Here is a 72089-nt window from a genome sequence, read left to right as displayed (position 1 = left end):
CCACAAACTTTGAAACTGCAGGAGTCTGGTTATACTGATTGGATATTTTTACTTTTGGAGTGCTTTATAAATACTTTACACATTGCCTTTAAGTAATCCCTGGCTGCTTTTGTTTGAAGCTACCAGAGGGTTACACACATGCTAATTTAGTGACCTCATCTCATCAATTTAAATCCCACTCTGAATGAACAATTGGGCAAGGTAAGTGTGATAAAGAGTGGAAGGGGACTTTATAATGATTCATCTTTCCCTCCAATAGAGTCTTTAAAAAGATCTGGAGTCCACATTCCTTGATCCCAAACATGTCAACAGGTTTCAGCCTCTGTTCCTAAGTGGTCTTCTGAGGACTTGGTCTGGTGTGATTATCGTAGAAGGGAGTACTTATTGTTCTTCAGTCAGGGGGAAACAATTTCAGTGAGTGAGCCCAAATTGGATTGAAACCCTACTCACTTTTCTTGTGGAGGACCAGAAGAACAGCTAAAGAAAAGAAGGGCAATATCCAATTGATTATATATGCTGTTTGAATCCAAGAACAAGATAACTAGTTATTACAAGGACGCGTACCTTAGTGATAATTTAGGTGACTGACAATCCGTGCAGTATACACTGGATGTGCAGAGCAGAGGGAGAAAACAACTGAGTACTATTCACAAACGCAACAAAGGTGCAAGCATGCACCAGTGCACACTGGTGAATTGCTCACATGTCATAAGAGAATTCTGGGTGATTATGAAAATCACTTTCACAAGTCAAAAGGAACAATGAGACAGAGAATGGTTATCCTCAACTTATCTTAGATGTACTGAAGGTCTCAAATAGGGATTCAGGCTTTTTTGTGTACATACTACCATCATCATGAGTCCATGAAATGTGTCTCATGCCGCTGTTAGTTGGTAAACAGTGCAGCAATGGCTGGTGAGATTTTAAAGTTGTGGGAAACACACTGATCAAGTTTTGCCAGTAAGGAGCAAGCAAACCCAAATCTTCAAAGGCACAATGATTGGTAGGATTCTCCCCCAATAAATCTTTAAAAAAAGAGGACATTTTGAATCTAGACTACCCTTACTATAGAAACTATTTCAGTATGAAAGCAGATTCTATTGGAGTACCAACAAGGCCCTGACATACTCTAAGAAATAGTTTTCAACAATTCTAGTTTGAGGCAAGAACCTGTGGTGCAGCATAGTTTTTAGATTGAAGCCTACCACCCAGCAGAGCTGGCTGGTTTGCTAAAGACATTTTGGGTGGATTCAGAAAGCTTCCTACGGACTGCATTCCGCCCATTGCTTGCTATTGAGCTTGTGGTTTGCACCTCACATTTTCTGGCTTTCTATCTGCTGGCATTATTTGATTTAGGCTATCCAGGGTGAGCCCATCCCTTCTAAGAAACAAAGTATTTTCACACCAACCCTCCTTGCATTCTTTCAAGAGTGCTCCTTTCAGTAAACAGGCCTGTACACTTGTTATTAGCTTGTCACATTGTCTGTGCATTCAAAGATAAATGAGAGGAGTGAAGAGCTGAAAGAAAGGAAGTTAGGAGCCAAAGAAAGTAAGGAAGAAAAGAAAGAAAGAATGGAATGGTGGACTGGAAAATGGAATGAAGGATGAAGGGGAAATGGAACGAGGAGGAGAAAGCAGAAAGAAACAAAGGATGCACAAAATAGGATGGAACTGAGAAGAGAAAGGAAAGTAGGAATAAACCATGGGAAAAACATGAAGAAAAAGGAAAGGAAGAAGACAAAGAAAGGAGTTAAGTGAAGTAAGAAATCAGAAAGTGAGAAATCTTAAAAGAAAATAATAGAAAGAAAATAAACTGAGAAGTAAGAGCAACAATTTCCAAAAGAGTTTATGGAGAATGAAAGAGAAAAAACAAAGAACCAAGTAAAGGGGAGAGAAATAAAAAAAAATACAACAAGAAGGAGATTCGGATAGAGTAAGGAGGAGAAGAAAAAGAAAAGAGAAAAAGGGAAGAAAGAGAAAATTAAATTAAGAGAGAAAAAAACAAAATAAGGAAGGAGTAATAAGTAAGACAATGTAGTGGCCCTCTCAACAATGCATGCAATCATTAAAGCAGTACTTTTATGGTGGTTATTAGAAATGTTTTCAAGGAAGTTGCTTGGAGGCATTTATTTTTTGTCAGGCTTCTTAGCTGGCATCAGTGGCACACATTTAGTAGAGATGAGGGCGGGCTACAAGCTGCAAGCTACTTCATCCACTATCTACATGTTCTTAAGTGCATCACAGGCAGCGAGTCGAAGACCCCTGAACTCCGGGCAACGACCTGCTGCAAGAGAGCCTACGAGCTACTGCGATGCACCCTGCCAGTTGTGCTTAGGTTGTCTCTCTCCTTACCAAAGCCAGAGCCCTTGAGCCAGCTATTTTTTGCTAAAGAGAACAGTAGTTCAGAACATTTCACTAACGTTCAAGGAGCACTACACTGGTAGCTCAAAGATTGTCAGGGTGCAATTTAAGGTTTTTTTAATTGTCCTTTGGGTTTGCCATGAGTCTGGAAAACATTTTACCGTTATCAAAACCAGCATGTAGGACCCTGGTTGGGTGTTAATGAGTTTTACGGTTGTTGAAATGAGCCCCTTTTGAGCTCTGTGAAGGAAACCTGAGGAGGGCTGCAGCAATTTCCGAGAACGCTAGAACCTTCACAAATTTAAATTGAAAATGAGTGAAATTACCTTACCTGAAAGCAAAGGGGGACCCAAGGAGAGACGTGCGCGGGCCAGTCTCTCCCTGGGTAGGTTTGCATGAGGGCTGGCCACAGTGCAGGGAGTGATTAGTTAGGGGTAGCGGGAGGGAGGAAGGCATAAATAGAGACAGAAAGGGCAGGAAGGGAACTGTGCCGGTGGGAGGTGGGTGGCAAAGTTGTTTTTTTACGCCCGGTTTCGCTGCATTGATTCTGCGTCACGTACCTGGAATTAGACTGTGGCCATGAAGGCGTCGTTGGAGGTGAAGAGGGCTATTCAAGTCCTGTGTGCGGTGAGTCGGGAGGACCTTCTTCTTCCTGGTGTCCCCAGAGTGGCGTGGGTATGGCTAGCGCACCCCGCCAGGAAGGCGGACGGAGGTGTGGCCAAAGCGGTGTCTGCCTGCTTGTCTCCGCAGGCAGATGAAGAGCATGGTACTGCCACCATGCCGCCGGTGAATGTGGAGGACGCAGCAGAGTTTTCTTCAGCGGCAACAGACTCCCCCGCGATGCCGAGAGCTCCTGTGCAGGTACCTCCAGCTCCCTCGGGAGCGGAATGCAGGAGTGGAGCAGCTGGTGGGAGGCGGAGGCGATCTTGTGGGTGGGCTGCACGGCTGCGGGCGGGGCCTTGGGTCGAGCGCTTCCATGAAAGGTTTCTGGAGCGAGGGGGAGGCGGGGCAGTGCTTGGACATTGGGAGCAGCCCAAGCTGTGCGCAGACAGTTTTCCTCAGTGCCCCTGACCCCCTGTTGGTTCGCAGGGCTGGGCAGGACAGTGCACTGTTGCTTCAAATTAACGGCCAGACGTATGTGTTATGCCCTTCCCCTGTACAGAGTGTGGTCGCTGGGCAGGATGTGTCCCAGGAGGGCTTGGTGGTGGGGTCTGTGGGTGGTTTGCTGCCAGGGGGTGCTACCCTGCAATTGGTGGGGAAGGTAGCGGGCCTGAGCCCAGGATTAGTACTGTGCCTTTGCCGGCTGGTGCAGTGGCCCCAAGGGATTCAGTACAGGTGCCCCCCACCCCCCCACATGTCATATACTGTTGATGGCGGGGCTCGCTCGGGGCCACATCTGTTTCCCCCTCAGGTTCGGGTTACTGGTCCTCCCGGGGTGGGTTTGGAGGTCGCTGGGCAGCAGGCAGTCCATGCTCCTGGGAGGGGCCGGTGGATTTGGTTTGGCACGTGTGCAGATCCAGCGGTTTGTTCCAATGGCACAGTGGGGGATTTGAGGTTTTCTGGTAAGGCGCAGTCTGATTTGAGCGGCTCCAAGGACAAGGATACATCTACAACGAGCCGGTTATCGGCTGGCAAGAGGAAGTTGCGTGCTGAACACGCGGCGGTTCAGTCTGGGGGGTGCACAGGAAAGGGATCTGGAGTGGATTTATTTTCTTCTATACAAGGCGGAGTGAAGCCTAATGATATTTAATGGCAATTTCTATGATGGTGGAGTTGGTGATGGGGAGATGCCTGGTGGCAGTGGGGATTGCGTTGGAAATGGAGATGAAATAACTTTGGATATTGATGATGATGACCTGGAGGAGGGTGAATTACAAGATGGGGATTTTGGTAATGTTGCAGTGCAAGCTCAGAGGGCTGTTTTGGGGCAATACAGTGTTTTTAGTATTCTGCAGGAGTCAAGTGCGAACCAAGCAGAAATACGGGTCTCCTAGTCCCTCAAGTCTCGGCAGGAGGACCCTGTGGTTTTTCAACAAAGAACGTCACAGTTGCCAAAAGGTAAGGCAGGATGGTGGTCTGTTTGGCAACAGGGGGAGGGTATTCCTACTAAGCATACCAGGTCTATTGGCATTGGGGATGAGATGATTGTGGAGCAAGTTGCTGAAAGAACGCTGCCTGTGCGGCATGCTAATGACGGAGCAAAAGCTGGTGGGGACACTGTCGCAGTCAGCCATGGGTCAACAGGGGAGGATTCTACATCAAAGGAGCAGGTGGCAGAGGATAAGAACAAACATAAGAAATTGCCTTACGTGAGAATTGGTATGCCCTTAGGTTCCCAGAAAAGACTAAGTCTAGAATTTGGCGGCATGATTTCGTTGGTGTTTATAAATTGCTACATCGTGATATTCAGGCCAAGTAGGAGTCTAAGGAGGAGGAGTGGAGTTAGCTCGGCGTCCTAGGGTCCCGAAATCAATTGAGAACTGGACCTCTGCCTTTCCTTTATAGCCAGTGTTTATTGCGAACAGCACCAAGATAGAGCGGTAGCTATGTTTAAGTATATGGACATTATCAGAAAGGCGCACAGTTATTTTGGGGGCTAAGCCTGGCTCTCTTATGACGAGGAATTCTGTGCTAGAATGAGTCTTTTTCCTGAGCGCTCTTGGGGGTTGTGGACTCGGAGCTATGGTTGCAATGGATTGCTTCTTCCCAGCCGTCCGCTACTACACACACTGCTAGTGGGTCACCTGTGACATATCGGCCCTTTCAATTTCGTCCCACCCAGTTTGGGGTGGGGGTCGTGGGCAGGCAGCAGCATCTGGGTCCTGTTGGCATTATAACAAAGGATTTTGCACCCGACAGTATTGTAGATATAAGCATGAGTGCTCGCAATGCGGAGGTAGGCACTCTCTCACTCAATGTTTCCCTGGACAGCGGTTTGGAGATCAAGGGAGGGGACAAGGGGGCCGAGGCCAGTCTTCTAAGTTTGTCCCAAAGGGCTCCTACACCTGTTAGGGTGGAGGTTTTGAAACAATGATAGGCGGACTATCCAGACAGTTATGCAGCAAAACGTTTGTTTTGGGGCTTCCAGGTGTGTTTCAAGATCGGATATCTTGGCCCACATCAGAGCAGGTGGACGGACAACTTGAAGTCTGCCAAAGAATTCCCTCAGGTTGTGCAGAAGAAGTTAAGGGCTGAAGTGGAGGCGGGCAGGGTTGCTGGTCCTTTTACGCATTGTCCGATGCCTGATTTGATTGTTTCTCCTCTGGGGGTGGTGCCTAAAACGAAAGCTGGGGAGTTCCGCTTGATCCATCACTTGTTGTGGCCCGAGGGATCTTCTAATAATAATTTTATCGCACCAGAAGATTCTAGTGTATTTTACGCATCAGTGGATGATGCTTTGAGGGTGGTGAGATCTGCGAGCCAGGGGGCACAATTGGCAAAAAGTGACATCCAGTCGGCATTCTGTCTTTTGCCCATTCATCCTTCTGATTTTGGTTTGCTGGGGATGCAATTTCAGGGGGAGTTCTATGTGGACAAGGTTTTGCCCATGGGGTGTTTGGTGTCCTGTGCTTTATTTGAAACCTTTAGCACTTTTTTACAGTGGCATTTTACTTACATCAGGGGCCATGGCCTGGTTTGTCACTATTTGGATGATTTCTTGTTCATTGTTGTGCACAATACTGTGCAGTGTCAGTTGGCATTGCAAACTTTTCAGGCATGGACTCAGAAACTTGGTGTGCCTTTGGCTCCTGACAAAACAGAGGGTCCATGTACCACCTTGACGTTTTTGGGGATCGAAATTGACACTCTGGCCATGGTAGCAAGACTGCCAGCGGACAAGGCTCAGGAAATCTCTGCCTTTTTGTTATCAGTTGTGGAAGAGCATAAATTGGAGCTCAGAAAACTACAGAAATTGTTAGGCTACCTGAATTTTGCTTGTAGGGTGGTTCGAACTGTCAGGACATTTTGTAGGAGGCTTGGTATGTCTTTGTCTGGGGCCTATCTCCCACATCATTGAGTGCGCATTTCTGCAGCTGTCAGGGTGGATCTGTCCATATGGCTGACTTTTCTCAAGGATTTCAATGGCGTATCTTTTTTTTTGCAGATGAAGATAGGATTTGGCAGGTACAGATTTACACGGATGCTTTTGGTGCCAAAGGTTTTGGCATATTCTGGAAGGAGAGAGGGTGTGCTGCAAGTTGGCCTTTGCACTGGCAGCGTCAAGGCAGCAGTATTTTTTTTTGGGTTGTTTCCACTGCTGGTGGCTCTGTATGACTGGGGTGAGGAATTTCGGATCAGGACTGTGCTATTCCATGTGGATAACTTGACGGGGGTTGATTTGATTAACAGGCAAAGGGCGAAGGATTTGTGTGTGTTGAAGTTGCTGCGTTCAGGTATCTACAGCTGAATATTGTTTTCAAAGCAAGACATATTCCTGGAGTTAATAATTATGTACCAGACGCTTTGTCTCGTTTTCAGTGGAAGGAATTCCGCAAACTGGCTCCTGGGGCAGAGCTCAACCACAGTACGTATGGGCATAGGGGGATTGAGGATTGTCTAGTTGGTTGAGAATTCAGTGGACGATTCTACGAGACGGAGTTATCTGCAAGCATGGCAGGAATTCTTGAGTTATGGTAATGAGTTTCCTTTTCATGGGGGGTTGTCCGGGCAACAGTTTTTGTTGAGTTTTATTTTGCACTTGATTGATAAAGGTCTTTCCCTTACCACTATCTCTGGTAAGCTGGCTGGCATTTCTTTTTATGGGCAGCTGCGGTGGGGAGGGATCCTGTGGGGGGGGTTTGGTGAAAAAGGTTCTGAAGGGGATAGGTAGGCAACAGGCTGGTTCTAAGCGGTTGCGGCAGCCAGTGACTTTTGATTTGCATCAGAGGATGTTGCTTCAGTTGCCCTCTTGCTGCTATGAGGCTTTTGAGTGTGCGAAATTTTGGGGTGTGTTTTTTATGGTTACTTTTTTTGAGCATTCAGGGCTTCAGAGCTCTTGGGTGTGAGGAGCAGCGCTGGTATGACTAGTCATGAGGTTTTTGTGGAGGGCGATAGGTCTTGACTTTGGCTGAAGGCTTCTAAGACGGATCAGCTGGGCAGGGGAAAATGTGTTTTTTTTTAGGCAGGAGTGGTTTGGATTTTTGTTGCCCGGTTCGGGAATGGGAGGTTTTCAGGGAATCTTCTTGTTTCGCGCCTGGTGTCTTATTTTGTCATGCTGACGGGAGTCCAATGTCTATTGCCTAGTTGTTGACTGTTTTGAGGAAGGTGTTGTTGACTTTGGGGGAGATTCCTTTGCACTTTGGAACGCACTCCTTCTGTATTGGGGCAGCGACGGAGGCTGCCAGGTTGGGGTGGGACTGGTCACAAATACGCTGAATTGGGAGATGGAGGTCGAAATGCTGCGAAAAGTATGTTAGGAAGTAGTCATTTTTCTTCTTTTCTTATTAATACCTGTTTTTTTCTGCCTAAGTCCATTGCACAGGATTGTCAAAGGTAAAAGGACAACTTGGATTGTGGGACTCTCATTCTTTAAATGTCTGCGGTTTATGCAGAGCAACAGATTTGTGGGAGATCTCTTGGACTCAACAGTGTTAACCATGAGGTTTTATGGCATGGTAAAGGGGGAATGCGTTGGGGGGGTTTGTTTCCTTTGTTGTCTGCACTATTCGTGGGAGGGGGGCCCTCCAGATTTGGTGGTCCTCCACCTCGGAGAGAATGATCTGGTATCTTTATCTGGCCTGACTTTGATAAAACTGATAAAGTTGGATGTGGCGGTCATCAAGGACACCTGAGAGAGCACCATGGTGATTTGGACAGAATTTATACCGCGGCTGCAATGGAAAAGGAGCACGAAATCATGCAGCTATGGAAAGAGCAAGGAGGAAACTTAAAGGAGCTATGAGACTTTTTTGTACTGGAATTGGTGTTCATATTTTAGCTTACACTCATATACAGCTGACTGAACGGCATATTTTCCATGAGGATGGGGTCCACCTTACTAAGATGGGGCAGTCTTTCTATTTACTGGAATTGCAGAATTTGATTGCTAAGATATTGGATGAACATCTGTGGTGCTCTACGGGACGGGCTTGACCTCTTTCTATTGGTGGGGCAGGAAAACTCTATTCGGTTTTGCTGGTTGGCGGGTTTTTCTAGGGGGTGGGTAGCCTGCAGCGGGTTGGTCCATCCTCAAAGGGCAGTTGAAGGAAAGGAGGGGGGTATCAACAAGAGTCAGTTGCTTCTGGGTTTGTTTGTGTTAACTTGGTGGGGGTTTCATCTCTCATAAGGATGTTAAGATAAGTTGAAGGAATTTTTAGTTTATTAAATAATGTTATGTTGTTATGTTATGTTAACTCCATTTGTAAGCGTACAGCTGCCCCAGCTAAGGGGCGTCCCGGCCCTGTGCCTGGAAAGAAACACAACAAAAACAGAACAACAAAAAGGATCAAAATGGAAGAAAATTAACAGCTATTAGGGAAAATATAAGTTTTAACAGCTTTCCTAAATGTCAAAAGATCATCAAGGGCACGGACATGGGCAGGAAGAGAGTTCCAAAGTTTGGGGGCAAGCACTCTAAAAGAGCGACCGCCAGATCTACTTCTCAAAAAGCGAGGAACTACAGCTACATTTTGTCCCCAGGATCTCAACTGACGGGAAGGAATGTAAGGGAGAATAAGATGCTCTAATATCTGAGGAGAAGCAAGTTTCAATATCTTAAAAGAAAGACATAAGGTCTTAAATTCTATCCTCTGGAGCACAGGCAGCCAGTGGAGCTTGAGAATAGTACTTTTATCAGAGCAAAATCTGGTAAGACCGACTAGAGCCCTAGCTGCAGCGTTCTGGATGCGCTGCAGTCTCGTAATTTCGGCCTGATTGGCTCCAAGCAGCAGCGTGCTCGCATAGTCGAGCCTAGACAGTATAGCTGCCTGAATTATCAATTGTCGAATCAGAGCATCAAAAAATTTCGACACCGGCCTAAGTCCAAGTAAGATACCAAAACAGGTCGCGGCTACTTTTTTTGTGTGACAGGAAAAACTAAGCGTAGAATCCAACCAAACGCCCAGGTTTTTCACCTCGGTAACCGGAATAGGGGTAGGGCCCAGGTCAGCTGGCCACCAGTTATCACCCCAAAGATTACTCTGTTTTCCCACAATCAATACCTCAGTTTTTTTGCATTGAGCTGCAGGCAATTAGCCGTCATCCATCCTGCCACCGCACTAAGACCCTCATGAAAGTTGGAGGCCTCAGGGTCAGAGTCTCCACTAAGTGCAACCGCAAGCTGCGTGTCGTCAGCGTAGGACACCATCGTAAGGTCCCAACGCTTGGCGACAGCAGCCAGCGGCTGCACATAAAGATTGAAAAGCGTGGGGCTCAATGCAGATCCCTGTGGGACTCCCTGTTCGATGATGTGGGGTTTAGACTCGAAGGGAGGTGTAGGGACCCGAAAGGTACGATCAGTAAGAAACGATCGAAACCATTCCAGCGCCAAACCCTCAATGCCCGCCTCTCCCAGCCGCTGCAGAAGTATTGCGTGGGAAACAGTGTCAAATGCGGCACTGAGATCAAGTAGTACCAGAGCCGCCGTTTGACCCGCATCGAGTACTGCGCGCAGATGTTCAACCATGGAGAGAAGAGCAGTTTCCGTGCTGTGCCCAGCACGGAAGCCATTCTGCAAAGGGTCTAGAATGTTAGCAGACTGAAGATAATTGGACAGAATGCCGTTTACATGGGCTTCTGCCACCTTCGCAGCCCACGGGAGATGGGAGATAGGACGATAGTTCTCGAGTTTGAGAGGGTCCAGTGATGGTTTTTTCAGGATGGGAGTGACGTGAGCTTGTTTCCATCTAGAGGGGACTTTACCCGAGGAGAGGGATAAATTCATAAGATGACAAATAGGGGGTAAGCAGAAAGCAGCTGAATCTTTGAATTGGGCAGGTCTAAGTGGATCCGCAGGAGAACCAGATTTCACTTTAACCACCAATTTCTCAAACTCCTACTCCGAAAGAGCTGGGAGTGTCGATAGAGTCAAGTTATTACAAGACATGGAAACCAGATCCTCACTTGCCAGCGTAGTACTAGGGAAGGAGCGGTAAATATTAGTCACTTTTTCCACAAAGAAAGCCGCGAGATCCTCACAGTGTGAAGGTGAACAGACCTCGGGCACTGAAACTCTATTAGCATTAAGATCTTTCAAAACTTTGAAGATCAACTTTGTGGGATTAATGCTAGTATTAAATTCCTGAATTAAATGAATTGCAAGATGTTTGATAAGAATTTATTTTGCACCTGTCTTAATAAAGTGGCCTTTCTTGCTAACAAAGAAGTTGTGGACAGTGAGTTATTGCGCAATTCTTTGTCCCGGCACTCACATGGCAAGACACAGCTGAAGAGAGCCAGATGGTAAACATGTTTAACATTTTCCAACATTGTAAGTCTGAAAAGTGGCAAGATGAAAGTACATGCTCGAGACTTCTTAGGGGCAGGCAATTTTGCTAATGGAAAGACGCAAACGCTGCTGAAAAACATGGACTTTGATGTCGTAGCAAAACTATCTGAAGTTGAACCCCCTTCTGAAACCCACCCCTTCCCCACCTTATCACACGGAGAGGTGGGATCCTGTAATGTGCTTATGTTTAACAATATGCAACTCTTCTATGTTTATTGTTGAAGCATCATATGTATTCCACGGCGCGCACCTCTTGAAGAGTGTATCTCTTCAAAGGTGCATTGCTTGTGGTAAATGTTTCTCTGTGTGCTCCAACTGTTGAATAGTTCATTCAGCAGTGGGACATCGGATGAAACAGTCGTGCTCCAGTAATTGTGCTGCCAACTTATGAAGACTTAACATCTTCTTGGAAATCAACCCTTCGTTTCACAACTACTTTATATCTTGCAATTAAACGAAGGAATCTGCTTCACAGATCCGTGAGTCTTGCTGATCCCACCCTCCGCTGTGACAAAATAGGAACTGGGGTGTTCATTCTCACTTATTGACACACAGCATTTGAAAGCACTGGGCTGAAGTCTAATGGGCCCCGGACTGTGTTCAATTTGTGAAGTTGCATTGCTTTACAGGAGGTGTGGTCCTAAAAAAAAGCAGAACACTGAAGGCCAATACTGATGAAAGATAAGCCAAGCAAATAATTCGATGGCAGGTACATGCGCACTAGTGCATGTGTCTGCAAAACTTGTGGGTGGCTGCCCCTTCACAGAAATATGATTGATAAAATTAAAACGGGTCAGTAAATAAGCAGGGCAGGCCCCAAATCTCATTGCAAGGAATAACTGCTAACAGTGTCTGCGCTCTGTTGGGTGAACCACCACCGCCAATCTGGATTGAGTCTGCTCGTGCCTAGGATTATACGAAAGCTCATAGGTTGAGTGGGCTTGTGTCCTGTGATCCCGCTTTTCCAATTGGAGTTTGGTAAATACTTTGGGTAGTGTAGCTCCGAGAATTTGAAGAGATTTTCTCCGGCCTTTTCATTGTGCCAATGGGCATTTTTGAAACTGGAAAACGCTACCTCATTTCCTTCCTTCCTGATGCATGTATATCCAGTCTTTAAAAGAATGACGCCTATTGGTTTTGCTGATACTTGTTTTCTACAGCATCTAAAACAGTCATTCACGCACCATTTACTTCCCGCATGTTGGTACTACATTTTAACAACTTTGTACAAGGTTCTTGCAAATGTTAGTTTAACGCTGAAGCTGGATGTACTATTTACTCATACATTTACTAAGAAACCAATGTGCATTGTAATGGCTGTTTTCCTTTAAACCAAGGGAGTAGCCAGAACAATAAAATACCCCACGATTTGGCCCATATATGTAGGAATAAATGCATGAGCAATGCCAACCCTTCCTATGAAGTTCAAAGGAATTGTACCCCTGGGTAAAATTAGCAGAAAATCTATGCAAAATTATGAATATTTTTGCATGGATTTAAAGACATATTTACCTGTATTGACCTATTTCATTCACCCTTTCCATCTTCTTTCTTTCCACAACCTTTTTTTGTTTTATGTGTATTTAATTCTTTCTTCAATTTTTATTTCCTTTTCTTTATTCTTCTCTCAGTCCATTAGTCCTTTTCTTTAGCTTTCAATCCTTCTTTCTATCCTTTTATTTTTATGTTGCTCTGCCATTCTTTCACACATTCTTTGCATCTTTTATTTTGTCTATACTTTCCGTTTGTTAATTCTTCTTTCCTTCAAATGCCCATTCTTTAATCTCGAATTTCCTCGTTATATTTTTGTGCATTCCTTCCTACCTTCTTTCCTTTAATTTTTCTTTTTATTTTGTTGAACTTTCACTTTCTTCTTTCTACCCTTAATAATAATAATAATACAGAAGCTTGTTAAGCGCGAACAGCTACCTCTGGGGAGGTGTCCCGGCGCTAGCGAGTCCTACAGCAAGAGTGAGTAGTCAGGAGAAAGAACAGGATTATTGAGTAAAAAGCCATGTTTTTAGGAGTTTCCTAAAGCTGGCTTCTGAGGTGGCGGATTGGATGGCAGGTGGCAAAGTATTCCAAAGTTTCGCCGTGCCGGCCGAAAAGGATCTGCCTCCAAGTCTAGCTTTCCTCACGCGCGGTACCGTAAGCTTGAGCAAGGAGTTTGAACGCAGCTCTCGTTTTTGGTGGTAGCGAGGGAGTCGGAGTTTTAGATAATTGGGACACGTGCCTTTTAGTGCTCTGAAAGCCAGGGTCAGCACTTTGAACTTAATTCTGCTTGCCACTGGCAGCCAATGCAGCTCGTGCAGATGCGGAGAGATGTGCTGCCTGAAAGGGACACGTTTTATCAATCTCGCAGCCGCATTCTGCACGATCTGTAAGCGTTGCACCGCATATTTGGGTAGACCAAGATAGAGGCCATTAGAATAGTCGAGTCGAGATGTGATTGTTGCGTGAACGACCGTTTTTCGACATTCGACTGGTAGCAGGGGCAGAAGTTTCCGCAAATTTCTGAGTTTATGCAGGCAGCCAGCGGTGAGCTGTTGTATATGCGGCAGGAAAGACAGGTACTCATCCCATTTTACTCCGAGATTTTTTGCATGGGTTCCGGGAGATGGGGCAGGGCCCATTTCCGTTGGCCACCACAGATCCGGGGGGGATGTTTGAGATTACCGAAGAATAGCACCTCCGTTTTGCTCGCATTCATTTTGAGCTTGTTGGTGTTCATCCATTTGGCTACGTCTTGAAGACAACCCCTGATTTTGCTGAAGGCTGCCTCAGACGTGTCTGAATATGGGAAGACTAATTGAGTGTCATCCGCATAGGATATTGCCTTGACCCCCCATTTGGCAATCAAGGTGAAAAGCGGGGCCAAATAGACATTGAACAACAGGGGGCTGAGTGCCGACCCCTGTGGGACGCCACACCAAAGGTTTTTTGGTCCAGAAGAGAAGGGACCCAGGGCCACTTTCTGGGAGCGATTGGTGAGGTAGGAGCGTAGCCAGTTAAGTGCTTTGTCTCCAAGGCCAATGTCCTTAAGTCGGGTCAACAGTCTGCTGTGATCTACAGTATCGAAAGCAGCTGATAGATCCAGGAGCACCAGCATAGCTGATGCCCCTGAATCTAAGGACCACCTGATAGACTCGGCAACCTCGATGAGGGCCGTCTCAGTGCTGAAGCCGGCTCTAAAGCCAGATTGAGTTTCATGTAGGGCACCGCATTCTTCAATAAAATTATTTAACTGCCGTTGGATCAGTTTTTCAAGCATTTTACCGGGGGCTGCAAGGAGAGAAATGGGTCGGAGATTGCTCAGGTCATCCGGTACACCTTGAGGTTTTTTTTTCAACGGAAGAAGCGTGGCCTGTTTCCAACAGTCCGGAAACGTGCCCGTTGCAATGGACGTGTTCCAAATGTGTAAGAGGGGAACTGCGATTGCTTCAGACATTAATTTCCATAGTTTAGGTGGGCAAGGATCATCAGGAGCTCCAGATTTACATTTGTGTATTTCTTTTACTGCCTCGGAGAGGGTGATAGGCTGAAATTGGTTTAAGGGGGTAGTGGGAAGCTCAGAAGCTCCCACCTCATCCATTAATGTCGGCTGGGGATCTGTAAAAGTATCATACACTTTTAAAATTTTGGTGTCAAAAAAGTCTGATATGGATTCACATAGTCTGACCGATGGGCTAATATCCGTCTCGATAGCTTTGGGCTTAAAGAAAGATTGAACAATCTTAAAAACTTCTTTGCTCGATTGTTCCGCCTGCAGAATAGAGGCCTCGAAAAAAGTTTTTTTGGCTTTTTTGATGGATCGATGTAGAGCATGAAGAGCTTTTTTATAGCGGGTTTTGGCTAAATCACAGTAATTTGTCCGCCAGAGGCGCTCCAGTTTTTTGCAATTACTTTTTTCGGCCATGAGTTCAGGAGAGAATCATGGAGCAGAGGGAGATTCTCTGCGTGACATAGCAATACTGGCCGGCGCTGTAGAGTCCACTACTTTGCTTATCCACAAGTTCAGAGATACAGCATCGGAGTTTACATCAGAGGTAAGGGGTATGGTTTTTTTTCGAAGTGCTGGACACAGTATGTCCGCTGTTAGATTGTCCCATTTTCTCTGCACATAAGATCGTTTACCTATGATCTTAGATTGGGAGGGGATTGAGATGGCCATGGTGATTAAGTAGTGGTCCGTCCAAAGCAGTGGTAGCGGGGAGATGGCTGTTGTGTTCAATATGTTGGAAAAGAACAGATCCAACATATGCCCCGCCCGATGCGTGGGGCCAGCAGCAGCTTGAGTTAGATTGGCCGATTGCAGGGTAGAGATAAGATGAGTGGCCTGTGGGCAGTTAGGGCTGTCAGCGTGCAGATTAAAATCGCCGGCTACAATATAGTAGGAGTGGTCTAACGAATTTAGGACTATATAGTCCATAAGCTCACACAAGGCTGATGTCGGACAGTCCGGGGGTCTGTAAATACCTAGGCCTGTAAGAGACAGTTGGGGGGTAATTTGGAGGCAGAAGTGAAACCCCTCAATGCTTGTAAATGTGGTGGGAGTGGAGGACAACAAAGTATATTTCTCGTTGTAGATGAAAGCCACTCCACCACCTCTTCGGCCTTCCTTTCTATTAGAAAAACTCATTTTAAAGCCTGGCGGGATCGCTAGCGAAGTGGATGCTATGTTGTCTTCATTGAGCCATGTCTCTGTAAGGCACAAGGCATCCCATTGTGAGTCCGTTATAAGCAAGCATAAATCATCTGCATGCTTGGGAAGGGATCTGCAATTAAGTAGACCGATCCTGAGCTGGATAGAGGAGGTGTTACGGGATGATTTATTAGCTATTTTGAGAGGTGAGGTTGTTTGAGAAGGGACGATGCCTAGAGACTTTTGGCAGCGAGGGCAATGGGGAGGGAGATCCAGAGTCGTCAGATTGAGCTCAGGCGACTGACAGATAGTGGCAACATTCAGTAACTGTAGCTCCGTGCCAGACCAGACTATCCTTTGTTTGTGTGCAAGGGCACAGGCAGCATGGCTGGCGCTGGTCGCGATCCGGCCGCGGACGGGCGCAGACGGGCTTGCCTTAGGCGCGCCTTCGGCGCGCAAACGGCGCTCCCGCTGCGCTCGTCCGCTGCGCTTCCTCCAGTTACACATTATATAGTGTAGGGAGGCGGGGGGGCGTGGCCAGAAAGGGGGCGTGGCCTCGTTACACGCGGTCAATGGCGGCGGCCAGAGGGCGTTTTGACTAAGTGAGGGGGGCGCTGCTCCTAATCAGCAGGCTCCCAGGACAGTGTACAGAAGGTCTACAGGTCGGATAGTCTTTATAAAAACACAACACAGTAATTTATCAACACTCAAAAGGTAAAAATTGTTTTAAAAGTAATCAGGAAGTGCAGCTCCCGGCTATTCGCCTCAGGAGTAGGAGTCTTCAATCTTTCTTTTTGCCCTTTTCTTCTCTAACACCTGTATTCCTTGTTTCCTTCGTTTCTCTCTACTCTTCACACCTTCATGTTTCCTTTTTCCTTCCTTTATTATTTGCATTTACTTGCTTTGCTGTCTTACTCAATTGGCCTGCACCTTTTAAGGTTGAGTCTACAGCGTGCAAGCGCTGTCTGCGAGACCTGTTGTAATCAATAAAGTGAGTGAATTCCTGCCTGCTTCTTAACATTGGCTTATTCAGGCGTCGCTCTTCTTTGCTTCTTCCTAAGTTTTTCACGCTGCCGATAGCTCACTTCCATTAATTGGTCAGGAGTACTGGCCAAGTGCAGTCTAATTACACTTACATTCTTCATCTGGAGTTTCCGGGAACTCTTTTGTTTCAATGTTCCTTTGCACGCAATCACTGCTTGTGTCTGTGGGCCATAGCCTGCTTGTGTCTTTGTCTATGGTGCAGACCCCGGTCAATTATCTCTCCTAGTTAGCGCAATGCTAGCAATAGTCTTTGTATTAAAAACATAGGGGCATATTATCAAGACAGGCAATAAAATTATCGCCGTTTTAGCAGCAGAAAACTGCTGCTAAAACGGCGATATTGGGCTTGATAATATGATCTATGGAATTCCAATTGAATCCCATGTTATATGTGAAGGACATTTAACATGGGCTTCAATTGGCATTCCATAGAGCATATTATCAAACCCATTATCGCCATTTTAGCAGCAGTTTTTGCTGCTAAAACGGCGATAATTTTATCGCCTGTCTTGATAATATGCTTTTTAGTTTGCGCTTTTCAGAAACGCTACACATGTTTCTAGACTCTTCCTCTGACCCTTCATCCCGCTGTCTAAGCTTTGGCTCCCCCTCTCTTTCATTCAGCAAGAGGACTCCAGCCTGTGTGGACGTCATAAAAGACCAGCGGAGCCAGGTAGAGGGAGGAGGGCTCTGCTAGGGTGAAAACACGGAAAAACGTTAAGGGGCTCATTCCTATCTACAACTCGCTTACTGCACTGCAGTATCCAGCTTGGGACGACATGGTATGCTGCCATTGAAAAGCATTCCAAAATGCAGGCTGCCTAACAGGAAAGACTCACCTAAATTTACTGTGCCAGGCACAAAGGATCTACCACTGATTTAAGGACCAGCACAAAGAAGAAGGAATACACATGGTATCGCACAACTCTTTTCTTGCCGAGCGCAAAGAAGAAGGGATTCACATGTTATCGCAAAACTCTTTGCTTGCCCACACCATTAAAAAAGCGAATCCCTCAGAAGTGTTGCATTACATCATGATAGAGAGCTTAGGGGCATATTACCAAGCAATAGAGATAATTATCGCTATTGCTTGGTTAGCGGGAAAAATTTACCGCTGAGCTGCGGCGATTTTTACCGCAAATAAACCTTGGTATTACCAGGGTTTATCGCAAATGCGATAAAAATCGCTGCAATGCATGAATATCGCTGAAAAGTCAGCGATATTCAGGCATTACCGAGCTAATGCTCTTAGCCATGTTATCCACCTCCCATTGGATAACATGGCTAAGAACTGCTCAGGGCAGGTGTTAGCTTTTGGAGATATTCGCGCTTAGCGCGAATATCTCCAAAAGTTGGTAATAGGAGATAGCGATGTTAGCGACTGTTTTCAGTCGCTAACATCCTGGCACGCCCATTTTGCATGTCATTAGTGATAAATATCACTGACATGCAAAGTGGGGCCCAAGATGGTCGCTATCTCCTAATAGCTGTCGCTAACTGGTGTCAGCGACAGCTAGGTAATAGGGAGATAATTTTATCTCCGCTTTCTTGGCTTTTAGAGCCAAAAAAGCGGAGATAAACCCCCTTGATAATATGCCCCTTGGTTACTTGCTTAATTACTGTGCACGGGCGCCACGCTTTCTTTTAGCATGACAACCCCTTCTAATATATTCACAATATGGGCGCTGCGCTTTATGTTCAAGCACGGCACCGATTTTTATGTTTAAAAAATAAAAAATACCTTTAAAACTTATTAAATACTTGGAACAACTTTAACTGTTAGTGCTGTGCCCTTGCAACATACTTTAACCGTGGCGGTTGCTTGAAGTGCGCCTTGCATAGTTTTACGAATTGTGGGGCATATTATCAAGGGGGTTTATCTCCGCTGTTTTGGCTTTAAAAGCCAAGAAAGCGGAGATAAAATTATCTGTCCAGTTAGCGACAGCTAGTTGGAGATAGCGACCATCTTGGGCCCCACTTTGCATGTCAGTGATATTTATCACTAATGACATGCAAAGTGGGCGTGCCAAGATGTTAAAGACTGAAAACAGTCGCTAACATCGCTATCTCCTATTACTAACTTTTGGAGATGTTCACGCTAAGTGCGAATATCTCCAAAAGCTAACACCTGCCCTGAGCAGTTCTTAGCCATGTTATCCAATGGGAGGTGGATAACATGGCTAAGAGCATTAGCTCGGTAATGCATGAATATCGCTGACTTTTCAGCGATATTCATGCATTGCGGCGATTTTTATCGCATTTGAGGTAAACCTTGGTAATACCAAGGTTTATTTGCGGTAAACATCACAGCAGCTCAGCGGTAAATTTTTGTCTCTAACCAAGCAATAGCGATAATTATCGCTATTGCTTGGTAATATGCCCCTGTGTGCTTTGGGATATACCATCATCTAAGTAGAGGTGGGGTTTGTTCATGTAAGTAAGTGTAAATCCTTCAACATGCACAAGAATTGCTACAAAGCTTGGGGCATATTATCAAGACAGCCAATAACATTATCGCCGCTTTAGCGGCCGAAAACTGCTGCTAAAACGGCGATAATGGGCTTGATAATATGCTCTATGAAATTCCAATTGAAGCCCATGTTAGATGTGAAGGACATCTAAGCTGAGTTTCAATTGGAATACCATAGAGCATATTATCAAGCCCATTATCACCGTTTTAGTGGAAGTTTTCTGCTGCTAAAGCGGCGATAATTTTATCGCCTGTCTTGATAATAGGCCCCCTTTGTTTTTTAAATTCAGTAGCGCTAGTACTTTTGTAAACTTACGGAAGTGTGCATATTTGTTTTCCCATAATGGCAGGCTACGCCCTGTAGTTCCACCTGCGATTTGGTTTCACCCTGTCAAATGTTCTGCTACACTTGGGTATCGCTGCGCGTTATCAGTGGTTATCTGTAGTCAGATTCTTTAAAGGAGGCAAACTGATCTTTTCTGCACTACGGAAAGTAAAACAAGTTATTTTTAATATTAGCAATGTTTATACCAGCACGGAGAAGGGTAATGAGGGACTTCAAATAATATGAGCTCTGGACATTTTCTTTTTTTTTGTAGCAAGGGAACAGGCTTAATGTATATTCTCGGACAGGGATCAGAGTGGAGTAGACATCCATGCTGAGCAAGTTTCGGACTCTACAATATGGACCTTAGCAGGGGCTTTGTCAGTGGAAAGTAGATCCCCCCTTACCTCCAACCAGTCCTTCGGTTTCTTCTCATCTCCTACTCTACCCTGCTAATTCATTTCATTCTACCAGCTAGCTTGTTACTGGCATTCCTTTCTGTGATGCAGCTCCTGCTGCAACGGATCTCTTTGTCGTCTCTTTACGAGCATGGCTGTTAAGCTGTACATAGCAGAGCCTGCTTCTTTCCATTCCCCACACATGCATCCCTCTCATTCCATAGGCTCCGGTTTTCAAACACACTCATCTACTTCCTTAAAATGACTTTAAGGGCCACAGCATCAGAATGTAATGGGGCAGAGCAAAGAGATTACATGGCTGCTGCTTCGATAACAAAAGGTTAAGAAACAACCTTAACACGTTCCATGCTGATGACGGAACCGCTCCGTCACCAGCTGCGGTTGGGATGTGCTGATGACGGAGCGGTTCCGTCATGGCCCGGCCGCCGCGCCTGCGCGGCGCGTTCTTTTAAGCGGGGCGGGCCATGACGGAACCGCTCCGTCACGAGCACAGCTCAACCGCGGCTGGTGACGGAGCGGTTCTGTCACCAGCATGCGGCTGCCGCGCGGCCGCCCCGCCATGTTAGCACTGCGGCGGAATAGCCGCCGCAGCAAAAGGGTTAAGGCACCACCTATTGGCGTTAGTAATGTGATACAACAGACCAACAAATTGCCATTTCTATGTTTTAGGGAAGTGCTCTAGGAAGCAAATTTCTATGCTGCCTGCAGTGGTAAAAATCCTTATCCTGTTCTTGGTCATCTATGTGTCACATTAAAGCAATAGTAGGCATGTGTTTTATGGTGCTGCCTTAAGTGGATGCTAGGATTCATCTCAGGCTACACACAGGGCCCTGTTGCTAAGGCAGAGGGAGCACTAAAACAGTAAGCCTGGGGCTTTGAAAATATCAACAATTCCAGGTAATGCCCATAACACAAGCATACCAATGACTCAACTAAAGATTGTTTTGTTGTTTAAATTTATAAATCACTTAAAAGACACACACGCATGCCCCTCGTGCGATTACCACCAAACACTTTGTGCTACTGAGGGATTTCAATATCTACAGTGAAGATAGTGTGAATATAGATGCTGCTAATTTTCTTGCTGATATGGCTTCTTTGGGCCTTGCACAGATCAATAGTGGCTCTACCCCTTTGGCTGGTCATACTTTGGACATCATACTCACTAACTCCTTGCCCAGTGTTCCAGATTAATGGCTCCTTCAGGTATCAAGTCCCCTCGCACTCCCAACACAATCATAGAAGACAATGGCATAAAGTTACACTTGAGTCCTTTTGTAAACATTTTTTTTCTCCCATATTTGACGAACATATGGATATTGCCAACAAGCTTAGGGTCTTCAATGAGGCTGTCACTTCAGTGATAGACACTCTAGCGCCCTTTAAACCACAACAAGCTAACTTTCACAACAAATTTGCAGTTTGGTACACTCCTAACTTACGTAATGAAAAATCTAAATGCAAAATTCTGGAAAAAATTTGGTGCAAAACTCATATGGAGACTGTGAAACATAACTAAAAATGCAAGAATTTTAAAAAGGCATGGAAAGACCACGTCATCTCAAAAATCATTCAAGCGGGCATCTTGACCAAGGAACTTTATAAAATTTTTAAGAATTTCACTAATCCTACTGCCTGTTCCTTACAAATTCCCCCTCCCAAATACTATGTGATAGCATAGCTAGCTATTTTGATGAAAAAATAAATCTAATCTTTGATCAACTTCATCATGACTCTAACTCCTTGGATCCTTCTAATTTGGTGCCCTCAACCTTGAGAAGGTCTGAAGTCAGCCTTGAGCATTTTAATGCGATTCATATGCCATGCTAAGAACAGCAAAATCTGGTTCTCCTCTAGATGTTATGCCAGCTTATGTGTTTGCCTTACTTGCTCCTCTTCTGGCCCCCTCCATCTGTAACATCCTTAACACCTCTTTGAGTGAAGGGGTACTCATACTTGAAAGGAAGGCCGCTCAAGTGTTACAAATCATGGAAAAATCTCAGATACTTGAGGAGGTGATTGCCAACTATCGCCTTATTTTGCTTCTGCCGCTTATGAGCAAACTGGTGAAAGGGTACGTTAACACCAAGCTGATGGATTATCTAGAATCTAAAGGTACCCTTGACCCCTCCCAGTCTGGGTTTAGACCCAACCACTCTAGGGAAACCACCCTCATTGGTGTCACAGATTTTATTAAAATTGCTCTGGATAACAACAAGGTAGTACTGCTGGTTATATTGGATCTGACAGCAGCCTTTGATACTGTCTCTCACCAGAAACTGATTCACCGATTGGGAGAGACTAGCCTGCAGGGACAGGCACTTACGTGGCTTGCTAGCTTTTTGGACCAGCGCACTCAGACGATTAACCTAGGCCCCTTTTGTTCCCATACCTTGAAGCTTACTAAGGGGGTGCCTCAGGGCTCTTGTTTGAGTCCTACCTTGTTCAATGTATATGTGGCCCCCCTTGCCAATATTATTAGGGAATACGGATTTACTCTGTATTCTTATACAGAAGACATGTAACTGCTTTTATCCTTTGATAAGGATAGAGAGCTAGTTGAACATCGCTTTGCTGAGGGCATGCAAGCCATATCTGGTGGATGACAGAAAAGTTTCTCCAGAGGCTAAGACTGAGATCCTGTTGTTTGGCTCTGCTCAAACAACTTGGTCTCCAAACTGGTAGCCTGCTATGTTAGGCCTTGCTCCTACTCTGTCACTCATGGCAAAATATTTAGGAGTCCGTTTGGATAATTCCCTATCTATGAGAGACCAAGTCATGGCCACCTCAGGGGCTTGCTACCACACTCTGAGTCCTTTGCGCAGAATGTTCCAGTGGCTGCCCTTATCAGTCCAAAGAACTCTGATTCAAGCCCTGGTCATTGGCCGACTTGATTATTGTAATGCTCTTTTAGCATCAGCAAACAAATCCCTCTTGAGTAGATTACAGTTAGTCCAGAATGTTGCCGCATGTCTGGCTCTCAAAATGTACTTATAGTCGTTACTTAGGAGAAGCAAGGCTGGCAGTATCTGCACATCTTTCACTGCCAGCCTTGCTTCTCATAAGCAAGGACTATGGGCACATGCATCAACCTATTTAGGAAGTGCAAACGGTGCGAATCGGTAAATTCGGCCGTTTGCAATTCCTAAATAAGTTTTTGGGATGCATCATACATTTTTGTGAAATTCGCTATTTTTAGTGATTTCCAAAAATGTGATTCTTTTAAGGAATCGCAAATTTGCGATTCCTTAAAAGCAATGCATGATTGTTTTTCAAATTGCGAATTAGCAATTAGGGGGTGCAAATTACCACGAAGTTGAAACTCCTGGTAATTTGCGAAAAGTCATGAAAATGCTAAAAAATGCATTTTTTAAACTTTCATGTTACAGACACACATGTCCTTAGGACATGTGTGTGTGAAACATGCACTTTAAAATACATTTCAGGGGTGCAGGGGGGGGGTCCTTTGGACCCCCCTCTGCACCCTTGGAATGCATTTACAAATTGCGAATCGCATTTTCAAATTCGCAATTTGTAAATGCCTTCCCATTGACTCCTATGGGCCTTTTGGCCCATAGGAATCAATGGGATTTGCGAAATCGCAATCAGGAATTCGCATAATATTTGCGATTCGGTAAAAATGGTGATTTTTACCGAATCGCAAATATTATGCGAATAAAATCATGCATCCCATTTTGCGATTCCTTATTTGCGATTCCCCAAAAATCGCAAATAAAGAATCGCAAAACCTTACAATGATGCATGTGGCCCAAAATGTCTATAGTGCGTGTTTGCACACCACTTGCAGGTTTTCAAAATACATAAATAAAATAAAACCGCCCCCCACCCGTGCGGCGCACCGGGGGATTGCCCAGTGCCCGCTACGGCCAGCCCTGCCCTGCCCACAGCTGACTTGTTGTGTCTTTTTCTTGCGGAGTTTCTTAGCTTCTTTTAACTTGTCGCGTCCGATGATCTGCAATCCACAGATAAATGTTAAGAAGGGCCATAAAACAATTTGATCTGCCTCAATGGTACGCCCGCTTAAGGTGGCATAGCAGGGGATTCACTACGCTCTTGCTTTAAACCTTGTCACAGTTTGGGTTGTGGGGATAATAAAATATTGTTGAAAACTCCGATGTTCAGAATCGATGACAGAATTTTTACACGTGAGTTGTGATTTTCGTTTACTATGTAAGACACGTGCCCACTGTCACTGATAGGTAATCTCTATTGCTTTTGGAGCCTCTGCAGCCTTAAATGAAGTATAAATCCATGCTGGAAAGTAAGAAAGGACTCTCCCAGGATTAGGCAGTTCAATTTAAAGATAGTCGAGCCCTGGAGGGAACTGCACCATTGGCAGTTTTGTTTGTGTCACATCACACATCACATAACCAATGGAAACAAAAATGTGGCGGCTGGTGCTGTGGTTATAGGAGAGTGCCTAATATTTGATAGTTCCTTGGAATACGGCAGTACAAGTATATGGCGTGCACATTAACAAAAATATGTTTGTAAGAAAATAGACTAATCGCTTTCTCTAATGAGTACACCAGCTGTAATCCTCTGATAAGCTCCACGAGTGAAAATAAAATATATTGTGATTCCGTGTTCTAGGCATACTGAATGGCACAGTCTATATAGATGGCTCACTTAGCATATCAGCCAATATGTCACTTACAAACCATTCCCCAAATGCTTTTTTCCCTGCTTTTGTTTTGCAGATTTAATTGAGCCAGTTTGAGAAGCATTTATGCGCCCGTGTAAACCTAAAAAACCTAATTAACTCAATGAAAGTTATGCCACCTCTCTTGAAGCGAAACTAATGAAATTAAAATCAGCTAGATACATTAATTGAATACTGCATAGCTTTAGAACGGTTTTAAACGAATTGCTTAGAAACTAATAAAGATTGAGCCAGTCTACATCTACTACATAAAGAATGTTTTATAAACACATTAAATATTTTAAAACTAATTTTGTATGGAAATCTAACAGGATCCGTAATGTATCACATAGAGGAAAATATTAAAATAAAAACCCTGTAAGTTCTTTGTCAATGCTACCTTGATGCCTCACCCTATGTCACTAGGGGCTTACTGAAATATGCTTCACGACTCGCAATTCAGTATTGGACATTTCACGCCGAGACACCTGCATCCCAACCCTCTCCCTTGCCTCTTTCAGACGAGACGAGTGTTGCCTTGCACTGGCAGATTGGTGGCAGAGACATGCAAGAAGAACCACGTAGCTCCTCACTCCCTCTTGGCTTCTCCGTTCTGCTGAGTCTCTCTTTATTTTGGTCAGTGTCGTCTATATTGTGATTTATTTTCAAATTCATGTTTACCATCCTCAGATCTAGGCAGTTAACAAATTCAAACAGTCAGCAGCCCACTGTTACCTTGGATGAAATGTAAAAACACAGTGAACATGCACAGGTCAAATGTATTTAAAAGAATTTAAAAGAATACTGGATAAAAAGGATAAAACTGCATTCTGGGATTTTCCATTTTGGGAGCAGGGCTGAAATGCAGAGATGGAGTGCCATAGAGTTTCCTTACAGAATAGAAGACCTAGTGAATGAGAAAAATAAAGGAAATAATTTGAGAGTAGTGCCTGTGCATTGATGGTGAAGATTATAAACTGGTGTAGATTAAATAAGGCCAATATCCCAGACAACCAGACAACTAGCTGTTTGCACCATGTATGAATGGGTAAACAGTCAGAATATCAAGTTTTTTATTTCGACTTCCACTAATATTGAGTGCAAAATATCGGGATACAAAAATGACGACTGTCAGAATATCGTGGTAAAGAATATCGGGGCATATTACCAACAACTAGCGATAATTGTCGCTATGTTGGTTTAGCGGCGATATTTTTATCGCCGAGCTGCGGCGATTTTTATCGCTTAGGAACCTTGCTATTATCATGGTATATCTCCTAAGCGATAAAAATCGGCCGAAATGCATGAATATCGCTGAAAAGTCAGCGATATTCATGCATTACCGAGCTAATGCTCTTAGCCATGTTATCCACCTACCATTGGATAACATGGCTAAGAACTGCTCAGGGGCAGGTGTTAGCTTTTGGAGATATTCGCGCTTAGAGCGAATATCTCCAAAAGTTGGTAATAGGAGATCGCGATGTTGGCGACTGTTTCCAGTCGCTAACATCTTGGCACGCCCACTTTGCATGTCATTAGTGATAAATATCACTGACATGCAAAGCGGGGCCCAAGCTGGTCGCTATCTCCTACTAGCTATCGCTAACTGGTGTTAGCGACAGCTAGGTAATAGCGAGATAATTTTATCTCCGCTTTCTTGGCTTTTAAAGCCAAAAAAGCGGAGATAAACCCCCTTGATAATATGCCCCATCGAGTCTAAGGTATGTGATATCGCTTTTAACAATATTGAAGTAATTCATAAATATTGAAGTCTTTAATACTGTTTGCAACAATATAGTTGTTAAAAATATGTTTTTTTAGTTAGCATTATGTATTTTAGTGTGTATTTTAAATGTATTTTTTGGTCTAAGTATTGCATTTGTTTCTTAATATATGTATTACATTTTTAAGTGTTATTAATTTAATTTGAAGTAAATTTTGCATTTTAGTTCCGTAGTGGGTTGTGGGTTTATAGGGGAATAGGGTGGGAAGTAATTTAATTATAAAAAACGAATTAATATTTTTTATAAATTAATATTTATGTATTTATTATTTTGTATTGTTAATTGTGGTAATTAATTTATTATTAATTGGTTGTTAATCATTATATTTTATTATAAATTATAGTATTGGTAATTATGTTATTTGTGTATTTTTTTTAGAAGTGTGTTGAGGTTGATAGAGGAGTAGGGTGGGTAGTAATTTAATTATTATTAATTAATTAATATTTTGTATTACTTCATATTTATGTATTTAATTATTTGTATTGTTAATTGTGGTAATTAATTTATTTTTGAGTGTTTATTAATTGGTTGTTAAATATTATTAATTAACAGTTAATTATGTTAATTGTGTCATTTATTTACCAGCGGGTAGTGGGTTGATAGGGGATTAGGTGGGAAGTAATTTAATTTGAATACATTTTCAAATATTTTTAATATACATTGTTTAAACATGTTATTTTGAAGTGTTAATTGTGTAGATTAATGTATTATTAATGGTTTTTATTTTGCTTGGTAATTGTGAATTAATTAATTGTTAAATAATTATGTTATTTGTCTCATGTTTTACAACATTGGTGGTGTCATTTCTAATTAATTAATTATTTGTTAATTATTGCTAATGAATTAATTATTGAATATTAGAAATGCTAAATGTGGAATACTTTTGATGTCTGAGTTGTGGGGTTATAATTATAAATGTTGGGAATACATTGTTTTACCATTAATTTATGATTTGTTGTTAATTGTTATTAATTTTTTAATGTCAAATTAGTTATGAGAATTGTGTACATATTTTTAGGTGTGTGTTTTGGTGTTTATTGGGGTAGAGGGTGGAAACAAATTACAATTTAGTTTAAATAAACTAATCATAAGTTCATCATTAATATTCATTTATTAATTGATAAATATTTTTGGTAATTGTTTTATTTTTATTTTGTTTGGGTATTTAGGTTAATAGCTGTAAACTTTAGTTTTATCCCCTCTGCTATACCACACTTCCCCTACTGTTGCACTCGCTGGAGTGGGAATAGTAATGTTTCCTTTCCGCCAACACTTTCGCTACTGTTACACTCCCTGGAGAGGGAATAATCATTTTATCCTCTGTTCTATCCAACACTTTTCCTACTGTTGCACTTATTGGAGTGGGAATAGTAAATTATTCCCCTCTGCTATCCAACACTTTCCCTACTGTTGCACTTGCTTGAGTGGGAATACTAATCTTTTCCCCTTTGCTATCCAACAAGTTCCCTCCTGTTGCATTTATTGGAGTGGGAATAGTAAATTATTCACCTCCACTATCCAACACTTTTCCTGCTGTAGCATTAATTGGAGTGGGAATAATAACTTATTCCTCTATGCTATCCCACACTTCCCCTACTGTTTCAATCGCTAGAGAGGAAATAGTAATTTCTACCCCTCCGCTATCCAACACTTTCCCTACTGTTGCAGTCCCTGGAGTGGGAATAGTAATTTTATCCCCTCTGCTATCCAACACTTTCCCTACTGTTGCAGTCCCTGGGGTGGGAATAGTAATTTTCACCCCTACGCTATCCAACACTTTCCTTACAGTTGCACTTGCTGGAGTGGGAATAGTAATTTTTATGGCTCTGCTATCCAACACTTTCCCTACTGTTGCACTTGCTGGAGTGGGAATAGTCATTTTTTCCTCTCCGCTATCCAACACTTTCCCTTCCCCTACTGTTGCACTTTTTGGAGTGGGAATAGTACATAATTCTCTGGGCTATCCAACACTTTCCCTACTGTTGCATTCATTGGAGTGGGAGTAGTAAATTATTCCCCTCCGCTATCCAACACTTCCTCTACTGTTGCACTTAATGTATTGTAAAATGTAGTTTAAGAAATTAACATATATTTTAATAATTTAATTCACAATATACATATTAGTATTTATGTTACAGGTGTGTATATATATATATATTTTTTTATATATATATATATATATATATATGTATTTATAATTCTTACTATATTATTAACATTTTATAATTTATTAAAATAATGATTTCTTAATTAGAAATATATTACATTTTCTATATGTATGTTTAATTTATTTTTACATTAAATTTATTATTTATAATTGTTAACATTTTCTAATATTTCTAAAAAATAAAATGTAAGTTGTATGTATTATTTAATTTATTTGACATTTGTTTTATACTTAAAAAAAAAGGTATTTTTTTACTTCAATATTTTTAACATCTTTTTTTTTCTTGATATTTTAGGACTTACCATTATGAGGATACAATGTCGATATTATTGACATCGATATTTATGTCCCGATATTTTGGGAACACTATATTTTGTTCCTCAATATTTTGTCAGTGAGAGCCGTCGACCTCGAATCTGGGGAATCGGGTTTGAGTCTTGGCAATGACGCTGAATATCCTGTGATTCTGGACAAATTACTTAATCACCCCGTGCCTAACAAAAATTTACGTCCTCATGTAATTTAACTGGTGCTATGTAAAGTGCTCTGATACCCGATACCTTAGGGTCAAGTTTGCGCTATATAAAACTTTGAAAAATAAAAATAAAATAAAACGCCCATATAATGAAAAAGTCAAGATTAGCTCTTCCCATCATGTTGATAATAAGAATTTCTTAGGAGATGCCACTCAAGCAACTGGGCTGCATTATTCTAAATAAATCACCTCATTCCAGTTAACAGGGTTATGCCCATTTGAGTCTTCTATTCCAATAGAAGTAGATAAAGGTGGGTTCTTCTCCTGAATGCTGTTAAGTGGATGTGAGAAATTGGGTTGTTGAATGAGTGGGGTGTGAACCCTGCTCAAGCAACAGCCACAATCTTCATCAGGGTGAACACTAATGTCACTAAATTAACCTGTGCATAACCCTCTGTTAGCTTGGCACAAAGCAGTCAGGCTTAACTTAGAGATAATGTAGAAAATATTTATGTGGCAAACAAACAGTATAAAAATGAAAACACAACACAATAAAAATCTCACACTGTTAGAAATAGGATCTCTAGTTGGCAGAGATATGCACCCTGTACAAGTAGGGACAATAATCCTAGTCAGGGTAACTCAGTTACACACCATAAATTAACCTGTGCTCACCCTTTGTTAGCTTGGCACAGAGAAAGCAGGACTAACTAAGGAGGCAATGTGTAAAGTAGTTTTGCAACAATTAAAACAGTAAAACAGTTGCATCATTGGGCAGGTGAGCCTCTGGTTTGCTTGGCCCTCCAGCACGATGATACACCCATTGAGTCCCTCTATCTTAACAATGTTCATGGCAAAGGCATATCAGGACTATGCCAATTCCTCCTGCAGTTGACTCCCCCCAAAAACACGCTTATTTATTGCAATGGGACAGGCAACTGGCTATTGATAAATCCGACGGCACATGGGGGGCTATATGGCAGGAGGCAGCAAAATCATCGATATGCATCCAGTACAAAGGGAATGCCTATAAAACATTAACCCACTTGTCTCTCATGCCTGAAAGACTAGCAAAGATCTTTAGGGACTCAGATTTGTGCTGGGAAAGGTGTGGGGAGCAAGGCACATTTTTACACACCTGGTGGTCATGCCCATTGGTCTAGACTTTCTGAGTAGAGATTCAGCATACAGTGCAGACAATCACAAATGTCCAAGGCGGTTTGTTCTCCCACCTGCTCCTAGCAGCTCAGTTGTGTGTGGGTGAAAAGGTGGAAACAACCACTGAGTGATTCTCTGAACATGTGGTGGTAGAAGGTTTTGTCCATCTATGCTATGGAAAAATTGACTGCCATCACCCGCAACCATGAGGCTAAATTGAACATCATATGGTGCCCCTTCACTACCCATATCAAGTGTTTGCAGTTAGCAGGAAGATCCTTATCACAATGTCCAAAACACTATATGCAGCAGACTTCCACATCATGTCCTCCTTTCACCCTAAGGAGGGATCTGTGGGAACATGAGATCTACTGCAATGAGTACATTAATTATTCTCACCAGCCACGGTAACACCGGTGGGACTGAGTTTAGAGGGATTCTGACAGATAATAACAAGGAAAAATTAAATATTTATTTAATTTCCCCTCTGCATTGTCCGTCAGAATCCCTCTCAACCCAGCCCACCGATGTTACCTGCATGGACCGCAACTGGTTCTCACTTCACATTCCTTGAACCAATCTCCGTGCCTCCCCACATAGTTCCGTTACGCGACGCCCGCCCGCCTCCCGCCCGCATTATTAAATTACATTTCATTACAAAGCTTAAAATAACATTCAAAAGAAAACTTAGCTTATCGTCGGCGCATCTTTGTCCATCGCGCCTTCTTCTGGGAACTGTGCATGTGCGGGAGTCCGCACATGCGCATTCCTCATCAGGAATGCACATGTGCAGGCTGCCACTCATGCACAGTTCCCTGAAAAAGGCGTGATGGACACGGATGCGCGGGCGATAAGGTAAGTTTTCTTTTAAATGTTATTTTAGGCTTTGTAATGTAATTTAATACTGCGAGGGGGAGGTGGGAGGGAGGCGGGCAGGAGGAGGGCTGGAAGCGGGCAGCCCACTGCTGTTACACCTACGAGTGTGCGGAGATCTGCCTCGTTTCACCGCCTACATTGCGAAAGGCAGAAGGGGCAAATCTCTGCACATTCCGTGGGCAGAATGGAGATGTCCGCCCACCCCTACTTCTAGGTAAGGATAAGGGGATTACACTCCTTAATAACCCCTGGTCACCCCCTTGGTAGCTTGGCACGAGCAGACAGGCTTATCTCAGAGGCAGCACAACACAGGTTTTCATAAAAATAAGTAATCTTTATATAGACTTAACACAAGGCCACAAACGACAAAAATCCACAATACTACACTTAAGATTGCTTTAAAGATGCATTTTAGTATTTCTATTAACACTAACTTCTCTGGGCTGTTGATTTATAGGCCCCCGGGTGCTGTGGGCGGCTTTAATACTTCCCTTTTGAAATCTGTTAAGGCGTTCGCTGTAGGGACAGCGAATTTCAGCATCCTGGGTGATCTTAACCTCCATTTCGAACTGGGGAATGACCCTACTATTCGTCCCTTGACGGCTGATCTGGCTGCTTTTCAGCTTCTTCATACCGTTATGAGCCCCGCTCACATCGGTGGCCATGTACTGGACCCAATTTTTATGAACATTGAGATGTGTTGCACAGCTATTCCTACACCTACAGCCTGGTCGGACCATTTCCTAGTGGGTATGACATTTGTTATCCCTGTGTCCAATCCTTGTAACACCCAAAGAGCCATACTTAAGAGGCCCTGGAGTAAGCTCCGTTTAGAAGATTTCCATGCTCTTTTGGGAACTATACCGTTAGGTCCACTTGATGAGGTTGAGGTAGGGTATGACTCCTTCTGTGCCTGGATCACACGGGTGTTGGATCAACTTATACCTACTATGTGAGTCCAAGGACGTACCCAAGATGCTAATCCCTGGTATAACGATACCTTGGTGACCCTAAAGAAGACCTGCAAGAGACTGGAGTGTGAATGGAGGAAAGAGTACTCCTCGGAGAAGATAGCCTGCTATTTAAAAGAACTTAAAGCCTATCATAGAGCTATTTGCAGGGCCCGGGCAGACTACTATGCCTCTGAAATTAAAGCTAGCTTCAGTCCTGCTAAAGTTATCTTTAAGATCCTTAAGGAGCTCAATACCAAAAAAAGCGCTAAAAGCGTACCTACTTCTGCTACCCATTGTGAGGAACTGGCCTCCTTCTTTGTGGAGAAAATCCGGTGCATCTACCAAGGGTTCATCTCTATGAAGGAGCCGAGCCCTTCCCCCTTGGTGAAACCTAGTCCTGCCTCCCTTCTGAAGGTTATTCCAGAAATTTCTTGGGAGGAGTTTGATACTCTAACTAGGAAAATTAAATCCGGATCACCGGCGGATCCCCTTAAGCCGACACAGTTTAGAGACTCCGCACTTTGCTGTCTGGCTCCATTGCATAGTCTTATCAATGCCTCGTTTTCATCGGCTATGGTTCCAGCTAAATGGAAGCAAGCATGGGTCTCTCCCATATATAAAAAAACTACTTTGGACCCCCTGAAGCCAGAAAACTTGAGAACTATTTCCTTGCTTCCATGGGCAGCGAAGATTGCTGAGTCCCATGCAAATTCAATACTTTCCACCTTATTGAATACAAATAACATTCTGGATAATACTCAGCATGGATTCCGCGCCGATCACAGTATGGAAACAGCGCTGCTGGCTATGACTGAGCATCTTCGCTTTACTTTCGATCAGGGTCAAACGGCGGCACTGATCCTGTTGGACCTTAGTGCCGCCTTTGACACCGTCTCACATCAGATCCTGCTCCATCGGCTCAAAGAAGCAGGGGTCACTGATCTGGCACTTGCATGGTTTAGATCTTTCCTGTCAGGGAGATCCTTTCGTGTTTCCACCCCTCCTTTTCTTTCTAGGGCACATTCTATTGAGCAGGGTGTTCCTCAGGGTTCGGCCTTGAGCCCCACCCTGTTCAACCTCTATGTGCAAACGCTTGCTGCGGTCGCCGGGGTGTAGGACCTTAACATTGTCTCATGCGCGGACGACACACAGCTGGTGGTTGCCCTATTGGAGGGTGCAACCGGGGATCATGCCAGATTTAGAGCTGGGCTGTCTGCAGTGGCTGACTGGTTGACAGCTAACTGTTTACTGCTCAACGCGGCTAAGACTGAGGTACTACTGGTTGGCAGGAACACCTTTCTATGGGGAGATCATTGGTGGCCATCTACTTTGGGAAAAGCTCCGGATCCGAAGATAGAAGTGAAAAATCTGGGAGTCTGGTTAGACTCAACCCTTAGCTTCTCCACCCATACAAGTTGCTGATACTTGTTTCGGCATGCTGCGTAGCTTGAAACCTGTCTTGACATTTTTTGACTCTGAAACCAGACAGATGATAGTCCAGGCCACAGTGATGTCTAGACTCAATTACGCCTACTCATTGTTGTTAGGCGCTAATCAGGCAGAAATTGTCCGAATGCAACGCATTCAAAATGCAGCTGCTGGAGCTCTAGTAGGTCTGCCTAAATTTAGCCCGATCTCTGCGACCATCCGAAGGCTCCACTGGCTACCTGTAGGCCAACTAATACAGTTTAAGACCCTCTGTATTTCGTTTAAAATCTTAAGACTGACTACTCCTAGGATACTCTGCCCGCTTCTGAACCTGTATGCTCCTTCGCAAACATTACGTTCTGCGGGCCAAAATTTGGTCGAAGTTCCTCGGTTCAAACGTAGTAGAGCGGGAGGACGTTGTTTTGGCGTTCTTGAAGCTAAAGCTTGGAACGCTCTACCTACTGATATTAGAGAAATTCAAAGTTTGTCCGTCTTTAGGAAAGCCATAAAAACTCATTTATTCCCGTAAAATTCCTTCGGAGGTGCCTATTCGCCACTTCGACCATGGTTCTTATTCTGGACTCAGCGCCGGGATGCCCCTTTGCTGGGGCAGCTGCGCGCTATATACATTTTTATAACATAATATAACATAACATAACATAACATAACATAAAAGTTACTTGGTTCAAGTTGATGATAAATGCTACAAAGTTCTCAACAAAGTACCTTGATGTGTAACGCAAAGTGAACAAAAGACTCACAAAAGGGGAGATGCGTTGGTTCCGTGATCCGGGGAAATGATGCATTGTGCCGCAATGCTTGTGCAGAGTAGGGCATGCGTTGTGATCCTTACCGGTGCAGAGGTGATGCATAGATTGTCAGCCTGCGGGCCGTTGCGGTGCACAAGATGGCGCCTTGATGTGATGCGATGATCTGGTTGCGAAGCAAGGAGATGGCGCCCTTGATGCGATGATGCTATGAAGCTGCGATCGTGATGCGTAGGCGTCCTGGCAGCCTTGCGACGACTCTGTACTTTGGAGCCACGACAGGCCCTGCGACACACTTCCCCGGTGATGGAATGGCGACTCTCTCGATGGCGTCACACTTCTTCGGTGATGCGACAGCAGGCAGCTTTGATGAACACATGCTTCCAGGGAGATGCGGTAAAGGCTCCCCTCGCCGGTGATGCAACAATTTCAGCTGTGGCCGCGACACGCTTCTTCTCAACGCATCGCGCTTCCAGCTCCCAGTGACACGCAAATGTCTGTGGATGGAATTCCCAACAAGGAAATTCACAGGGGGAGCTGGAGATGACGTCTTTTGTCCCTGAGACTTCAGCAGGAGGCAAGCAAAGTTCAAGCCCTTGGACTTATAGGGGCAGATCAAACTCCGGAGAATCTGAGGTCCTTTACCCTGAAGAACCTTATGGGTAATACATAGCGATTTGAAGGTGATTCTTTTGCGTATTAGCAGCCAGTGGAGTGCTCTCAGGACTGGTCTAGCCGAAGATCTTTTTGAGGCACCAGTGAGCAGCCTAGCTGCTGCGTTCTGAACCCGTTGAAGGGTATTGATGGTTGCTTCAGGAGCTGCTAAGAACAAGGCGTTGCTATAATCCAGTCTGGATAGTATTAGCCCCTGGATTAGTAATTTCCTAGAATGGGGAGGCAGAAGTGGAAGAACTTTTCGCACAGACCGGAGTAAGCCAAAACATATGCCTGCGGTTTTCTGTGCTTGCGTTCTAAAGGTCAGGTCGGGCTCAAACCACACCCCTTTATCTTTAGGTGCGGGCAACTGACCTAAACAGGGGGGCCAGAACAGATAGATCTCGTAGCCCTAAAACACAGGCAACTTGCGGGGGTACTGAATAGAGAACATGCTAAGTCACTGACTAAACCATTGGCCCCTGCAATCATGGTTTATAAAGCAAAGGCTCTGGGCGGAGCCCTCTATGGTGTAGAAATCTGGGGGCAAGGAAACCTAAGTAAATTAACATGTTCCGAAAATAGCTTTTTGCGTAAACTCACCATGCTGCCACAGAGCACCCCTATGGGGCCTGTTTTACAGGACTTAGGCATGACACCAATTAAAATCATTGCAAATTTTCGCCCGGTATTATACTGGAGGCTAATACGGGTTACGCCGGAACTGGAAATATTTGCAAGGGGCCTCCTTGATATTATTAAAAGGGATGTCTTTCATCAGATAAAATGGCTCTCTGAAATTGGAGTGATTCTCAGAGAGCTGGGTCTGGTGGAGGCATGGGAGGCCCCGACGAATGCTACTTTTCCATCAAAAAAAGCCCTAAAGGACATGTATCTGGAAATTATATTTTCCAAATTGTTTAGGTCCACTCCCCCACTCTCACTAACCGGAGTTTTTATGGAGTTCAAGGATGAGACGTCATTTGAGCCATTTTGGGACGACATAACTAAACCGCTGGATAGAAAGCTCTACTTTCAATTGAGACTCGGCAGCATTCCTGTCAGAGCATTTACATCCAGGTGGTCTAGCAGTGGAAATCCCTCATGCCCATTTTGCCCGAATTCTAAGGAAACAATTAGCCACTTACTCTTCGAATGTCAAGCTTACTCTTCCCCGCGTAGAGCTTGGTTGCACCCAATGGCCAAATTGTTGGGCACTCGGAGTGGACTACTGGCCCTTAGATATATCTGCACAAATCCCAGCCCCCTAATATACATAGCAGTTGCCAAATTTCTGGGATGGGCTTGGGTCATTAGAAGTAAATGTCTAAAGGGATAAGTAATCTTATGATTAACCCTAGGATTCTTGAAGTCCCTAGTATTGATGAAATTTTCTTATCCTGATGGATTTTAGATTTTGTAATATTTTTATGTGAATTTTATCCTTATTTTTATTGCACGAATTCTTTCAATGTTTTTTTATGACAATTATTATAACTAAATTTCCTAATGGATAAGTAATGCTATGATTAACTTTATGACTCTTGATGTCCACAGTCTTTATGATATTTTCCTATCTTCATGTATTTTAGCTCTTGTAGTACTTCTGGGTGAATTTTATTTTTATTCCATGAATTGTTTTAATGTATTGCTTTTATGATAATCATCCAATAAAGCTGTTTGACTGACTGACAAGCGCAAGTACATGGGCAAGGAGAGGCGCAAGGAGAGGCGCAAGGAGAGGTGCAAGTAGAGGCGCAAGCAGAGGCGCAAGTAGAGGCGCATGGAGAGGTGCATGGAGAGGTGCAACTAGAGGTTCATGGAGCAGCACAACTGCCTACAACGCTTGTTCCTCCAGAAGTAGGGGCACATCAGGAAATTGATATTCAAGCGGAGGTATCATCCGAGGAAGCCACTCCTCCTGATGATGATCCATTGTCTTCCAGATCCCCAGCAAGAAAAAGGTCAAGGAGGGCTACTACTACTACTACAAGTTCTTCTTCAAGCCCCCTTGATCTTGATTGGAACCCACCAATGCACTCTGAGAGTGAGGCACGCCATGAGCCGACAAAGGTAGCTAAGCCTAAAAGGAAGGTTCCCGCAAGGCTTCCACTTATGGGTGATGATGACGAACAAGAAATGGTGTCTTCTTCTGCTGATGAACAGTCTGACGATGACCCAGTCATCACAGTCGTCTCTCCAGCCCCAGCGGGCATGCAGCAGACAGACATTTTCACCCTATCCCGAATGGCTGCTGAGCGGGATGTGGGCGGCGTGGCACTGGTACCACCACCAACGCAGTTAACTACAACACCAACACGACCTACAGCTTTCATATTTTTTAGTCAGAAGGGCCGGCAGGGACCTCCATCCAGCTCGACCTCCATTAGCTCAAGTAGTGGTGCTGTAAGTGAACAATAGAAACAAATTCAGCCACGCCCATCCTCCACTACATCTGGCATTGAAACTCAAAGTAGCACCTCCACCACCAGCAGAAATCTCCAGTCCCCAGTGCGGGACTTCTTTACTGTTAGCCAAAATGCAGAAAACATGGTTGTTTGTTCGATTTTTAAAACATTAGTTAGTCGAGGTAAGCTTGGTACCAACTATGGTACCGGAGGCCAGAGAATTCATCTAAACAAACACCACACTATCGAGTGGGAGGCGCACCTCAGTAAGATCCAGGAAGCCAAAAAAACAAACAAATCCAAATGTATCCATTGATACTGCATCTGATGATGACGAGGGGCTGATCGTGCAGGGGGGAAGTGAAGAAGTGACAGACACTTTTTCTGGTACACCCAGTACCCCTGACTTCAGCACTGCAGTGGTAGTGCCCACACCCTCTACCCCTGCAACATGTATGAGGCACACTAAGAGTCTGGGAGAGACACTAATGTGAAAAAGTACATTACTGAGCCTAACTGGTTTGAAGAAGTCATCATCATCATCAGGTAAAACGGTCCAGCCCACCTTTAGCAGAATGTTTTGGTCGGAGGCGCCATTTGAACCCAACCACCCAACGGCACGTCTGTATAACGCAAAGCTGGCTAAAATGTTAGCGCTGGACCTTCTCCCTTTTTCTTTTGTGGAAGGGGTGGGTTTTCTAGAATTTGTGGCAATAGTCTGCCCTAAATGGAAGGTTCCTAGCTAGTGATAGTAGCGTTGCTCCAGCAGGGAGCAACGTCCTCATCAAGCACTCAAGAAAAATATTCCTTTGAACTGTGTTAGTGTCTTTTCAATAAAGTTTTATTCAAATAATTTGTGTCAAGGTTAAATCATATTTTCTTTCATTATTGTCATCCTTTTTATAAATCAAAGTAAAATGCCCAATGCATTTCGGGCTTTTAGCCCTTCTTCAGGGGCATGGTATTCTGTTGAGGAAAAACACATTTGTAATGTAATCATGTAAACACAATAAAAATAATTTATAACCACATTGTTTTCATCAGGGTCTCTTTCATGAAAAGTTCCTTATATCCCTTCAGAACGTGATGTTTATGATTGACAGTCTCTATGAACCTCTCACTTAAACAAAACATTAGAACTGGTATAGCAACAAACATGTGAGTTGCGTGACTTTATCATGCTACATGCGTTGTGGTGCAGTGATTTTATCTCCGATATGTCAATTTCAGTTACCTTCGTCGTCACATGAAAATATCTGAATGTTGTTGGGTCGGGTGCCCAGAAAGTGTGAGAAACCTGTGATACACACATAAGTACGTTTTAGCCACGTTGTTCAAAACGAAAAAAGTGTTAGGAGGTTGAATTAAATAGATTTACATACCGGCGTCGGTATCCGGCGTTTTACGCTTTGCGGGATGCTTTTTAAAAAAAGCCTTAAGTATTCATACGAGACTTTTCCTAGAACGAAAGGCGTGCAGATAATTACGAATCGGCAAAGCATGACGGCGTTAGCATGTGGCCATATTATTTTTCGCACTTAGCGGGGCTTACCGGCAAGGTAACGCAGGTACAGGAAGGTAGAAGTCGTCGGGTCCCGAAGCGATCCGGGTGGCGGTAACAGTACACGGCTTTTGAAAAACAAGTGAATTTAACCCGGAAGATCCTGTAAACAGGCCGTAGGACTGAATTCACGAAAATGAATTCCCACAACAAATATGGCGGGACTAAACAACGAAGCGCTGTTAAAATCACATGTGTTATGAAAGTTGATAGAGTGGATCGGTCGGTTTCGAAGAGATATGGGAATTTGGTGTAAATAAATGTGCAAATCTACTGCCCAAGAAAACAGTAAACAAAAACATCATTGGTCAAGCAATTAAATAGAGTATGACTGTCCTCCAATATGTGAAAATGGTGTTATCACAAATATTTAACGTCTTAGTTTACCAAACATCATCATTATTAGATAAAGCATCATCATAATTAAATAAATCATTATCACTATTAAATAAAGCAATTTAGGTCCATACGGTCGTTAAGACCTTTTGGTTGACAAGTGTTCAAATAGGATATCCAGAATACTTCTCTACGTAGAAGGTGTTGTGAGTTGTCTCTGCCTGGTAGAATAGGAACAGATTCCAAAATCAAAAAACGTAGTTGGCTTGGAGTGTGATTGTTGTCATTGAAGTGGCTTGCCAGAGGCGACTTGAGATTCTTGGTTCTAATACTGCTCTTGTGTTCAATTATTCGAGTTTTAATTTTTCTCTCAGTTTTTCCAACATATGCCAAGCCGCACGGGCATTTGATGAGGTAAACAACATTTTTGCTGTCGCATGTAGCGGTCACTCGTAGAGGAATGGTGGTACCTTTACTTGGATGTTTCATCTCCTTTCCCTTAATTATGGCGTTGCAGTTTCCACAATTTAAGCAGGGGATGGTTCCTTTGAATGAATCTTGTGGTTCCAAACTTTTTTTGTTTAGCACTTCTTTTATATTTCTTGATCTTTGATATGCAAACCTCGGTGGGTGTTGAAAAATGCAATTAAAATCATCCTCTGTCGATAGTAAAGGCCAATTTTTCAATATTATTCGTTTTATTCTGAAGCTTTCAGTTGAATACTTAGAAACGAAGACCATTCTATCTTTTGTGGGTAATTTTGATCTTGGTTGCAACAAAGTCTGTCGGTCGAGTTTGCTCATTTTTAGTGATGCTTGTTCAAGAATCTCTTGGGGGTAACCTCGCTCACTGAATTTCTCAATGCAGATTTTTGTGTTTTTTTGCAGTGAATCCTCAGTGGAGGAAATCCTTTTTATTCGCAGTAGTTGGGAGTACGGCAAGTGTTTCTTGAGAGACGGTTGGTGAAAACTGTGAAAATGCAACAGGTTGTTGCGATCTGTGGCTTTTGTGAAAGCGCTGGTGTCCAGTTCTTTTTCATTCCTAGCTAGTCCCATTTTGCCAGAGTTGCGGTTCCAGCACTACATCAAGATGTGCTGGAGGCCATTGGTGCAGCTTTGCAGAAGAGTACTGTTCACACTATCCACCTGCCAACAGACATGTGGACCAGTTGCCAAGCCCCTGATTACATGTGCATCACTGCACACTGGGTCTCTTTTGCAAGGGTTCGAGACAAGTTATCTGCAGGTGTTGACAGTGCCACAATTTTTGAAGCTAGTTGGAAGCAAGCAACAGTAGCCATGTTTGCCATGGAGAAAACTCATACTGCACCTAACCTTTTGGAGAAGTTTAATAATAAGGTCTATGAATGGCTGCATCCAAGAAATCGCATAGTTGGTTATGTTTCCACGGAAAATGGCAGTAATATAGTTAAGGCGATGCAGCATTGTGACTATTTCAGAGTGCCGTGTTTGGCGCACAATATTAACATCATGGTGCACGATTTCTTGAAAAAAGAAAACACACTCGGCAAGTTACTGACCACCTGCCGAAGAATCTGCACACATTTCAGCCATTCTTTTAAGGCCCGGAAGGAGCTGAGGAGCATTCAACATGAACGTAGACTGCCAGTCAAAGGACTCATCCAGGAGGTGGCAACATGTTGGAACTTAACCTTTTACATGCTTGAGCGTCTGTCTGAGCAGTGGTGGGTAATAAATGATTATGTCTATAAACTGAGTTCTACTATGAAAGACATGAGGCTAGAGTTGGAGGAATGGAAGCTAGTTGCAAGCCTGACAGACATGCTTTGTCCTTTTGAGGTCTTCACGCGTGAAGTCATCAGGGAGGACTGCTCTTTGGGCAAAGCTATCCCATTGTTGGTCATTCTAGAGCACCAACTGAAAGCGGTGTCTTCAACGTTCCGAGATCATGCTGAAAAGCAAGACGCATATCAGTTGGCGGAGAGGTTATTAAGCCGCCTAGTTGCCAATGAAAGGCTTAAAAATATACATACATAACAACATTGCATTTGTGCCATTATTCTGGATCCACGGTACAAAAAGTCAGTGACCAGCAAAGCATTCATTCCTTTTGATGAAGCAGATGTTTCAAAGTACAAACATTGGCTAGCTGTGTCAGCCACTCGGTTCGAAAAAGAGCGGCAGAAAATTCAAGGAGCCGGCAGAAGTACAACTGAATCAGCAGGCGATCCGGCGTCAAGTTCCACTTCTGAATCTCTGGCCGAAGGGAGTCACTTTCCCTCACAGCCGTTAACGACACCAGCAACCGTATCATTATCCTCACCTGTACCAGGCCCAGCCATAATATTGTCGGAAGCGGATTGGCTAACTCATCAGGGTTTGCTCGTTCCAGTGCTGCAAAGGCCACAGATGGTACGCAAAGTGGAGCAACCGTGGAGAACCTTGAGTCAATGGTGCAGGCATATCTGAGGTCTTTGTTAATCAGGACCCATTGCATTATTGGTATAGGAAAAGGCCTCTATGGCCACTGATCACCAACCTGGCTCTAAATTATTTCTCTTGGCCACTCACAAGTGTGTCTTCTGACCGTGTTTTCAGTGCTGCTGGTACCATTGTAACTTCAAAAAGGACCCGCCTCTAGCCCAAAAATGTGGAGAGGTTAACACTGATCAAGATGAATCAGCACTTCATACCACCAGATTATTAAATATGTGAATGCACGCAGGAAGAAGAGGACACCAACTTAAGTGACAGAAGTTCTTCTCTGTTAGCTGACCTACCCCCGTCTCAATTCATAGAGTTTGAGGACGAGCTCTACTTCCATGACACCGAGGCCTGAAAATGGCTTCCTTTTTTTTCGTCCTTATTCACTTTTATTCCTGTGTGTCTATGTTTGTTTTGCAACTTTTACCACAACAAAACTCTAATCACCTAATCACAACAAGTTCATCAGGAGCACTGTCTTCATCTTATTTACCTTATTGATTTGAAGGTGCCACAGTCTGCATTCCTGAGGTTCACAAGTTCACAACTCAATCATGCTCCTCTATCCTCCTCCTCCAGACTCCCCTAATCCATTTCCCTCAAGGCAGATGGATGGATTACGAAGAATAAAGAAACTTTGTCTTCGTAGACGAGTCCCCTCAAGTGGGACTGAGATTACTGACTGACTTCAGGGGTCTCCAAACCGGTCCTGGAGGGCCGGATCCATTCCAGATTTTTTGGATATCTCTATTGAAATACATGTAGTAATTTTACAAATCTGGCATGGATCCGGCCCTCCAGGACCGGTTGGAGACCCCTGGACTACATGCTTGCTGATTGCTGACAGAGTTACTTCTGAAATTGACAGGAGAGGCTGCCCGTGGGCACTCACTTTCCAAAGAAGATGCGGACAAAAAGTATAATAGGTAATGAATAATGATAAGATGGCATGCAGTGGACAGCAATGGCTGTCTGGCTCTGATGAAACCAATTGCTGTTTGTTTTTTGTGCATGAAATGAATCATATGTCTTGTCTTAGTTATTATTTAATCTTTCACACAGTAATTGTAACTCATGTCTACTACTCGGTTTTTTTTACCTTGTTTAATTAAAATTGTACTTCAAATTCCTGGGCCACTATGTTGCATTTTCCAATTTGCAAAATGTCCTTGGAGTGGACTCACTTGCCAAAATACATGATGATTGATTAAATAATATATATTTTTTCTTTACAGTCACTCACTGGGATGGATGGATCATCAGCGTCGGTTTACGGAAGAACGATGGCCAATTCGTGAGTGGCAAACAGGTAAACCAATCAACAACAACTACTACAGCAGAACTATATGTCTGTCTATTTGTGGTATGTAGTCGCCGAGGGCGAGGCAGTGTGCTGTTGTTGTTATGTCAGGCAGAGTCCACTCCACTCCAGACAGCAGTTCATGTAAAATTGGGGCTATGTGGCTTGCTGCATACAATTAGATATGCTTTGTTTGTCTGACAAAGAGCCTAGGTATGCTACATCAGGTTACTTCACTCAGTGGTGCCTGCCTTGACCGTCTGCATGGCCCTGCCTCAAGCTTGGGCCAAACATCCGTTATGTTTGCGAAATTTGCTGTTTTCCGTTTTTTTGCAAAATTACCGAAAAGTCGCAAATTCTTGAGCAGAATGGATTTTTGACCCATGCTTGAGGCAGGGCCATGCAGACGGTCAAGGCAGGCACCACTGAGTGAAGCATCCTGATGTAGCATACCTAGGCACTTTGACACAGACAGACAAAGCATTTCTAGGATTTAGGGTTCAGTGCGATTTACTAGAGTTTTTGGGTTTAAGTCTTTAGGGTTCCCGCTGAGTCTAGGGCTCAGGGCCCGATGCGGGCTCGTTCATAATGATGTTGGCAAGGTTTTAGGATGGTTTGGCGTTCTTTGGTCCAGAATTGGCAGAATCTTGACCTTTTTTGGTGTTTTGTCGGTGTGTGTGTTTGGGTGAAAAGTTAAAACTAGTTGTACACCTTCTTCTTCTTCTTCTTCTTCTTCTTCTTCTTCTTCTTCTTCTTCTTCTTCTTCTTCAAAGAGCACAGTGGTTCGATTTTGTTCTGCCTTGCTGAGATTCTTGGGAATCGCTGGAACAAGTGTCCAGGTAAGTTTCAAGAGGATCGAAGTAGTGGAAAGCTGGAAACAGTAATCTTTTGTTAACAGCTCAATTTGCCATGTTTTGGATATGCCAGTATTGCATGTTTTTTGGGGGGCTGTTTAGGGGTGTTCTAGATCTGTGGAGGTGGGTCGGGGGTTCTTGGAGCACTGCTAGGAAAGTCTAATTTTGATTGCAAGTAGTTTGAAGAAAATCCATGGTGGAAAAAGGGGGTTTGGGCCTAGCTGCAGACAGCCTTTTGGCACAATTTAAACTGAGGCCTAGCAGGATTGCGTGTTTTTGTGGGGCTGTTTGGGGGAGTTTAGGTTTTTGGTGGTGGTTCGGGGGGTCTGGGAGCACTGCTGGGATAGTCTAATTTTGATTGCAAGTGGTTTGAAGAAAATCCATGGTGGGAAAGGGGAGTTAGGGCCTAGCTGCAGAGAGCGTTTGGAGTGATTTTGAGGTAGGCCTCAAATTTTCTAGGTGTGACATTTTCCATTTTTGCTTTTGGCCTGTTTGGGGGTGTTCTACTTTTTTGCGGGTGGGTTGAGGGGTCTGGGGGCAATGCTAGGAAGGTCTAATATCGGATGCAAGTGGTTTGGAGAAAATCCATGGTGGGAAAGGGGAGTTAGGGCCTAGCTGCAGAGAGCGTTTGGAGTGATTTTGAGGTAGGCCTCAAATTTTCTAGGTGTGACATTTGCCATTTTTGTTTTTAGCCTGTGTGGGGGTGTTCTAATTTTTTGCGGGTGAGTTGAGTGGTCTGGGGGCAATGCTGGGAAGGTCTAACATCGGATGCAAGTGGTTTGGAGAAAATCCATGGTGGAAAAGTTTTTCCTTTTTAGCTCACTTGCGTGTTTTTGGGGGGCTGTTTGGGGGGGTTGTAGGTTTTTGGGGGTGGTCCGGGGGGTCTGGGAGCACTGCTTTGATAGTCTAATTTTGATTGCAAGTGGTTTTAAGAAAATCCATGGTGGAAAAGGGCATTTAGGGCCTAGCTGCAGAGCGTGTTTGGAGTGATTTTGAGGTAGGCCTCAAATTTTCTAAGTGTGACATTTTCAATGTTCTACTTTTTTGCGGGTGGGTTGAGGGGTCTGAGGGCAATGCTGGGAAGGTCTAATATCGGATGCAAGTAGTTTGGAGAAAATCTGTGGTGGAAAAGGGGGATTTAGGCCTAGCCCTACTTGCAGAGAGCGTTTTGGCATGGTTGAAAGTTAGGCCTAGTAGTAGCATCGCATGTTTTTGGGCGGCTGCTTGGGGGGGTTCTAGATGTTTGGTGGTGGGTTGAGGGTTCTGGGAACACTGCTGGGAAGGTCTAATTTTGTTCTAAAATCGCAGTTTACACTTTACACCTAGCTTGAGGGGAAAGATCCGCAAATTTCGCCCACACCTATTTATCCTTGAAAAAGAGACTCTGAGTACGCACTTTCAAAATGATGCTTGTATGTTTTGTAATACTGTCGACTCTGAAACTGAAAGTGTTATTTTTGCACTACATAGCGTACCTTATATTTTTTTCTCTGTGATGTTTTAATATCACTTCCTGTTTTTCCATCAACAATTACAGGCCGGCTTTTACCCTGTGCAATGGCAAAAAGCATGAACTCAGGCTTATAATTAGCGACCCACAATTCAGCATCCACCAGGCAGGCAGTGGACAAGGTGTGTTCTGGTCCCCAACATTGATCGACAGAGCGTCAGATGGAATGGAGGAGTACCGCGAAAAAGAGGAATGGCTGGATGCATGCAACTTCCCAAATTCAACAGCACAACTACAACAACATACAGTTACAGTATCCATCTTCATTTCTACTTATCTTTTAAGTAATGTTATTGCTTCGAACTTCTATGAGTGTAACTCTGTGCATTTGTTTGCGCTCTGCTTCAATTCATCCGTCCAGCCATTGTATACTTTTGTCTTTGCTATTTTTTAAACTAATTTAATGTACTAAGTGGTTCTTCTCTCTGAGGGCAGATAGGCAAGTGAAATTGCGTAATTACTGTAGCCCTGTACTGTCACATTGTTTCTTCACAGTTAGTACATTGTAGAAAGTACTACATACTTTTCAGTAACCTATCATTTAGCAAACAACTTCCTGCATGCAGTAGTGCATGCACTTCCTTTACGTCCTTTAAAAGATTTATGGATAGCTTTGTATCCAAAGATTTGTTTATCTTCATTTGTTGTTTGTCCTTGATGTGTTTCTTTCTTCCTCTCTCCACAAAACTTTCCCCACAAACCCCATTCCCATCCAAGTTTCAAATCCTAACCCTCTTCCCCCGGGCTGTGTGGTTTTCATTGAGGTGTGAGTAAATTACAACAATAATTCCACACTCTTGCTGGGGAGGATAAGGTGCAAGCAACCTCCTCAAATCAATTTTAAGGCAGGTAGATGAATCCTAGGATATTGTAATTCTGGTGAAAAAAACAACAATGAGTATTTTAAAATAAATTCTGAATTTCATTCCCACCATCGATTGAATCCATCGTCAACATCATCCTCCTACATGTCAAGAAGACTTGTTGTTACACTGCTGTGTCACTGTTCTTGTTGTAGCCATAATCATCCATGCAATTCTTTTTTCCCCATACTTATCTTCAGCATTGCTTAGGCTACTGTTCCTTCTAATACTCCTCTCAGGCCACTCAATGTCTAATTTTTTTACTTTGTTTTTCATATGCTGCTACTGCTAGTGTGGTACCACACCTACTAACACAACAACAACGGAATTTCAGTCCGGGATGGCGTAATCACCATTTGCCATGCAGCCAGCGCTGTGCCTAGCTCTATTCTCAAACACAAATCACAGGTAAGATAAGCATTTTGGGGAGGTAGAATAATGGGCTAGGACTTGGAGGAGAGACTGACAGTAGTACTAGTAAAGTACTAGTAGGCCTCTTGAATTCACTAACTCTGTAAGTGGCACTTTAGAACATTTTTGGATGTTTTAGATAATTCATGCTGGTAAGTTTGAGGAAACCAAACGTGCCGTAAGCCCCGCCCACCACCCCACAAAATAAGATCAACGCGTACACTATGTTGAAGTATGTAAAATGAATAATGATATATTTACCCTAACAAAAATAAACTAGTCCCACCCCTCCCTACCCCAAACAATTGTCCATTTAAAATAGTCCAGTAGTCCCAAATAATCCCCAACTCCCGATTTCCATCCCCCCAACAGTATTTAAAAAAGGGGCAAGGCACACAGTCACTTCCATTGGTGTCTTAACAGGCGGTCCCGCAGCTCCTTGCGGAGGTCCTGGAGCTATTTTTCAAGGTCATCCACCTTGCGCTCCAGGTAGTCCACTATTAGGCTTAGGCGACGCATGCGTGCCTTCCAGGCTCTGGGGGGGCCAGCTGCTGGTGTTCTTGCAGCTGAGCGGTGGCGAGGGGATGTCCGAGCGCAGCGCTGTGCTGGAGGCTGGTGGACATGGGGGCAGTGCTGGTGGAGGTTGTTGACGCCCCCTCCTCCTGTTCCTGAGCCCACAGCCCGGAATATTCCACCCGAATGGCCTCCAGCTTCCGGGCCCTGGCCAGGACAGCCATCTCCCTTTTGGTGAGCTTTTTGGGAGCATCTATATGAAGAAAGAAAGAAAAATAATGTAACCAATACTTTTTAACAATAAGACAAAATAATTCAACAGAAAGTTGTCTCACAGTAACACTAGCAATTTGCAAGCACAGTATAACATTTTGGCATGTATCTTTCCGCCTTCTTTGTAGGCCTGTAACAGTGGGAGTTTCAGGAATTCTACTACCAGGCAGCACTATGGACTCAATACATAGTCAGAGAGTCAGAGAGTACACCAGTATTCTTCTTTTTTTCTCTACTTTTGCGAAATAAATTACTTGTATGTGAACTTGTGGTGGCCGGCATAATGCCAGCTCAGTCAGCTTGCACCCAAGAAAAAGAGACACAAGCCATGATGACGCAGACTTGCATGCATTACTTTAAGCAGTACATGCAGGTGGGGATAGGGAAGCTCTTACTTTTGTATAGGGGTGGCACTGGCCATACTCAGTTACATCAAGGGCTACTGCTCAATGTAATTTATATTTTGCACTCCCCCCGGGCCTTCAGTACTACAAAAGGAAAATTAAGATTATTCATTTCTGATCATGTATCCAGCCGATCACATGATCTCTTTGCTTATATGATGGGTGACTTTAGGCGCTTTGTTGTGATAGATTGAGTGAACAACAGAGATAGTCCACCAATGATTAACACAGCAGAAAGAAAATTATGAACATACGGAGTGAGAGTGGTAACCATAATTGCAGGAGGAAGGGACTTGACTTGAAATAATTGTCAACTATACAATACATACACAATATAAGCTGTGCTTGCAAAGTAAACTACTGTACTGTTACTTTGGGCAAGGGAGAGTTTCTGAACAATCACAACCCGTAGTATTTGGATTTCCTCTGCTTTGCTACTCTGGCACGGACATGCTGTTTGAACACTCTTCATGCACTGAGCGTATGCTCTACATACACCTCTGCTATGTATGAGGAAGAAGATATCATCCAGGCTTCCAAAGTAAACGTCTATCATTCTTCTTAATGTCTCAACTGTAACAACTTTACTTTACTCAACAACCAAATAACGCCCTTTTCATTTTATTTGGTAAACCACCGTCTTGACTTGCATTTGAGTTTCACCAAAATGATATATTGCAATGCACAGCACACATGAATTTTCTGATTGATCCACACAGACAGTCATTTTTTCCTTATCCTCCAACCATCCTTGCTTCAAGCAGCCATGCATCTGATTCCTTCCTATCAGCCACCTCTGCCTGCATTCAAAAACACGTATCATTCTTTAGTCATAAATGTTACGACTCGCTCTTCCTTCCATTGACCCGAAGTTCTTTCCCTTTTCGTTCATCACATCCCTCAAGTTCATCTGATATGACTTGGCTTCACAATAAAAGTTTCCCAGCTGATTTGAAGTCAAATAGAGAGGCCATTGCTTACTCGAGAACTACCACCGCTAATGCTATTGCTAAGTCAAGGGTTTTCTCTGCGATTGGCTGAAAAAATGTAGTTCTAAATCATTAACTGTTCTTAACAGTACAGTGTACTTGTAGTAGTGTACTCTTTACTGTACAGTACATCATAAACTCCTTTGCAAGCCTACTCTAAAATGTCAATAAGTAAGGATTATAATAATAACTTACCACCGTCCGCCGCTGCTGAGCCATCCCCCTCAGCTCCTCCTGGTGGCGCTGCCGCATCCTCCGCTTGAGTGGACCCCTCCGCGCTGCTGGCCCCGGCACTGGTGGTAGCAAGTGCTGCATCCGATGTTGTGACGCCTAGAAAAAACATGTCATATTTTTAGATGCCATACACCACCCCCTACGTCGTCTCGTAATGGAAGAGAACATGTTAAACTATTTTTAACTATTGGGACTGAAAAGAAGTCACGGTTTTGGGGAGGGTGTTAACTTATATGCTTAGCCATAACATGCAACTCTTTTTGGCACAACTGATGAATGCTTGCTCTTTAACGTGCAACATTTTTATAATTACAGACAGAACTAACTACTCCTCCTCACCACCAGGCGGACTTGAAGTTCCAACAAGGTGAGGGCTCCCGTGTCCCGCACAGTGACTTCTGACTGAGGTATGTGGAAAGTCGAACTGCACCTATCATCAACAATGTCCTTTTTCACTTGTCCATACTTCTGTATGTGCACAATAGTCCCTGAAACACTAGCGGTATGGTATGTGCTACTATCAAATCAAAAAGCCAACTTCTAGCTTATTCTTGGTGGACATAGACATTTTGTTTTTGGAAACTGTCAAAGCACTAACATTAAGAAGACTGGAATAGACAGCAAGGGCAACCCAGAGGACTGCACTGAGTGCCTCTAGACCTATTGCTGGATCAGAGTTTTGTTTAACGCCATTTGCCGACTGGGCAAGCTTAGCTACCTACACAGACCGACTCATAAATAATAGTAAATAGTAGTAGCACAGAGAGTGATGGTAGAGAGGCGGGATAAGAAAGTAGAAACAGTCTACAAGAAGATCAAAGACTATTTTATAAAAAATAGAATTAGGAAACAGTTTGGAATGAATAGGAGCTGTAAAAGTTAGGGAAGTATAATTATATTAACAACAGAACAACTTACTGGGGGCAGCAGAAGAGCCTGCAGAGGACCGTTCCTGCCCACTCTGTTCCGCCGGAGTCTGAGATGTTGCTGTTTTGCCCCTGGGAGGTGCTGATTATCATGAAATAAACACAAACATGGATGATTGTTTTTTAGAAATATTTGATTTCTTTGACCACAATCTAAAAAGATCTTGGGGAAACAAATTAGCAACAATTGCACTACATGTATTTACCTATCTGATCTGGTCAACTAGGAGAATACTAGTACAGTATTGCTGGATTCGCAGACCGTCTACTTGGAAAGTTATGTAAATCACTAACTAACCAACAACAAAAAGGTTCTACTACGACTGCCAGCACTCAACAGCATGCGACGTGACAGACACAGTCCGTCATCATGATTGCAGAGAACTAAAAAATGTCCTACTACTAATAACAAGTCATAATATACTCAACCTATCAATACATCACTATCTCTTCTTCTTAATGGCAGCAGGAGTACAAAGGAAGGACTAGACTTGAGTCTCTAGTCTCTCTAGCATTACGCAGTTCTGTAAAGTACTTTTACCTGCAATGTAATCGAATAGGCAGCATTCTTGCTCTTCGGGAAAAACATATATTAGCAATATAACACAGAGCAGAAGAATACAAAGTAGTTATTGAATAGCTACTCACCAAGATCAGGGATCTCCACGCCTAGCAGGTGGAGCAGGTCCTGCTCCTGGTCGAGGACATTGGCCCATGGGTGCGTCGCTTGGTCGTAGGTGCGGCGGACCGCCGACTCCCTCCGCATGGCCCGGCACACCTTATCCCACCGCTGGCAACGCTCCCAGAGGCCATACCCTTGACCGGGCCTGCCCCGGGAGGTGGCAAAGAATAAAAAATATAAGGGCGGCCACCTCCACCGCTGTAAAAATCTCCCTGGCCACCACTTGCACCCCCCTCAAACGCCCGTATGGGAGCCGGGTGCGGGGTGCGGGACCCTTCCCCTCACTCTTCCCGGCTCCCTTTGGCATGGTCCTGGACAGCTAAAGAAAAAAAAATAGGAAACAATAGGGAAAAAGTATGGAAAAGAATTTTAAAAAGTAGCTTTAAAAGTAACGAAAAGTAAAAAAAACACAAAATATAGATGTAGAAAAATAGAGGGTTAGATAATGAGTAAAAAAGATCAAAAAAAGTTCAAAGAAACAAAGGATTGCAGAGATTAGGGGAGGATAGGAAAAGCATGCCCAGAACCATACCAATGAATGAAAAACAAGATGGCCGCGCCCATTGAGGACCGCATGGGTAAGTTTGCGCGATATTTCGAGCACGCAAAAACACACGTGAACTCGTAATAGCGCGCTGCACACAACGCGAGCTTGCTAATAGCGCCCGGAAACAGAAATACGCAATGCGCACAAGATGGCCGCGCCCATGTACAACCGCATGGGTAACTTATACGGAAAAAACCCTGCGAACACGCAAAAAAAATCCGCAAATTTGCACGAATTAGTGGATTATGCGAATCGCGAATTCGATTTCGCGTGAATTCGTGGACCGCAAATTCGCAAATTTTGCCCATACTTAATTTATACCCCAAAATCCATTGTTCTCTGAAGGCAGAGAGGCCTCAGCCTAGTCCAAACCAGTTCCTGAGCACTTTGTTTACATGACTCTCTCCTTCCTTTCACTGTGCAGGGCAGAGACATAGGCCTCCCCACAGGAGGTTGAGCCAGCACAGGGGAGAGAAGGCACAGCTCTGGAGCACTTTGTTGACAAGAATAATTCTCTCCTTTCAAAGGGAAGAGACATCAGACACACCACAGAAGGTGGAGCCAGCATTGTAGAGGGAAGGGCCAGCCCTATTCAGGTCCCAGGTGCAACTCCACCCTCCCATCTAGATGCTGATCACTCTATTCACTACTGGGCTGCCCCAGCCTGTATCCTGGAATCCCACAGCCCTGTCACTCACAAACCCAGATAAGGGATACACAACCTAGCAGAGGCTGGCCTGGACAGTTAGGCAAGACAATACCTACTTTCTAAAAGTGGTATTTTCAAACACAGAATATTAAAACCAACTTTACTAAAAGAGTGAAAAACAAAAAATTGCTGTAATTCACTATTAGGATATGCTACACACATCAGAGCATGTCTTACCTTATACTTACAATGCACCCTGCCCTTGGGCCTACCATAGGGGTGTCTAATATGAAGCAAAGGGAATGTTTAGGGACTGGCAAGTTGGTGCACTTGTCAAGTCGACATGGCAGTACTACACTGCACACAGACCTTGCAATGGCAAGCCTGACACACACTTTACAAGCTGCTCTTGTGGGTGGCACAACCAGTGCTGCAAGCCCACCAGCAGCATTTGATTTACAAGCCCTCGGCACACAAGGTGAACTATACTAGGGGCTGACTGGTAAATCAAATAACCAAATCATGGAATCACCAATTAGTACAACAATTTAACATAGGGAGCACTTGCACTGTGGCACTGAATAGCAATGGCACAGTACCCAAAGCATATAAACAGCAAAAACATATCAAAACAGAGGAGGCAATCTATCAAAAATGGAAGGGAGACTCACACCAATCTCACGCCAGGTCTAACAGAAAGTAAGGGAGGGAGTAGGATCGATCAGCGAGCCGCCATCTTGACTGTTAGTGGTCTAGTGTCTGGACACTAGGCTATTTGAGCCACATGCTGATGGGGACGTGCAGCGCTGGTTGCCTTGGCAGAGCAGTGTTCAATGCTCACCAGGAGAAGACCAGAGATTGATATTTGAGTGATTTTAACAAATTTCAGTGTTATTTTTATCACCGTTTCTCAGCTGCTAAACATGCTGCTATTACTGGAGGAACTTGAGATAAAGCTGGCCTTTGTTACTGAGTCATGGACAGATTGTGCATCTGGGCCAGATTTAGTAAAGGCAACTCCTCCAGGTTTCAACTGCTACACCCTGGATACACCTCACAAGAAAGGGGGAGGGCTGGCAGTTCTCTATCATGATTCAGTTGAAGCTATTTTTCACACTGCCTCCAATACCTCCCGTGAGGCCTCTGCTTTTAGTATTCACACGGCACACTTTAGGACCTTCAAAGGTATATTGCTCTACCGTCCACCTGGCCCTAAAATCGGGTTTTTGGACACACTAGGCTCCCTGCTGGAGGAAGGTCCATGCCTAGATTCCTACGCAGTGTTGGGAGACTTCAATTTCTATTTAGAGACCCCCCAGGACCTAGATACTGCTAGACTGGAGCAAATTATGGGGGAGGGGGATCTCAAGCAATTGGTTAATGTCCCTACCCATGAGAAAGGGCACACCCTGGATGGGATTTTCTCTAACAACCGCGACTTAGTCTGCACTTCAGTTCTCCCTCTCTCGTGGTCCGATCATTGTGCCATCCAAATGGAATTGAGCAATTACAACCCATTTGGCCAGTATAAAGTTAACCCAGTAGATTGCATCGAGGGCCTGGGAAAAAGTGGAAATTAAGAAATTTGGAGAAGCCCCGAGGCGCTCAATATGCCCTCTCCCCTTCTCCCCTTAGAAGTGGAAAAGGCCACACTAGCCTATATACAATGGCTAGGCACAACCTGCAACCACTTAGCCCCTGAAAAAAAGTGGACCCCAAAAGGGCTCAATCATCAGCACCCTGGTACTCCCAGGAACTTTGCGATAAAAAAATTGGCTTGTAAGCAACTGGAATGGGCCTGGCACAAAAGGTACACAGATGCAGATAAAGAAAGGTACAAGCTCAGTATTGCCACCTATAAACAGCTACTTCTAGAAGCCCAAAAAAAAGAGTTTCACTTCACAAATAGCATCGGCCAAAACAAATTCAAAGGAACTTTTCAAAACCATTAAAATTGTTGCCACCCCGAAATTTCCAAAGAGTCAGAGCAACTCTGAACTTTGTGATAAATTAGCCGATTTCTTTAAGCAAAAAGTAGAAATCAATTTTGCTTCATTTATACAAGCTGATAAAAAGGCACATGTCCGTCCGTGTATGGATGGACTGGACAGGCCCTGCCCTCCACAGGTCTTAGAACAATTTAAACCCCTAGGGATACAATAAACTATTAATATTTTGAACTCTATCCGCTCTGGAGCACCTACTGATCCCTGCCCAGTGTGGATTGTAAAGTAAAATCCAGAAGTCATTGGAACAGTTCTCACACCGCTGCTGAATGCCATATTCAGACCAGGCATATCCCCAAAATTATGGAAAAATGCCTCTGTCCTTCCTTTGCTGAAAAAAACAGACCCTGGATCCTACAGATCCTAACAACTGCAGGCCGATCGCTCGGCTCCCCTTCCTTGCCAAAATATTGGAAAAAGCCATGAACAGTCAACTCAATGCGTTTCTCTAGCTCAGCAACTCTCTTGACCCATCCCAATATGGGTTCAGAGCAGAGCACAGCACTGAGTCAGCTCTACTTAAATCCATGGAAGAAATTAGAGAGGCATTCAACATGGGTGGCAATTCCATCCTGATCCTGCTGGATTTGTCTGCGGCCTTCGACACGGTCCATCACGAAGTGTTGGTGGACCGTTTGTCTGATATAGGAATAGAAGGTCGAGCATGGGAACTCTTGCAATCTTTTTTATCTGACAGATCATAAACCATTAATATGGATGGCAACAAGTCTAAACCTTTTTCTCTTCCATGTGGGGTGCGACAAGGCTCGTCACGGAGCCCAATGCTTTTTAATATCTACGTGGCACCCCTGGCTGGAGTTATAAGATCATTTGGCTTTCAACTCACCTCCTACGCTGACAACACTCAAATAGTGCTTTCACTGATGGAAGGGAGGGAAAGGGAAACTAGGCCACGTTTCCATGACTGTATGGGGGCCATCTCAGGCTGGATGTCCTCTAACTGTGTAAAATTGAATTCCAGCAAGACAGAGGTCAAAAAGTTAGGAAATAATCCACGTGTGTCAACACCGGACTGATGGCCAGAAGACCTTGGTGCTTGCCCCCCACCCACTTGGAAAGCAAAAAACCTTAGGGTGCTGTTGGACAAAAAGCTCACCATGGGTGACCAAATAAGCATGGTTATCTTGGCCTGCTTTCTAGTCCTAAGAGTTATAAGGACACTTAAGTTCTTCCTGTCTAAAAACAGCCTTAAGACAGTTATAACAAACCTAATAATGTTGTGCCTGGACTATTGTAATGGCCTATACCTTAATGCCCAAAGGCAGCACATCAATCGGCTCCAACTGGCCCAAAACGCAGCAGCAAGATTGCTGTCAGGTACTCCAAAATTTGTCTCAGTAAGAGAGGAGCTGAAGCAATTCCACTGGCTCCCGGGTGAAACAAAGAGTTTGTTTTAAAGCACTCTGCACCGTCTTTAAGGCCATTAATGGAGCAGGACCCAACTTCCTGTGGCGCAAATTCCAATGGTACGTCCAGGGAAGAATGCTACTATCCACTGGAGCTAAATGTGTTCAAGGCTTCCCTTTCAAAAGAGTCAACTGGGGAGTAGGAGCTTCATTAATTGTACCTCCAGGGCTTGAAACAAGCTTCCCTTCCATCTCAGAAACCCCCGTATCTCCTTACCTTCAGAAAGGGTTTGAAGACTTGGCTCTTCTCCCAGTAGCACACACTTCTTTATCCCTAGCAACCAGTGCTTAGCGGCAGGACACCCCAGGGTAACCGTGCGCTCTACAAGTGAGATATACATAACAATACAAAGAAGGCAGCAGACAGCTGGGCAGGCACAACAAATCTGGAGTCCCACAAAGTCCAGCATAGTGTCAGTCCTTTCAGCAACACGACAGTCCTTCTTCCTAGCAGAATGCTTTCTGGTCGAGAGGTGTACTGAGTTGGTCAGGTCAAGCGAGCGTCTAGTACTGTTACCCAGCTGAGCCTTGAAGTGAGGGGAGACTTCAAAGAAAGACATTTGTGGTACACAGGGTCCCATCTAAGCATGGGCGGAAAATCCGTTCCGCTCGCAAATTTTGCGGATTTTTGGTAAATTCGCAATCCGCGAACGCTCGCAAATTTACCGAAAATCCGCAAATTCGCACGCAGCGGCGTGCGGTGTAAGTTCGCAATTGTGAACATGTAGGTGCAACAATCTCGCACTCGCGAAATTACAAAAATTGCAATTCTGCACATGAAATCCACTAGCAAGCAGCATAGACCTTCTGAAAATGATGATTTTTATCAGAATAACTCCTCAGGTTGACATTTGCCTGCACTTTTTGGGATTTGAGGCCTTTTGACTTTCTTTGGATCACTTTTGGATTAGAAATCAACTTTCACAAGTAAGCTTGTTTGGGGCATTACAGTTGCTGTAATGCTGTTCTGCAGAAAAACGAGTTTTGCAAAAGTGAAAGCATTCAGCAGGTTCAAAAGTTCAAACTCATCATTAGTAAGCATTCCCTGTAGTGCTTCCTGACTGGGGCCCCTCCAGAGTTCAGTTGCTAGTTGCAACAATTGTATGACCCTGCTCTGACCCTCACAGCAGGCTCATAGAATAGCTACAAGTAGGCCACAAAGGTCCTGGAAAAAAAAAAATTGCACTGCAACAGAAAGCAAATTACAGATAAGGAAGCAGGTGCCAGACTGGAATTTTAAAACAGTGACACATTAATAAATCAACCCCAAATTAATTAATGTCAGTTGAAGCAGGGCAGGTGTGCTTGCTTTTAACCCCCATAATCTACAGTGATGATGAACCAGAGGGTGGCATTGATGTACCAGAGGGTGGCATGGGTGAAACAGAGGGTGGCAGGGGTGAAACAGAGGGTGCTGGGAACCTGTGATGATGAACAAGACGTAGAAACAACATAATCGCGACCGTTGCGAGCCGACATGTAAGTTCGCAATTGCGAACTGGTACAAAACCCTCGCGAACTGGCAGAAATCCTTGCGAACACAAAATAATAAATCCGCAAATTCGCGAGAATTCACGGATTTTGCGGATTGCGAGTTCGCAAATTTGCAAAATTCGCGAACGCCAGATTCGCAAAATTCGCTGCCTTGGCTCTAGACTCACTACAGGTGGGTATGCAGCTTTTTGTGTGAATACAGGCACAGCCCATTTAGGTGTAAGTATCATACCTAAGCTGTCTTTGCGTGTTGCTTGTTTGGAGGGAATGCGAAAAAGCCCCGTTGTAACCTACCCAAGACTTGTATTCAGACAGACAGAAGGCACAGAACAGTTAAGTAAAACAATGCCAGTTTTCTAAAAGTGGCATTTTCAGGCTTGCAACTTAAAATTCAACTTGACCATAAGTTGTCATTTTAAATTGCGAGTCCGGAGACACCAAATTTGAAATACCTACTGTTTTCAAATTTAAAATCACACTTATAAAATGTAATAAGGTAATCCAAATGTTAACCCAAGAAAGAAATAGGCCTTGCAGTAGTGAAAATGAATGCAATTGTTTTTCAAATACGAGGACATGTAAAACTTAAATTAAATGTTCAGCCCATGAGCACATGCAGTGTACTTCACTATGGACTTATATGGAAAATTATAAATGCCAATTGTGGATGACCCAATGTTACCACATTGTAAGAGAAAGAGCACCTTCACTTTAACATTAGTCAGCATTGGTAAAGTGCCCAAAATCCTAAACCCAGCAACAATTAAGTAGGCAAAATAGGAGGTCAGGAGGCAAAAAGTCAGGTGAAACCACGCTAAGGATGACAGATCTAACACACACCAAATTAGAAAAAATAGGATACATTTTAATAAATTATTTGACACCAAAGCCACAGAAATGTAAGGAGTAGAATTGAAGTTATGAATTTTTAAAGTTTAATGTAAAACCTGATGCCTAAAGGTCAAAGTGCCAACCATGGACATCTAGTCGTGCGAGACCAGGTAGAAGTCACAAAAGATGAACGACCGAGATGGGGCGCTAGTCGGATACAAAAATTGGCTTAGGCTCGATCGGGCACTTACCTTCAGACTTGTGAAGAAAACGTCTCTGAGAAGACAGAAGTTCCATGGGGCAAATCTGCAATCAGTGTCCGAAGAGGCAACAACATCATCGGGGAGCTGCTGGATGGAGTTGCAGTGAAAATGTTCATGTTCAGACTTAGGGGTCTAGCGGTGCTGGGACCGGCTGCCAGTGGTGCGGCAGTTCTGCACCGGCAATTAGGATGCCACTGCCACCGTGGCAGTGGCATCACCAATGCACAACATTGTGGCGGGTGGTGCACACATCACCCCCGCCACAATGCTGTGGATGCACCGTGAGCATTTGCATTCACAATGTGGCAGGCACAGTGCGGTGACTGCCACGTTGTGCATGCAAATGCAGAGGGGTACCATAGGTACCCCTCATGTGAACCCCCCACACCCACAACACCCTGGGGCCTGCAACAGGCTCCCAATGCCAAAGACCGCATGCCTTTCCATGGCGGCAATGGGGGGGTCAGAGAGCCCACTAGGCACCAGCGATTAAGCTGACTTTTTTATACATAGGGTTGGGAGCTGCCCATAATGGGTATCCCAATGTTCCCACCCACCCACCCAAAAAAATACCCACACTCTTTCTGCCTTCCTTGGGGGCATATCGGGGCAATAGACCCCAATTTACCCCCCCTCCAGGGCGGCAGAAAGCCCAATAGGCACAGACTTTTTTCAGAATGTGCCCACCTGTGGATTTTTGGTCCTAGCACAGCTGGCACCCAAGGAAACCCAGCAGACCTATACATTTTTGAAAACTAAACACCCAGGGGAATCCTGGATGTGGTGACTTGCGTGGCTCTCACTCTGTTCTGTTACCCAGAATCCCTTGAAAACCTAAAACTTTGCTAAACAAACCCACTTTCCTCACATTTCTGTGATGGAAAGTTCTGGAATCTGTGCAGATCACAAACTTCCACCCACCCTGCATTCCCCAAAGTGATACCTCACTTGTGTGGGTCGGCCTAGTGCCCAGGACAGGAAATGGCCCAAACCCCAATGTGGACACACAACATTTTAGCAGGGAAAACTGACCCATTCTTGGCAAAGTGCCTAGCTGTAGATTTTGAACCCTTGCGCTGCTAGCACCCAGGGAAACCTAGCAAACCTATACATTTTAGAAAACTAAACACCCAGGGGAATCCAGGATGGGTTGCCTCATGTGGCTCCCACAAGGTTCTTTTACCCAGAATCCCTTGAAAACCTCAAACTTTGTTAAAAAAACAAATTTTCCATCCACTCCGCATTTCCCAAAGTCCTCCAATAAAATGGTAGCTCACTTGTATGGTTAGGACTAGTGCCCGCAACAGGAAACGTAACGTGGACACACCACATTATCACAGTGAAAAAATACCCTTTTTTTTGCAAAGTGTCTAGTTGTAGATTTTGAGCCTTAGCTCGGCCAACACCTTAGCTAAACCTAGGAAACCTATTACTGTGGTGGAAAGTTCTGGAATCTGTGTGGATCCACACATTTTCTCCCACCCAGCGTTTCCCCCAGGTCTACCGATAAAAATGGTACCTCACTCGCTTGGGTGGGTCAAGTCCCTTCGACAGGCTAGGGCCCTAACATATTGAGGCAACATCAAAATTACCTATCACAAAAAATGGGTTTTGCAAGGAAACCTACCAAACCCACACATTTCTGAAAACTAGACGCACTTGGGAGTCCACCCAGGTATGGCTTGCGTGAACCCCCCAACATTTTCCTACCCAGAATACTATTCCCACTCCAGTCAGTGCAACAATAGGAAAAGTATTGGATAGTGGAGGGGTAACATTTACTATCCCTGTTCCAGTCAGTGCAACAGTAGGGAAAGTGTTGCATTGCTGAGGTATAAAATTAACCATTTCCCCTCCAGTTAGTGCAACAGTAGGGAAAGTGTTGGATATGGGAGGGGTACATTTTACTATTCCCACTCTAGTCAGTGCAAGAGTAGGAAAAGTGTTGGATTGTGGAGGGGTACAATGTTATATTCCCACTCAAGTCAAAGGAACGGTAGGGAAAGTGTTGGATGGCGAAGGAGTAAAAATTACTATTCCCACTCCACTTAGTGTTGGATGATGGAGGGATAACATTTACTAATCACACTCCTTTGAGAGCAACAGTAGGGAAAGTTTTGAATTGGGGAGTGGTAAACTTTACATTACACTGGGGTAAAATTGACTATTTCCACTCCAGTCAGTACAACTGTTGGGAAAGTGTTGGATGTCTGAGGGGTAATATTTTCTATTCCCACACCAGTCAGTGTAACAGTAGGAAAAGTGTTGGATTGGAAAGGAGTAAAAGTCTTCAATAGCGGAGGGGTAAAATGTACTATTCCCACTTTAATCATTGCCCCAGTAGGGAAAGTGTTAGATTGTGAAGGGGTAAAATCTACTATTCCCACTACAATCACTGCAACAATAGAATTAAACTAATTTACTTCAACATAATGAAATAATTAAAAATATAAATATGAAAGAAAAGAAAATATTATATTTTTTATGAAAATTAAATACAATAATTATCACTAAGTTAAACACATATCATACACATTTGTATAACTGAAATACAAAACTATATTCTCAAGATATTAAAAACTAATAAATACATTATTATTAATAACATTTAAAAAACACAACACAATAAACAAATACAATAATAAATGACATAATTAATGATTACCTAAAAATCTTTAATAAAATAGTATTATTTACACGTGTTACATAATTGAATATATGTGAAAATATTCATAATAATGATTAATTTGTTAAATATTTATAGTTAACTACCACCCCCAATGTATCCATGAAAATAAAACAATCAACAACATTTATATAAATTAACAAATTATCATTTCCATTATTTTCATAATTAAATCTCAATTAACCAATTATTATTAATTAACTAATAAATAATTTAAATAGCTTCCCACCATCTACTTCTGCAAATTCAACATGGTACACCTAACATATCATTTAAATAATATTTTATTTACATAGTTAACCTAATTATTCATCATTTTTATTAATACTATACATTAATTTCATTTATTAATTAGTATAATTCATTTCCTAAACACCCTTTACACATACAGAAACAACAACACTCAAAAACAATAAAAGCATTCAATATATTTCAATAATTAATTTATTTTTCATAATTAATTATCATTCAAGTAATTAATATGATAAAAAATCAATTATTAACAAAAATACAATAATAAATACAACTAATTGTATTAGTCCCTGATTTAAACACCGCTCGCCTGTTGGGGAAGCTCACCTGTGCTCAGAGGGGTCCGGAGCACAAGCCCTCTTCCTTTTTGTGCCCGCTGTACTGCTGCTGCTTCCCAGTTCTCCCCCCACCGCCGCAGGCCATTTCTGACTCTCAGCAGCCGCTGTGCGGGGGAGGGCCGCCGACAACGAACGCAGCAGGGACGAAAGGTCCCAGTGCTCAAAGCGGCCGGAATATCTCCACACCACCAGAAACGCGCCAGGAGGTGCTATATCTTCTGCCACTCTCCCCGCATCGCGGGAGCGCGTGGGAGCGCCGGGCTAAGCCCGGGCAAAGGGCGGGCCGTCTGTGGCCGTCCGGGGACATTGGAATTAATGTGAGTCAGCTTTTATTATTTCGGGACATTTGCATCTTGTGGATAAGGACTGTACTGTGGTTAGGCATTTAGGCACTGTCTGTTACGTGTCCCTTGCGGATACATTGCTGCTGTTAGTAATATGGGGAAGAAAATACCTGCTGTGTCAAGATCAAAGATCAGGCAGAAACCAACTACATCTAGTGCTACCCCCCTTCCTAGTCTAACTGCCATTGACAAGATGCTGCAAAAGACAATAGGGGTCGTGGCTACGGACATAGAGAATACCGAGAGACGTCTCTCGCTCCCCCCAGTATACCCACATTTCTGCAACCAACAAATTCACCACTAGTTTTGGCCAACTCCCTTGACTCACTGCTCGCGGCTTCATATGCAGGGCTTCCCGGAGCAGGGAACCATGGAAACAGCCCAACAGAGGTTTCGGTGTTACTAGATCATTCCCGCATGGGTAGTAGGCTTTCATCTACCCCCAACATGAAGTCACAGACTATAAGTAAAGACCTTGCTTCCCTGGTTATTGACGACTCTATAGTACCAGATGGTCTAGAAGGTCTAGATGCTGATCCAAATACTGAATCACCTAACTTGGACAGGGTAATTACTGATAGTCCACCAGCTCAAACAAGGGGACAGAAAGCAAAGAGAAAATTAAAACATACTACCAGCGAGCAACAAACAAGCAAACAAAAGGGTACAGGCAGTCATACACACCGGAAGGGGTGGTGGGAATTAAGTAGGGTTGAGAAGTGATAAAGGCACCAGTCAGTTAAATGATACTGATGCCCTACACCCTGAGGCTAACATAGAGGTGGGTAGTGCCGGCTTTTGGGTGAGAATGGAGACTTTTATCTCCACACCATTGGGTCCCATTTGTAAACATTGAAACAAGGATGTGCTCCTTAGAAGAGCAAGTAGTGAAACTTGTAGGATGCCGTAAGACATCTGGTGTTACATTATGTTCATCACTACAAGCATCAACCTCCAAAGGGGCATTACCCAAGCCCACCCAAAAGAAAGATGACACAAAGGCAAAAGAAAGGGTAGAAACAACACATCAGGGGGTTTCCAATGTTGCAACTAAAAATAAAATTATAGTTTCCGCAAATGGCAACTCTAACACGAAGGATAGCGCCCAGAGTAATAGAAAGGGCACTACACAAGGGAAACAGCCTGTCCTACCCCTAGAGAAAAGGGTAAATACCCAAGGAGGGGATGAGGTACCAGGGAGGACTGGGTCCGAACAGTTGAAGGCTACATGTCCCTTGGGAAATTCAAAGTGCTGTGACATACCATTGGTAATGAACTTACCACCTGAAAGTAGTTCTTATGTCACAGTTCTTTGCAATGTACCCAAACTGCGGGAAGGACAAACGGAATCAACAGAAACCCTCAAGAACAAAATCCTTCACTGGTTGATTAACAATTGCAGTTACCCCATCACCGGTATGGAACAGATATTACTTACCCAAAAAGTGGGATGGATAGGCCCAGCGCCGAAAACCTTTGACGGGGATTGCGTGATTATAAATTTTAGGTCACCGAACTGGGCACATGCAACTTTACTTAACAACCCCCCACCCCCCACCGTCACGCAGAGAATTTAACATGACATTATTGCCTTTGGGGTACTTTTACAGACACTTACAGAATAATCACCCAGTATCGGAACGTAGATTTTTTGGCTCCAATGTCATAAACTCTGTGCCCTTCCCACGAGAAGTATATCCATCGCAACCCTGCATCCCGCTGTTCAACAGATATGAATGTTTATCCAGGATGGAGGAAAATGATTGACATACAATTATGGAAAAGGCACCACCTGGTTTTGAGGCAGACAAGATGTGCACATTTGATAAGGGTCGTGGCAAAAGAAACAGACAAAATCCCAAAATAGGTAATAACACAGGGTACATAGCGGCTGGAATTAGTGAGAGCAGTCTGACCTGTAAGTCAGTTTTGGTTGTTCCTGCTGAGCCTTTGGTAAAGGTGGGTGCCTCCACAAATACAAACGCAAATCCAAACTCTGATCCAAATTTAGAAGTGACCCGGGCACGGAAAGCGTAGAACAGGAAGGGTACACGTTAACCACCTAGAATATTGCAGGACTGAAGAAAAAGTTAGACACCCCATTCTGGCAGGAGTTTATTGCCCATGGTAGTGACTTTGTCTGTCTACAAGAGACATTGTGTACCGAAGAGGTTGTTGTGGAAGGATACACGTCTTACTGTCTTAATGCCGTACTCTCTCAAACAGGAAGAGCTAAAGGGGGGCTGCTGTTACTTATATCGACCAAGTTAAACGGGTGTAAATTGATAAGTTATACACCAATCGGTAACTACAGCCAAATCCTGAGACTAACGTTTGCGAAGGGTAGGGACTTGGTTTTAATAAATTATTATAATAACATTTTTAATATGGAAAGAGAATTGCCATTAGTACCAGTAGAGAAGGAGTTAGATAGAGTATTGAACTTTTCTAGGAAACTTGTGGTTATACTGTGGGCGGGCGATTTTAACATTCAGGTTTGCCCAGCGACATTAACTAATTCATGTGGTTTCATGAAGACCCATAGTACCACCACAGTAAATGATGATCATATTATACACTTCCCACATTGTGATTATGGCATGGCATTAAACACACTTATGGCAAAATTTGATCTCGAGCTGTCAGATTGTTCAATGAAGAAAGGACATATCAAATGCCCAACATTTACTGGGAGGAACGGGAACAGTAATATAGATCACATTGTAATTTCAGGAAATAGTTCTTTTAAAGACCTTTGGATAGCGGAGCATGCGGTTAGCGACCATAATAGCATCTGTATAGTATTATTAGATTGGGGTAGAAAAATACCTAATACTGGAGACCGACTTGTAGATATTATCCCTGTCCAGCCCAACGAGGTGAGAATAAAGTGGGATGGTGTAAATCCCCCGACGATCCAAAAAGAGGTGGTCACCAGATGTAGGGATGCCATTGACTACTGCCTTAAAGAGGACGTTGTACCTGAAACTTTATTAACAACTTTTTCCGAAATAAACAACGTAATCAAAAATTTGTTAACTAAAATCCCTAGAGCTAATAAACAGGGTGGCTCGAGGTGGTTTAACCCAAAGTGCACTCAGGCATTACACCAACTTAAAATAGCGCTAGGGTCTAAGCCTCGTAACCAACTGATTATCCAGGAGCTCAGAAAGGTTTATAAGCAAACCTTGCTGACGCATAAAAAAGAACTGCAGCAAGATACCTGGGGCAAACTAAGCATGGCTGCTGACACCAAAAACAGCAAACTTTTTTGGGACACTGTTAACAGTCCTGAAGAACCGGGTTTTCAAGTACCCAGCGGCGTCAGGGACACGCCCAGAGTCCTCTAGGTTCCCTTGCCTTGGTATACAGAGACACGGAATACTTCTAGGTTGCGTCAGAGATCAAATTTATTAGCTGCAGCTAGTAGCAGAAATCCCAGCAATACAACACAGTGTACAACTCAAGAACCTGCTCAATTTAACTAAGGCGAGACATCCCTATTTATACACAAAAAGGTACATTTAAAATGCACGCCCCTGCACCAAAATTCAACCAATAGAAAGTACATGACATCACAAAGCATCATACAGTAAAGCTCATTTTACAGTGTCCCAACCCACAAGTTAATTTTTAGGCATATCTAAATAATAATCTGGAAGGCCCGCACAAACCCTTAATTGAAAGTATAACCCATGAAATGAACAAATAGTCAGAAAAGGTAGCTTCAGAAAATGTGCCAGATAACAAATACGTAAAGAAACTTTAAAAGTTAACAAATGTCTTGAATAGTGATTGGAAAAGGTAAATAAGGATCTTGCAGGGAAATTGGCTTGGCAGGGTCAATTCCTGGGTGAAAGGCCAGCTTCTGAAATTGACTCCAGTGCACAAAGAAATCCCTGGTTAATGTGTATATGTGATTCACAACAGGTCAGACTGCTTTGCTCACAAACTAACTTCTGAAGCCTACATGAAAAATCACACTAGATGGGAGTCACGACACATAACAAAAACAAGCTTCAGAAAAGAAAGTCTTTAAGGAAAGAAACCATTTAGATGTTGTTTAAGATAACATATGCGCAGGAAAACTAATGGTTAACAGGGTCCTGAACAGTAATTGAAAACTCAGATAACAATCAGCTAACGAAACTGGTTTTGCAAAAGGTCAGTTCCAGGTGAAAAGGGTTACTCTTTCAGCAGTTCATTCAGAGTCAGAGAAACCCAAATTAATATATGCACGAACTCAGAAGGCAAAGCCACTTGTTCGTTGGGCTCACTCCACTGGCCTACGTGAAGGCAAGATTAAAATGCAGACAGGTTTGAGAATTTCAGAACCACAGTCCTTCTTTAAAGGATAACTGTACTCCCGAACTGACTTCTCACGTAAATTGCACTGAATGGATTCAACATTTTTCTAACATTTTTAATCCCGATAGGTTGGTTTTAATTTTACCTCCAGATAATGATTTTACATGGCCTAGATTACCGCTATTAATTGTTGATGAAGAGGTGAGGGAAGGGTTAATAAACAGTAATGGGGGAAAAGCACCGGGCCCAGATGGTGTCCCGATAGACCTGTACAAGGATTTGATGGATCTATGGGCCCGAATCTGACAACAATCTTTAATACTGCAGCCCTGGGTAATTTCCCTGTTACATGGGCCCAGTCACTTATTGTTCCACTTTTCAAAAAGGGGTCACGTTCGGAGGCCTGTAACTATCGGCCAATCTCACTGCTGGACTCCTCCATAAAAGTGATGAGTAGGGTACTTTTAAAAAGACTGGAAACCTGGGCCACAGAAAATGGGGCTTTAACACCAGTTCAATATGGATTCCGTAAGGGTCTGGGAACAATCGAACAATGCGTTAATTTAGATCTTCTCATCAGCAAATACACTGTTGCCAAAGAGGGTAACCTGTTTATGTGCTTTGCTGATCTGAGTAGCGCGTTCGATTTAGTGGACCATTCCCTCTTGTGTAAAGTGTTGCTCGAATCTGGGGCCCCGGAGGAGATAGTATTTTTTCTGGCAAGAGTATATGAGAGGCTAACATGTAGTGTAAGATATGGGCCTACAGGTGAACAAACTCCTTTTTTCCCAGTAAAAAGAGGTATAAGGCAGGGATGTGTATTGGCCCCACTTTTATTTTCTCTTTTTATTAATCAAATAGCCACAATATTAAATAAACACCCCAGCAGATGCCCCAATAATTGATGGTACAGCGGTGTCTGTTCTGCTATCTGCAGATGACGCTGTTTTAATTTCCCGCACCCCTTAAGGCCTCCAGCGGCTTATTGATGAATTTGCACATTTTATAAAGGCTAGGAAACTTTTAATTAACAAGGCAAAGACCTATACCATGGATTGCGGGAAGACAAAGAAGACATTAAGGCCTTTCTTTCTTGATGGTTCAAAAATAAAAGCCATTAAAACCTTTTGCTATCTAGGCATTACCTTTGAACATCATGGTAAATGGGCAGGTGAGCAAGAAAATATCAAACTTAAAATGAAAAGGAACACAAACGGGATTTTTCGTTTTTCAAGTAAACTAGGGGACCGGAGGATAAAATATGTGGTGACCATCTATAACGCCTGATGTGTTTCCTCAGCCCTATATGGAGCTGGAGTATGGGGTCACTCCTCCACAGTCGAACTTCAAAAAAACAAGAACTGCTTCTTAAAACGGCTTCTAAGTGCCCCAGCGTCGGCCTCAACTTATCTCATCCACCAAGAAACTGGCCTCAATTATATATCGGATTTAGCAGCTCTAGGCCCATTGCTATTATGGCGTTCAATTTGGAATAAGAGCGAGACCAAGTTTACATAAACAATAATTAGAGATTGTCTTAAATTAGATTACTGTTCTCGCATCCCTTGGTTGAGCTATATTATTTACTGGTGTAGTACTTTGTTTGATTTTAACATTCTAAATGAGTCAGAATACGCAATCCTCTTTACAAAGTAAGAAATTAAAGATCTGTTCTAACTACACAAAAGGGAAGAGTGACTAAAATTAATCAGGACCCAAAAAACTTTTATATTTTATAGACAACTCGGACTCAAAAACGGGTTTCAGGCATACCTGACGGATGTGTCAAGAGCTTCCCACTGCTTTGTCCTGATACGCCTGAGGTTGAGGATTATCCATCATTTAGTATCCCTTCCAGAAATAGGAGAAAGATCCCAGATGAAATGTCCTTGTGACAATATCTCCAACCAGAGTTGTTGCCATTTTTTATTATTCTGCAAATTTTATTAATCTATTAGGAAATTTTATTTGAAGCCTATCTTTTTAAAATATCATGTACGTAAAACAGTGGACGCAATGAATTTACTATGTGCCCTTGAGAATACAGACATCTGCTTTCGGGTTGCACTATTTATATTAAAATGCAGAGCAGCCAGGAAATCTATAGTATTATAACAATTCGTAATCGGTATTCTGTATATGCTAGTTTACATTCTTGTGTATATAGCTGGGGTATATAGCTGAGTATTGATCCTTATATTACAGCGAATATTGATTTTTATCGGGATTTGTACTTTTTGCACATGTCACTTTGTATGAGAATGTGAATATGCACATTACGAGCTGTGCTGTCAAAAACTTAAGTTCTCTCTATGCATATGTCACTTTAGTAAAAATTTGGATTTTTTTAGTTAGGATATTGATTTAGCACAATGCACTTAAATGAAATAGTTTCTCTTATCTGCTGTTTTAGCTTATATGAGATAGTTGTAATTCGTACTTTTTAAATATTTATTAATAATGTTCTCCCATTCGAGTGCTATCCATTGCCTGGTAAGAATGCTTAGACAAATATGCCACCAGTAGGGTAAATAACAATTTTGTTTTGTATGAACAAATTTAATTGCATGTTCTTTTCTTTTATGTTTTTTTGTTGCTTTTATGCTTGTATTATGCAAACCGAATAAGGCTTTCTGAACTGAACTGAACTGTATTAGTCCCCATTTATGTCCCAACAAAACTTGCCATACTTATTTGTCTGTAAAATAGTTGATATTAGTTCAAATTTAATAATTAATTACAAATAATTTACTTCCAAGCCCATAACCCTACAAAACACACAGCTCAAACCTGAAACTAAATTAAAAGAAAACAATTATACAAATAACATAATTCATTATCAGGTAAATAATAATTATTCTTTAAAAATTAATAATTAATGAATTATAATGCATTTACTTCCCACCCTACACAGCTATAAAAAGCACAACCCACAAATAAAACATAATTAAAATAAACAAATAATTTTAAAAAATACATTTTTACTTACCGTTTAAATAATTACATTTTATTAAATTTTAATTAATAATCATTTATATTTAATTTACCTCCCACCCTATACCCATAAAGAACACATAAACTGTACCTGAAACTTAACTGAAAAAAATAATAATTCAATTTAATTGATTGCAATTAAATAATCAATATTAATGAAACATTAGTTATTAATTAATTTTAATTAACTTACCACCATATACCCCTACAAAGCACACAACCCACACCTAAAACTTGATTTTAAAAAACTGCATTATGCAAGTAACATAACTAATAATCAATCAACTACATAATAATCATTATTTATTAAAATTAATAAATGATAATTAAATTACTTCCCAACTTGTACCCCTATAAACCCCACAACCAACTACTGCACAAAAAATGACAAATACATTCTAAAATTACATTTCCAAACTACTAATAAATAAATCACAATATTTAAAAAAACAATATTTATACATACACTTTGGGGTCGATTCAGATCCTGGAAAAAAACGGCCGTACGATTCGTATCCGGAGCCCTCTCCGTACGAATCGTAAACATGCCGTATGACCCGACGAGTACGATCCGGACCAGGGTATGAGGACGCGATTCTTACATTCACATCAGGTAAGGGCGATTGGTATGGAAAAGCACACAATCACATACACACCGTATGGTCTGTACACCCCATGATCGCGGGGGATGGTGCATACCCCTGCGATCATGGGGTGTACGCACCGTACCCCTGCGATCGCAGGGTGTACACACCGTACACCCAGCGAACATGGGGTATGTCCGTACACCCAATGATCGCAGGGGTACACACTGTACCCCTGCGATCATGGGGTGTACGCACCGTACCCGGGGGGCCGTTCCGTACCTGTTTCAGGGCAAACTTTGTTTTTACGGCTGTTTTCATCTCCTGTAGAAAAAGAGTCGTATGGTGCATACCCGACACGAATCGTACTTGCTGGGTCGGAAAACCAGCTGTGAACCATACAGATGTCGCGTACAGCGGGTTCCGAGGGAGATTCGTACGGGGATTTGATTCGTACGGTCTCTGTACGATTCGTACAGAGTCCAGCTCCTGGTACGAATCGTACTTCATCGTACGTACGAGGGACGTTGCAGGGTACGATTCGTACGGGAAACACGCTCCGAACAGCTATTCAGAGTGTTTTTTCCCGAATTGGAATCGACCCCTTTGTAACATACACAAATAAAATACATACTAAAACACATTAAAATAATTGAAAAGCAATATTAGTAACAATTATATTTTAGTCAACTATATAATTGCTTTCGATATTTCTATACACTAAATTATTGACTTTGATATTTGTAACATCAATATTGCTTACCTAAATCTGTAAATTTTACAACAACATTGTTGCACATAATATTTCCATATCAAAATATTTGACTCAATATTTTTGTAGGACAATATTTGTTTTCCGATTTTCTGTCGGAATACCATTGCAGATGCAGCCTTAAGACGTTTTACTAGCGTGAATGTTCTGACTGTATAATTGGCAACATCAAGCCAGTTATGATTGGGCAGAGAAGTTTCCATATAGGAATTTCTCTCTGCTTGACAAATAGTCTGTTTAGCTGTTAGCTTGTAATGCTGTTTACTTCCAGCACCTTGACTCCAATCTAATCAGAATACTCGGCATGTTGGTCAACTCCAGCATGCAGCTCAAGCTGTTCCCACGCATCACTTGAAGTACTTTATATGCAGAAAAGCAAACCTGCTTCTCCGTCCATATGCCACAACCAATATACTAGTTAGGAGGAAACGTGATGACTGCATCGGCTCTTTTGTTTGTCTACCCCTCAATTCCTTTTGCACAGTAGAAAATGTAATAACGTTTGTGTCTTTAAACCAATTCATTATACCCAGAAAAACACATTATCCTCAGAGTAGTTATCAGCCCAAACCAGGATAATGTTCAAACTTCCTAGTCTTTAATTGTGTCTGAGGCACCTTTCTTCCATGCCTGTCCCACCCCAGTATCTTCTGGATCTTAGCTCTCAGTTTATACTTAGTGCCCGATTACGATGTGGTTTGGACATCATTCTGACCGAATCAGTTTGGGAATGATTTCCAACCGATCGGGAGAGTGTGACCGACTGATTACAATGTATCCAGATGCTTCCAGATAAGATTCGGTTGGACTTCCATTGACTTTAATTGGATCCTATGTTCCGACCAAATGTATAGCTTCCCTTTGAAGGACGGGGTGGCTGGGGAAAATCAAGCACCCAGTGGCCGGCATCCCCTGGTGCCTGCCACACTGTGCATGGCTGGTAAGGGGGATGCATGGAAACTCCCACCCGCCCAATTGGGAAGGCTATGCATGCAGGAGAGCCCACTTTAAGCCCCCAAAGTCTGATTCCTACTGCTGATTCGAGGCAGATACCAAGGTTCAGAAAGGCTGTCTGGATCCAGCATTGTAACTGGTCATTCGGAAACGCAGCCCATAGAGACTTACGAGTCTGCTCCGTATGGCTCGATCATTTTAAATGCCATTGGGTTCAGTTTAGGATATTCCTAATGCCTAACTCTTATCATAAAGTAATCAGTTGGTTGAAAACCTTGCTGATCCGGTCGGGAAGACACATGCCCGAATCGAATGGAGCAAATGCCGTTAGGAGGCCTTCCAAACTGCATCGTAATCATCCCCTATGTCCATCAAACTCTCCTTGCCTCTGTAAGATACTATGCATCAAGTTCAGATTTTGGTCCACCATTTTAAATCAGTTTTGGCTGACCTGCCTGCTACCTCTGTTTCCAACTTGTACTAAATCACTCACAAAACCGACCTTACGCCACTGGAATTTCATAAATGGCAATTGACTCTCCATTAGTCTCCACCCTACTTTGGAGCCTGACCAACTCTCTGCCATTAATTCCTCCCTTCAGAATCTTCCCGAAAGTTTAATTATAGCATGTGTGTCATATTAGTGCATGTACTTACATGTCATCATTTTACCACGTCTGGCATCCTGCCACGTCTGGCACGATTTACTGAGCAATTACTGATTAATTGATTAACCTGAACAGTCCATTTTTTTTAAAAGACGTATATTTGCAATGTGTAACATGTAGAAATGTCTCGAATTTCAGTAAATCTAAATATGGAGTTGTATCTCTGAAGTCACTGTGTTGGAAACACGTTGCATCTTTTGGTTTAAGTAATAGGCACAATTTTCCCGCTTTGTATCCAATGTAAAATATGTCCCTATGCGAGCCTAAATCCGAGGTATAAAGTCAATAACCTTTCTTTTGGTGGTATTCACATCTGGATGTGTTGGATCATACTCAGGATATGTCATAGGTTTCTAAAAAATCATGCAATTACCTTTAAAGTGCGCCCATTAGGTATACATTGTTTTTGCTTTAAAAAAAAAAGGTTCTTTGGTTCTGGTGAATGTTTTTCAGGTTTAGAAAATGGTGGTCTATTCGCACTTAAACTAAATTATTACGAGCGTGTTTCAATGAGGTGACTTAAGGTTACGGTCAAATTGTTTTTGCTGTCTTACTGTTTTCAATTTCCAACATTTTAGTCATTCTGGGTTGAGACTCCAGCTCGATCAGG

Source organism: Lissotriton vulgaris, chromosome 1_1 (assembly GCF_964263255.1).
Source record: "Lissotriton vulgaris chromosome 1_1, aLisVul1.2, whole genome shotgun sequence".
Lineage (NCBI taxonomy): Eukaryota > Metazoa > Chordata > Amphibia > Caudata > Salamandridae > Lissotriton > Lissotriton vulgaris.
Note: the sequence above shows the minus strand (reverse complement) of the source record.